Source organism: Hypanus sabinus, chromosome 24, assembly GCF_030144855.1.
Source record: "Hypanus sabinus isolate sHypSab1 chromosome 24, sHypSab1.hap1, whole genome shotgun sequence".
Lineage (NCBI taxonomy): Eukaryota > Metazoa > Chordata > Chondrichthyes > Myliobatiformes > Dasyatidae > Hypanus > Hypanus sabinus.
In genome coordinates, this window is record NC_082729.1 from 20,391,648 (window position 1) to 20,463,736 (window position 72,089).

The window sequence follows — 72,089 nt, forward strand, 5'->3', positions numbered from 1 at the left end:
TCAAATATCTGCACCAATTCCATGGCCCTGGCTTTCCGTGGTGTGACATTTCAAAATGTCAGATAAATACCTCATAAGTGTCAATGGACCTGCCTCCACCAACCGCTCAACCAAACCAAAGCGAAAAAGTTGGGGTGGGGGAGAGACAGGAAATGGAATGATATGGTAATTTCAAAGGGCAGAGCTGCTGCCTCACAACACTAGCAACCTCGGTTCGACTGGCCTCCCCTCGTGTTTGTATGTCTTTGTCTGTGCCTCTCCGCCTAACTGTCTACCTGCCTGTGTGGAGGTTGCATGTTATCCCCGTGACCATGTGGGTTTCCTCCCTCGAGGTGTTCTAGTTTCCACACACATCCCAAGGAATAGCGGGTTAGAGGCTGCTGTAAATTGTCTCTAGTGTGTGGGTAGAAGGTGGAATTGGGATTGAGATGGAGACCATAAAATGGGATTAATTTAGTATTAATGAGCTGAAGGGCCTGTATCCCGTGCTCTGAGACTCTATCGATGCCTAATACCATAAAACCACAAGATATAGGAGCAAAATAGGCCATTCGGATCATCGGTTCTGCTTGGCCATTCCATCATGGCTGATTTATTATCCCCCTCAACATTGTCCTGCCTCCCCAACCCTCCCCCTGCGTAATCTTTGACACCCTAAGTAATCGAGAACCTATCAACCTCAGCTTTAAATATATCCAATGAATTGGCCTCTCCTGCCAGCAGTGGCAATAGATTTGCCATCCTCCAGCTAAAAGAAAGATCCTCCTCATCTCTGCTATAAAGGGGCATCATTGTATTCTGAAGCGTTGTCCTCTGGTCCTCGGCTCCCTCACTACAGGAATCAAACATAAGCTCATTTGACCTTAATTCAGATACATCCTTAGACTCTGCTCTAACCTCTTCTGACCTTCTAAGTGCAGTTTTAATTCGCCTGTTATGGCTTGTATATTGTTTAACTGAAGATGGTGCAGAAGAGATTTAAAGGATTTTGCCTGGACAGGTGAGTTTGAGTTGCAGGGAGGGGTTGATTATACTGGATCTCATTTTCTTTGGAACATAGGAGAATGAGGCTGACCTCTGCAGCTTTTTAAAATCATGAGAATATGATCCAGATATGATATAAGGTGGATGATCATAGTCTGCATATGATGTTGACAAGATGAGGGATGAGATTTCAAATGGACCTCAGAGGTAACTTCCTCACATAAAGCACAGCGATTACCTGGAATTAACTGCCAGAGAAGTGATCAAGATACATACAGTTGCAACATTTAAGAGGTGTTTGTGTAGCCCCATGGAGGGGCAGGGCTTAGAAGGTTATGTGCCAACTGCAGACATCTGGGACGAGCAGGGAAGATACTGAGGTTAGCATGAACTCAAATGGCCCAGGAGTTACTCTATGACTCTATGACATCCCGTGGCTTACAATTCCAAAATCCATATTCATCCCCCTGTTATGTATACTCCTAAACACTCTTCCACCTATTTAATCTACTGCCTACACACCAGGATTCAAGTGACCCAAAAGCGTGGCGTGTGTGACATAGTACTCAAGAGTGCCACAGGGAGAGACCGCAAGCACTCCACCGACAGCGATGGGGTCAGGTGGTGGAGATGTTCCTCAGCGTCTGTACCAATTGCCCTTTGTGGTTGAACTTCTAAGTGAATGGCAGACATTTGCCATCCACAGCTTGACAAACAGAGGAGCTGAACCAGATCAGGACTGGACATTAGGGAATGCACCGAACTGGAAAGAGTATGGAGCAGACATTCAGAGGCTCGTGGGACTGCTATGCCAAATGGTTGAGAAGGTTGGGACTATTCATTGGAGGGTAGGACAATATATAGTGGCACACAGTCTTCCTCGCAGAGTAGGGTGTATGATTTTTTTCTGTTCTGTCTCCTTCTATCATATCTCCCAATTCCAGTAATCCCCTCCCTCATGTACTTCAATCTCCCCGTCATCCTTCAACGCTCTAGCTGTGGGGGAATCGGAACTCAAGGATATAGCACAAACATGAGGAAATCTGCAGATGCTGGAAATTCAAGCAACACACAGAAAATGCTGGTGGAACACAGCAGGCCAGGCAGCGTCTATAGGGAGAAGCATAGAGCCCAGAGCCCGAAATGTCGACTGTACTTCTCCCTATAGATGCCGCCTGGCCTGCTGCGCTCCACCAGCATTTTGTGTCTGTTACTAGAGGATATAGTTTAGGATGAGAGGGAATGCGAGTTAATGGTCGCAGAATTGGTCGGTACCTAGAATAAGCTGCCAGACAAAGTGGCGCAGGCGGGTACATTAACAGCATTGAAAATGAACTTGGACAGGTCTGTGAATGTGAAAGGTTCAGAAAGAAATTAACTAAACTCAGACAAATGAGAATTAGATTACTTGGGTCGGCAGAAATACTTGGGCGGAAGGGACTCTCTGTTCTGTATGACTTTCTAAGACAGGTGAGAAGTCATCGGCTAGTTTTTGTTTTAGGGGTCGTCCCACACTCCCCGTCCTTTCCCCTGCCCCGCCTCCTTCAAGCAGGCAAGATCGCCACCCAAGGTGCAAGGCAAACATTCACCTCAGGCTCCAGACACGGAATCGGAGTAGAATGGGGATGGAAAACAGCAAGTGAAGGTGGAGATAGTGACAGTTCAGCTAGAGGTAAACAGGAATGCAGTTTGAAAATAAACAGAAACGGGGAGAGGGGGAGGTGTCCACAGGTATCAGAGAAAACTGCACAATTCCCCTGGAATTTAGAAGCAGAACATACGATAGATACAAATAGAAGCACTGATACATGTCATCTTGAATACAAAGAATGAAATAGATTTAGCTTAAAACACACAACTGTATCAGTTGAAATACAGAGGCGGCGCAGAGAGATAGTTACAAGCAGAGATACAGAGGCAGATTTACACCCCCTACTGTTACATACAGAAGTTTAGAAATGGATAGATACAAGATAGGAACACAGAAACAGGTACAGAATAGAATATAGCAAAAGCTGCCCTCCTCAGTTGCAACAGGGACTGAGGAGAAGCCAAATAGACATTAAAGAGAGAGAGGGGAAAAAAGCTTTGAATAAGAGGTTCGTGATTATATTTCAGCACAGACATAGACAGAGAAATAGAGAAATTACAAGGAGAAAAATCAATTTAATTGCAGAGTTCCATATAAAAAAATCAAAGCCACAATAGACATAAGTGTGTGCAAATAGTTTGAAGGAATTCAGAAGTTGAGGTAGACAAGAGAAGAGGATAAGAGACGCGATCCAGTGAGGAAGGTTCGAGTTGAAGAAACTGTAAACAATACAGACCACGAGTGAGACATCGCCAGGTTATCTTTGAGTTCTTGGGGGCCGTTAAGACTCATGGAGGTGAAAATTTGACCTTGTATGCAGTGCAGAACTGGCGTTGCCCCGTCGGGAGTTCACCTTACAGCCCGCCCTGCCTTCTGGTCCATGACGCTCATCAGAATTTAACCTGGAGGCTATGGGTGAAAGAGGTCAGTGTTGTCCATTAAAAATTACAACCTTAGTTAAGGTTTTTTTTTACCCCCATTGCGTGAGGTTAGATTCTTCTGCCCATACTTGGTATGTAAAGCTGAGCTAAATGCAGCGGAAAACAGCAGCAGCAGGAGGCCACTCGGCCCTTCAAACCTGCCCCAATCACCTTGACTGATGAAACCCTGAGCTTAACTGCTCAGCAGTGCAAGATCCTCGAGATCTCATTCTTCCCGATCTTCCAAAGGAAAAAAAAAGACCCGTTGGATAGAGAATTGCGGCAATTCTCCGTCCTCCGAGAGAATATCCTGAGCACCTGCATTTTAATGGGCCATTCCCACTGAAAACTATTAGAGAAACTCCTGTTGCTGGAAAAATGTTGATATGTACCCTGTCATTGCACGTCGGGATCTTATATGCTCCGGGGAGATCAGCCCCCATTCTTCCCATCTGATTTACTTAACCGCCCGTGTGGGTCACCACTTTTATCCTAAGGGATCTCTTTCCAACTGACTACAATGCCAATGCATGAATCTTAAACATGGGCATCAGTACAGATTTGTGTGAGTGGCTTCGCCAACGCACAGTAAATTGTGTCTATTTCTAAACTTCAACGACCTTGAAACAACACAACAGGTTATTTAGAGAGACCACGTGGAACAGACGCTTCCAGTCCTTGGAGCCGCGGTGCCCAGCAACCCGGGCCAACGTATGATCGTATATCATATAACCCTCCTTTCCGTTTCTTGCAATATATTTGTGGAAGCACAGTGAATTGTCCCCAAGTATATTGTAACAAATTGCAGAAAGCAAACAGTAAGCAAAGGGTGGGCCGTTCACCGGGGAAGCGAGAATGTCAACGTTAAGGTGACTTTCAGGTCAGCCAGTGACTTACGAAATGGTGGAGCAGGCTTGAGGAGTCGAGTAGCTGCCTCTTGCTCCTTATGTACGTCCAAGCCCAGTTGTCCACCAGGGGAGGGGTATAGTTAGGATAAGCCCCGCCCAATTTGCACAAACCTCCACCCTCACGTGTTTTTTTCTCTCTGTTTCCCTCAGGTAAGTCAGAAGACAAGAGGCTGAAGGTCAGATAAGCATGCGACTAAGGAGGCCGGAGCTGAGGAGGCAGCAGTCGGCCGTGGGAAGTCTTTACATGCAGTGGGAATGCTGTTGCTGGATGGAAACGGCCGGAGAAGTGGGGAGGAAACCACAATAAGGAATGGGTTTAAAAAAAGAGAAGGGGCATTGGGGTCCTCTTTAACCATCCTGGGTCAGATCGAACTATCTGCGCTGCCCCTTTGGTCATATTTGCCCACACAAGTTACATGGGGGAGAGGAGGGAAGTCGAGATGAACTTGTACGATTTTGATACTACCATGCGTTGTTTAAGTTACGCTTCAGTGAGGAGCGAAAGTGAGGTGCAAGTGTTGAAAATATGAAATAGAGCATAAAAAGCAAATTTGTAAATGACAGGGAGCGAGCTGCCAAGAGTGCAGAGATGTGAAAAGTGGGGTGGGGAAGAAACTATTGCCAGAGGAAGTGGAAGAGGCGTGCACAATTGCAATGTTTAAAAGACCCGGGCAGGTTTAAGGATGAGAGGTTGAGGGGGGATGTGAGCCAAACACGGGCAAATATGATAACCTCAAGCAGCCCCGTTACAGATAGGATATGAAAGCTTAAGAAAGGGTGCAGAAGCGGCCCATCACGATGCTGTTTATATTAGAGAGTATCAGCTACAAGATGAGGTTGGAACAATGGGTAGTTTTTCTCTGGAGTGTAGCAGGCTAGGGAGAGGGGTAGGGGTGGAGGCGGATCCTGATGGAATTCAATAACATGATAAGGGGGTGGATAGTCACAGAGTTTTACCCTCGCAGGGATAGAAATATTAATTAATAGATGACATATCCTTCAAGTCCAAGAGGGAACGTTTAAAGGATATGCTCGGGATTGGTGTTTTAGTGGTAGATGCCTACTTACTATGATGGTGGTGCAAGCACACACGATTGTGACGTTTTCAAAGGCATTTAGACAGCACAAGAGCATGCAGGGAATGGGGTGATACAGACCACGCGCAGGCAATAGACTTAGTTTAAATAAGCATTATGGTCAACATGGGTGTCCTGGTCCGATGGCATTTTCGTCTGCTATACTGTTCTATGTTCTCCAAGTAGGACCTTGAGCAAAATGGACGTTGGACCGAATGGCCTCTATTTCCCCATTGTACAACTTTATGAAGAGCATTGGAGATGTAATTATAGGAGGGGGAGGGTTCCAACAAATGCAACTAGCAAGTTAGAAAGAGGAACGGGGGGGGGGGCAAGTGGCAAGGTGGCGCAGTGGCGGAGTCGCTGCCTCAAAGCTTGGCAGCTCGGGTTCGATCCCGACATTGACACGGGTGTGCGTGTGCGCTTTTCGAACTTCTCCCACATCATCCTTCAAACTTGATAAAATTGAATGGAACAGTCATGGATAGAAGATGACATCCATAGAAGAGCTGAAAGCTCGATAGAAGCGCTAAAATTTATTCCAGGACTGTGTGGGCCGTTTTCACTTCATTGCCCCGTTGAAGAGAGCAGCATCACGATTCTTAATTATGCCTGCCTATCAATTCATTTTAGACAACATCTCCTTCCCGCCAACCTATTATCAGAAGCCAATCAACTTCACAGATTTACCGGCTCCCAACCCCGCCCCTATCAGGGCCATTTATATATGGGTAAATTAACCTATGAATTCAGATCATTTCCGGGTTGTGGGATGAAATCGAAAGCTACCGAGGGCGAAGGGTGAGGCTGTGGGGGGGGGGGTGGAAGAAGAGCCCACATGGTTACGCGCAGAGAAGTCGCCGCCTGTCAGGATCGAACCGGAGTCGGTGGGTCTTGGAGGCACTTCGCTGCCAGTTCGGGGAAAGGAAAGATGACCAAGTCTAGGATCATGACATGGGAAAGCAAATATACAGGAAGACTATTTCGAGTATTGAGGAGTGGTGTGGGAACTAGGGTGCCAGTAAGGGTGGTGGGGAAATGTCTAGAGGTTCTGGGAAATCGCACAATGCAGTAAGATGGAGGAAAGCCGTACATACCAAAACCCGAAGGCGCTGTAAACTGTTAATTTGTGAAGATGCACAAGGGGGACATTTTTGGAGAGGGAGGACTGGCGGGTAGAAAGGGGAAGGAGGTAAACATTCCCATGATGCATTTGCAAAGAGGATAGTTACTCAAAAATGCAACTGTACATGCGCAAGAGAGTGCAAACCCACGGCAATTTTATTATCAGACTTTGGTGTCCATGCACATACCACTACAAAAGTAGGAAATCCAGGAAACTAGCGCAGAACAGCAGCGAGGGGAGTAGGAGTCAGACATGGATGCACGGGAGAAAGAGACAGCTGTGGACAGGGTTCCAAATTGCACTGGTGAGAATCCCTCGTCTACAGAAGTGGGAAGAGACGGGGGCTCTGTTTTAAACTGGGGTTGCATTCTTGGCGACCCGTGGTCAAGGTTTCAACAGCAAGCCATCAATGCAGACGCCCTTCTCTGACTACCGTCTCGCGGCACTCACGAGCGTGGCCCTTCGTCCCCCTGAACTCATACCCCCACCTCACCCCCTCTCCCACACACACACTCACACATGCCGGGATTTTGTGGTGGAACCAGGGATCTCGGAGGTGAGGAACAGCAGCTGAACGTCCTGAGAGGAAATATGAGGAACTCTGAGGTTGAGGAAGGAGAAAGGGAATAAGTTCCAAGTGTTCTTGGAATTGATATTTCCAAACTACTTTAGCAATGTTTTTCAAGTGAACAAAATGAATGGCGGCAGGTGATAAATGCTTCACGCTATCCTGACCTTAACGCAGCTGCTGGCCTTACAACATCGGCTATAATGGACTCGGGGAGAGTAGCCAGGGCGGGCAAACGAATATGCTCCATTTTCTCACTGAACATCAACTTTCAAAACAACACACCCAAGATAGGGAAGGATTTGGCATGTCAGGCAGCATGTCTGGGTGGAAGTAAACAGTCACCGAGTTTTCTCAGCTCGAAACATGGACTGCTTATTCCCCTCCAAAGATACTGGCTGACCCGCTGCATTCCTCTAACACTTTGTGTGGGTTGCTCTGGACATTTTGGTCAGCTTTCTACGTCGAGTACGGAGTAATTCTTGCTCCGTGCTGTTCCGTCACAGGGTCAGATACAGAGTGAAGCTACTTCTATGGTGGCATGTCACCCACTCCCGGGGTCGGACACAGAGTGAAGTTTCACACTGTCCCACCACACACTCTTGAGGTCAAACATAGTGAAGTCCTCCCAACACTATTCCATCACGCACTCCCAGTGTGCGAGGTCAGGCACAGAACGAATCTCACTCTGCGCTTTCCTTCCACATACTCCCAGTGCACGGTGTTAGCCGCGGAGTAGAATTCCCTCTCCTGTATCCCATCACGGGGCTCGGTACAGACCGTGTCTGACACCACGTTCTTTCTCCTGGCTCACAGTCCCAAAGTTAGACACAGAGTAAAACTCCCATCACACATTCCAAGGTCACGGAATTGAGAATAGAATCAAACTCCCTCACAGCCCTGGGCATAAACTCCCGGAACAGGAAAAAACTCTCGCTGTGTTGTTAGTTAACCCTGTGGCATGCCGAGGGCAACCAGTGTAAGGAATTGAACTGATTGTACAGACCCTCCCAGGATCCTGAACAGCGAGCTCTGGACTTCCAATGGGACTACGTTTTGGCGTAGGTGCATAATGGAAGGCAATTGCACTGTCATAACCCAATTGACTTTGCAGCAATTCCCTTTTCCGGTGCAGGAAGGCGGGAGAACGGGGTTGAAGGCAAATCTGCAAAAAGTCAATGGCGGAGCAGACTCTATGGCTAATATCTTATGAATACTGTAACTAGTTGTAAACTCGATCTTGTTTGTCTTGAACTAAAGCTAAAACTTCTTCGACGTTTCCGGAAAAGACGTGAGCAACAGGAACATTCAGCATGAGAGCACTGAGTAATGGGAGCACAGGGAATACAGCATTTAGGGTATCGGCCTGCCGCGTCCCTGCCGACCTACCCACACCAACCACACCTCCCCCTCCCACCCCACCCCTTCGCCCACGATGTAGGACACATGATAACCTATCAACACACACGCCTTTGACATGAGGGAAGGAAAGCGGGTCACTGAGGAGGTGGGGTTCTCAAGCAGAAAAATATGTGCGAACTACATAATCGCACACAAACATTTGCACGCATGCGCGACCAGACATCGGGATGCAGCGAGAAAGCAGTGACCCGCTGTGCCACGAAACTCCCAAAGGCAGGCCTAGATGTGCGATGAAGACTCAGGCGAGGAGACGGGAAAGGAGGATCTAATGAATACCTTAAGTAAACCGGACTTCTCCCACTCATTTTGTTAACTTGAAGATCTGGGAGAAGATTTTTTAAAAGCAAAGATATAGACAACAATACGAAAATAAATCCCGAATGCTCCCGGGAAACTCCTAAGTTATATCTCCCTCCTGCTTCAGTCAAAGTAACCTGAGCAAGCTTCAAATGCATTGCTAATCCTCAAACGTTAGCACCTGTGGTAGGATCAGTGCCCGTTCACGGTCCTCAGTTATGCGGCGCATGTAGTGTGAATTCATCTCCCTCAGAGCAAATTCAAAACCAAACATCAACCAGTGAGTCTCCTAAGTTCAACCAAGACACGGTTGGCGCCGCGCAGGAGATCGAAGGCACGCTTCAGCCCCCAGAAGTTAACTTTACGTTATCCGATGAGTGCAGTCAGAGGGAAGCCAAGGCTAGGGACATTTACTCTTCAGTCTGTGTCTCACTTAGTACGGAGTAAATCTGTTGTATCCTCCACGATACAGACCGGCCTGCAATCAGACAATGAAACGCGCAGCTTAGTAATAGTTACCCAGACTTTTATCAAACAGCACAGGACAGGTGCACTATATCTGTACTAACTATGATACCAGATTAAGCTCTGCCTGATCATGATCCATATCCCTCCATTCCCAGTCTCTTCATGTGACTGAATACCTCTTGAATTTTACAATTGTGTCTGCTTCCATCACCTCCCCAGGCACCTACCAAATGTGAAAAAAAATTAAATTTACCCTTCCCTTTCAATTTTCCCCTTCCCACCTCAAAACTCTAACATCTAGTATTTGACACTTCTACCCCGATAAGTAAATACTTTTACCATCTTCCTATTTACACTAACATCTCCTTTAACTTCTCCCCTTAGACCTTTACACTTCACCATTCTGTAGTTGGTATATCTATCCTTGAAGACAACAACTCTTGATTAGTGTTTCTTATGACAAACACGAGAAAATCTGCAGATGCTGGAAATCCAAACAACACACAACAAAATACTGGAGGAACTCAGCAGGCCAGGCAGCATATATGGAAAGAGTACTGTTGATGGTCTGGGCAGAGATCCTTGGGCAGAACTAATGTTCCTTTATCATTTTATGAATCTCTATTAGGTGATCTCTCAGCCTCCAGGGCTCCAGAGAAAAGAGACCGAGCTCATTGAAACCTCATGGTGACTTCATTGAAACTTACTGAATGTTGAAAGGCCTCAACTGAGTGGATGGGGAGAGGATTTTTCCTATGGTGAGGAGTATAAGACCAGGGGACACAGCCTCAGAATAGAGGGTTGTCCTTTTAGAACGGAGATGAGGAGGAACTTCTTTAGCCAGAGAGAGGTAAATCTATAGAATTCCTTGCCGAAGACAGCTGTGGAGGCCAAGTCATTGGCCATATTTAAGGCAGAGGTTTATAGGTGCTTGATTAGTCAGAGCATGAACGGATATGGGGAGAAAGCAGGAGATTATGGCTGAGAGGGAAAATGGATCAGCCATGATGAAATGGTAGAACAGATTCAATGGGCCTAATGTCCTAATTCTGCCTCTGTATCTTATGGTCATTGCCCTCCCTCTCCTGATAGTTAATACACTCTAATCCAGTCAGCATCTTGGTGAACCTCTTCTGCACCTTCTCTAAAGCCTCCAAATCCTTCCTGTTATGAGACAGCCAGAAATGCAGAAGAACCCAAGGTCGAACCTAACCAATATTCTGGTCAGCTGTAACATGGTTCCTTGTCTGTCATATTCAATGAAAACAAGTGTGGGGAAGATATAAGATTCATGACCAAATTGTATTCTACCTTAGGAATGGAACACAGAACTGCACTGGAATGGACTCATCTCTGATTGTGTTTGATATGTTTTTGCACTGTTGTCTTACTTTGCACAGTCTTTTTCTTTATCACTTTATGTGACTTTATGGTGGCCACATCGACATGCTTGTGATGCCACTTCAAGAAGGCATACCTCACCTTAGACCGTAAGACATAGGAGCATATGGGCATATTTCGGCCCATGGACTTTGTTTCACCATTCCATCATGGCTGACTTATCATCTGTCTCAAACCCATTTTTCTGCCTCCTCCTGGTAACCTTTGTCACCATGACCAATCAACAGCCCATCAACCTCCACTTTAAATATACCCAATGTCCTGCCCTCAATAGCCATTTGTGGCAACGAATTCCACAGATTCACTGACCTCTACCTCATGAAATTCATTCTCATCCTTGTTCTAAAGGGTAATCCTATTCTGGGGCTCTGCCCTCTGGTTCTAGACTCCCCTACCATAGGAAACATCCTCTCCACATCCTCTAATTTGTGTTGTGGTAATGAATTCCAGTTGACTAAACAAGTACAAGCCAGACTTCCCATTGTAGGAAAATAAATTGCAAGGCTCAATTGGAAATGTTGACAGAATCCAATGGAACACAAGCCTCATTATTTCAATAAGACACCATGTTATAACTGTACAGAGTCACCAAAAGGTATTGTGTGGCATCGTGACACGACAGCTACTCTGCTCCAATGGCCTGGTATCCACCTTGAGCAGTAACATTTCTGAAGACTCACACAGTACAGAAGCAGCTCATTCTTCTTGCCACATCGACACTGACACCTGTCAGTGTTAATTCCATCATCCAGTGTGTATCCTTCTTTGCCTGCACAATTCAAGTGCTTGACAAGATACTCCTTCAATGTTGCCAGTGTCAGTGTATCTGCCACTTCCCTGAATAGTGCTTAGCCCACTGCTCTATGCTATCTACACCAGTAACTGTGTGGCTTCAGTTAGCTGAAACACCATCTATAAATTTGCCAATGACACAACTGTTGATGCCACAATTTCAGATGGTCACAAGGAGGCATCAGTAGGACCAAGGAATTGATTGTGGACCAGGAAGGGGAAGTTGGGGGAACACACACCAGTCATCATTGAGGGAACAGCAGTAGAAAGGTGAACAGTTTCAATTTCCTGGCTGTCAGCATCTGTGAAGATCTATCCTGGACAATTACAAAGAAAACACAGCAGTGGCTATATTTCATTAGGACTTTGTCACAAAAGATACTTGTACCATGGAGAGCATTCTGGTTGTGTTATCATCTGGAATGGAGGGGCCACTGGGGAGAATCAGAAAAAATGCTGCAGAATGTTGTAAAGTCAGACAGCTCCATCGTAGTCACTAGCCTCCACAGGATCTAGGACACTCATCATTAAGGGCCCCATCACCTAGAACATGGCTTCTTCTTATAGCAACCATCAAGAAAGAGGTACAGAAGCCTGAAGACAATCAACATTTCAGGAACATCTTCTTCCCCTCCACTATCAGATTTCTGAACGGACAATAAATCCATGAACATTACATCACTATCTTTCCTTTTTTTTTGTGCACTACTTATTTAACTTCTTTATTTATGTTGCAATGTATTTTTAATATACTGCTGTTGCAAAAGAAGAACATCCACAACATATGCCAGAAATATTAAACCTGATTCTGTTTCTGATTCCTATGCTAATTCCATGAACTCACTGAATCAAAATTGCTACTCACCCCATCTCTAACACTGCCTTCTCAAAATATCTCACCCTTTTGCCTAAATATTTATCTTTCAGGATGTCTGTCTGAGCTGGTCCCCATTTGCCTGCATTTGGCCTTTACTCACTTAGGCTTTTGCTATCTGTGATATTGACATTGACTTGGCACTTGCCTCTACGATTTGCCCTAGCTGCTCCTCTCAGACACCCACCATTCTCTATGTGGTAAAAGTTACCTCCCAGATTCCTTTTTAAAGCACCCGCTTACTTCCTTAAAACTTTGCCCACTAGTGTAGGAGGTACAGGAAGTACCTAATAAAGTAGCCACTGTGTGTATGTTTGTGGTCGTCTGCTGCTGTGGCCTATCCGCTTCAAGATTTGATTTGCTCTTCTGCACACCACTGTTGTAATGCATGGTTATTTGAGTTACTGTCACCTTACTTGCACATTGGATCACTCTGGCTGATCTTCCTGTGACTTCTCTCATTAACAAGGCACTTTTGTCCACAGAACTGCCACTTGGTGGATTTTTTTGTTTGTTTGATTTTTGCAGCATTCCAGAGTCTGATGTGCATGAAAATTCCAGGTTAGCAGTTTCTGAGATACTCAAACCACCCCATTTGACACCAACAATCTTTCCATGGTCAAAGTCACCTAGATCACATTTCTTCCCCCATTCCCCCATTGGTCTGAACAACAAATGAGTCTCGCGAACACATCTGCATGCTTTCCTGTACTGAGCTGCTGCCATATAATTGGCTGATTAGGCATTTACATTAACAAGCAGGTGTGCGGTGGCCACTGATTGTTGAGTTCCCTAGTTTAATTATCAAGAACGATGATGGTGACAAAATGGAGAATAGAGGGGAAGTAGAGAAGATCGTGGATTGGTTTGAGAATAACAACCTAAGCCTGAACGTGGAGAAGACAAAGGAAATCTTCAGGAAGGTGCAGACAAACCATTCCCCTCTGCAAATACATGGCTCCTCTATAGACAGAGTTAAGTGCACCAAATTCCTTGGAATTCACATCATGAATGACCTCACCTGGTCGCTTAATATCACGTCCCTGAACAAGAAGGCGCAGCTACATCTCCTCTTCTCAAGAAGATTGAGACAAGCAAGGCCCCAATTCCCAGTCTTAACTGCATTTTACAGGAGCACCTCTGAAAGCATCCTAACAAGTTGCATCTCCATTTCATATGGCAGCAGTCGAGCATCAGACCAGAAGTCCCTACAAAGGACTGTGAGAACAGCTGAGAGGATCATAGGGGTCTCCCTACCATCCATCAGGGACATCTATCAGGAGTGTTGCATACATGGGGTCCTTAGTATTATTAAGGATCCCACCCATCCATCCAGCATCCTCTTTGAATTTCTACCATAAGATTATGATGCATAAAAACAAGAATGGTCAGGATGAGAAACAGTTTCTTCCCCCAGGCCATTGGGCTTCTGAACACCCTGCTGTATCGTATTTGAAGAGTCTGTTCCATACCTTACAAGGTTTAATATTAATGCACTCAAGTTTGTTATTTATGTGCAATTCAACTGTAGCTGTTATCCGTACCTTCATAAGTTATTGAGTTATGCATGTTATGTGTACTACTGTGCTTTACAGCCTGGTTTGAAGTAACATTGAATCATTTCTATATACATGTATGTAGTTAACCACTTCACTTGAATTTCAGCCCTTTGTAATTTTATAAACCTGTATAAGGCTAACTTCATGCACACCTGCCTATCCAACCTCTTGTTATAACTATAAGGGATGTTGCAGGTGCTGCAAATCCAGATTAACACATGCAAAATGCTGGATGAACTCAACAAATTAGGGAGCATCTATGGAAAGGAATAAAGAGCCCACATTTATTCCTTTCCATCGATGGTGCCTAAGCTGCTGAGATCCTCCAGTATCTGTGTATATTACTCTTGTTATAACACAAACCCAGTCTCCCCATTAACTCAAAAAGGGGACATTTCTTGAATCCACATCCTCTTAAATCACCAGATTAAACCCTGCAACCTAAATAATTCCATATCTTAATTTGTATAACCCCAATTCCATTCAGGTTTCAGCACTCACCACTGTCCCGACACCATAAGTTGCGGCAGGTCCCAGGGCTTGATGGTAGGGATCAGCTGCGGTGTACACTCTGCCGTACCTGAAATGTTCAAGTGAATTAACTGCAGTCATTTTAATTGCAAACAAATAGGATGATGTGGCAATGTCAGGGCCGCCAACAAACCCTCCAAACCTACCTCTGTCAATGGGGAAATGTGGTGCTGTAGTTAGTTGCAGCATTCTCTAAAGTTGCTCATGCTACTGAGTCCATAAGACCATAAAATAGAGGAACAGAAATGTATCATTTGGCCCAATGAGTCTGCTCCGCCATTCTACAATAGCTGATTTATCATTCCTTCTCAACCCCATTCTCCTTCCTTTACCCCGTAACCTTTGATGCCCTTACTAATCAACTCTGCCTTTAATATACCCTATCACTTTGCCTCCCCACCATCTGTTGCAATGAATTCTACAGATTCATCATCCTCTGGCTAAAGAAATTCCTCCTTGTTTTTGTTCTAAATGAATATTATTTTGAGGCTGTGCCCTCTAGTCCTCGACTCCCCCACTATAGTAAATATCATTGCCACATTCACTCTATTTAGGTCTTTCAATATTCAATAGATTTCAATGAGATCCTCCCTCATTCTTCTAATCTCCAGCAAGTACAGGCCAAGAGCCGTGAAATGCTCCTCATATGTTAAACCTTTCATTTGCAGGCTCATTCTCATGAACTTCTTCTACAAATGTTTGTAGATATTGTTCAATCCCAGTGCATCCTTGTCTTAGATAAGGGGTCCCAAACTGCTTATAATACTCCAAGTGCCTGAAGTTTCACACCATCAGAGTTCAAAATTCAGTGTAAATTTATTATCAAAGTACGTATATGTCACCCTATACTACCTTGAGATTTATTTTCTTGCAGGTGTACCCAGTAGATCGCATTCAAAGAAATACAATTAGTGAAAAACTGTACACAAAGACTGACAAACAGACAATGCACAAGGAGTGGTTGATAAGTTTGTGACCTAAGGTAGAAGAAGTCAATTTTAGAAAACCTAGCACATTTATTTTTCCACACAGTCCCCTCCTACATTTACACACTCAGTGCAGCGGTCGTGGAGCTTATGAATTGCAGACCTCCTGAAAGTGTCCACAGCAGGGGTGATTGATAAGTTTGTGGCCTAAGGTAGAAGGAGATGAGTTATACAGCTCTCTTTACATGCACGCAGTTCAACTCTTTGAGTGATTATGCAGAAAGTTTGAAGTTAATAAGGTAATTATTAGGTGAAGTTAATAACTCATCTTGTTCTACCTTAGGCCATGAACTTATCAATCATCCATGCTGTGGCCACTTTCTGGAGGTCCGAGATCCATATGCTCCACGACCGCTGGACTAAGTGTGTAAATGTAGGAGGGGACTATGATGAAAAGTAAATATGCTAGGTTTTCTAAAATTGACTCCTTCTACCTTAGGCCACAAACTTATCAATCACCCCTCATACAAAAGAAGACAAATTGCAAATACAAAAAATAATAATAATACAACATAGACAAGCTTGAACACTTACTTAAAACACTTAGCCATTCCAAACACAGATAACATACAGAACTGAATAAGTGAAAAACACCAGAAATATGCTGAATTAAAATTGAACATGACTATGGAACATGAACAGTGTATACATTATTCCAATAGCAATATCTACAACTGGTGTCATTACAAAGTCATTACACAGCAGCACTAAACAATTAGAGCTACACAGCAATATCTGTGTAAATCTTCAGAAAGCCACAATACTAAACAGCACCAAAGTTCCTAGTAATTGAGAAATGAGTGTGCTTGGCTATGCCTGTACCTCAGGTTTACCAGCTTGAGCTGAGAAAAAAAGGAATAATAATAAAAATAATAATAATAACAAATAGGTAAACAAATAAATAATTAACACTGACAACATGAGTGTAGAGTCCTTGACAGAGAGCCCGTACATTGTGGAATCAGTACAGTGTTGAGGTGAGTGAAGTTATCCATGCCGGTTCAGGACCCATAGTTTAAGGGCAATAACTGTTTCTGATCCTGCTGGCTTGGGACCTAGGACTCCTGTACCTCCTTCCCGATGGCAGTGTTGAGAAAAGAGCATCGCGAGGATGGTGGGGGTCTTGATGATGGATGCAACAAGTTTGGGGACAGCTACTTCCCTGCAACCATTTGATTCTTGAACCAACCAGCACAACCCTATCATCAACAGCTTGACAACAATATGACTAACTTGCACTACAATGGATTCTTTTCAATCTACCTGTGATAATTCTCATAAAATAGGGTGCATACTCATGTTTAATTTTTCAGTGCTGTGTGGACACATGCCTATTATCAAGCTGCAAAATGGTTTTTCATTGCCACTGTATAAGTCTGTACTTATACAGGGGTGATTGATATGTTCGTGGCCTAAGGTAGAGGGAGTCAATTTTAGAAAACCTAGCACATTTATTTTTCAGCATAGTCCCTTCCTACATTTACACACTTAGTCCAGCGGTTGTGGAGGATACGGATCTTGGAACTCCAGAAAATGTCCACAGGTGGGTGATTGATAAGTTTGTGGCCTAAGGTAGAAGGAGATGAGTTATACAGCTCTCATTACATGCACATGCAGGTCCACTCTTTGAGTGATTATGCAGAAAGTTTGTTCATAACTCATCTCCTACCTTGGGCCACGAACTTATCAATCTCACCTGATGAGTTATTAACTTCAAACTTTCTGCATAATCACTCAGAGTTGAACTGCGTGTGCATGTAAAGGGAGCTGTATAACTCATCTCCTTCTACCTTGGGCCACAAACTTATCAATCACCCCTGCTGTGGACAGTTTCTGGAGGTCCAAGATCCGTATGCTCCACGACCACTGGACTAAGTGTGTAAATGTAGGAGTGTACTAGGTTGACAAATAAATGTGCCAGGTTTTCTAAAATTGACGCCTTCTATCTCAGGCCACGAACTTATCAATCACCCCTCGTACATATAAAGGTATGAACTCAAATTCGACTTTGTGAGAAGCACCTACCCGTCACTGTACGTCGTAGCAGCTGCAGTTGGCTGAGCCACTCGATATGTGGTGTAACCGCCCTGGAACGGAAATAACAAAGTGTTGAGAAGCAAATTAAAATTCGATTCAAAGCAATGGAAAAACAGAAAATGCCAGAAAACATCAGCACAGGAAAGAATAGGTCACAGAGCCGCCCGCCATTAGATCAAGGTATATCTGCCCCTGACTACTTTTCGCAGAATATATGTAGAATATAGAACAATGCAATGAGGAACAGGCCCTTCAGTCAAGGATGCACTACAGAACTAACTGATTGAGTAATTAAATCCCTAATAATCCATTCTGCATATATAAGGTTCATAATTCCTCCAATCACTTGACATTCACATGCATGTCTAACAGCTCAAAGGGATCTACATCCACCGCCATCCCTGACACTGCATTCCAGAAGTCCATAACTCTCTGTGTGTAAAGATGTACCTCGCACATCTCCTCTCTCAACGTATGTGTATGCCCTCAGGTATTAGATATTTTGATCCTGGGGAGAAAGATGCTGGTTGTATACTCTCAGCTGTCTATTCCAAGCCCCTCATAATCTTAGAATCTTCAATCAGGCCTGCACTGCTCCAGAGAAAACAACCCAAGTTTGTCCGATCTCCCCTGGGAGCATATGATTTCCATAAGCTCAGCATCATCCTGGTAGAAATCTTCCGCACCCTCCCCAAAGCTTCCATGTCCTACCTGTAATGGAGCGATCAAAACTGAATGCAAAACTCCAGATGCGGCCTCACCAGGGTTTTATGAATTAACAACATAACCTCCTGACTTTTGAACTCAATTCCTCGAATAATAATGGCAAGCATGTCAACCTGTGCAACCACTTCCAGGGAGTATGGACTTCAAACCCTAAATCTGCACCTCCAACATTTCTCTTCTGTAATCATTCCCGTGGCCCTCAATTCCCCAGGCTCTCAATGGTTTATCTCCCTGTTACTTAAATTCTATAAAGCAGAATAGATTGAGCAGACGAACACACACACACACACACACACACACACACACACACACACACACACACACACACACACACACACACACACACACACACATACACACACACACACACACACACCACGGTAACCTAGTGGGTTAGTGCGATATCATTACAGTTCACAGTTCAGTTCTGATGTTGCCATTAAGAAGTTTGTACATCCTCCCCGTGAAGCGTGTGGGTTTATTCCAGGTGTTCCGGTTTCCTCCCACATTCCAAAGATGTAGCAGTTAGTAGGTTAGTTGGCCATTGTAAATCCTCCTGAGGTTAGGTTAAAGTTAAAGGGTTTAGTCCGCATTGTATCTCCAAATAAAAGTGGAAGTAAATAAGTGGTTTGCTAGAAGATGCAGTTCAGTGGGCCTGAAAGGTCAGCTCCGCATTGTATCTCTAAAACAAAATGCTGGGGGAGCTTAGCAAGACAGGTAGCATCACTGGAGGGAAATAAGAAGTCAACATTTCGGGCAGAGACCCCTCATCAGTAAAATTCATGGTGAAATACCTTAATCCATCCAGCCTCCACACCGATCACCAAACAGACCCAGACACATGCATAACCACAGTGAGAGGAGTCTCCTATGCATCCCCATTTTAAGTGACTGCCCCTTCCACCAATCGTTCGAGACTCTCCCACTGATGCAGTCACCCTGCCAAGACACCTCAGAATCCTTCATGTTACAACAGGATCCCCCATCATCCTAAACATCAGAGATCCCTTCTTCAGCCTCACAAAGTGGTCCAACTCTCCCATTCCTGTAATTAGCCTGCTGAATTCCCAGTCTCTGGTGCTGGCATATCTGCTGTTAAATATGGGGAAAAATGAGTGCTATACTACTGTATAAAAGAGGAATCTAGTTCTAATCTCCAAACTGCTTGCAATGCAGACCGGTATGCTGTTTACCTCCGTAATCAATAGCCTACCAACATTGTTTCTGTGATTAATGACACTTACTTATTTCATTCCGAGATACAGCATGGAACATGCCCTTCTGGCCCTTCGAACTGTGCTGCCCAGCAAGCCGATGATTTAACACACCTGAACCTAGGACAATTTACAATGGCCAATTAACCTGCTAACTGGTATGTATTTGGAACGTGGGAGCAAAGCAGAGCACCTGGAGGAAACCCACGCACATACGGGAAGGAAAGTGCAAACTTGATTACAGAGGGCACTAGAACTGAATTCCAAACTCTGACATTGTAATAGCATTGGTGTAACCACTATGCTACTGTGGGAACACCATTATATCCTCCTGCACCTCACTCATAGAGCACAGTGCAGTACAGCACACCAGCAGACCATACGGTCTGCACCAAACGTGATGCCGAGTCAAACTAAATCTCATCTGCCTGTACATGACCCATATCTTTCTGAACCCTGCATATTCACGGGCCTGTCTGACAGATTCTTAAATGCTACTAAGGTGTCTGCTTCCACCAGTACCTCTGGCGCCCTTTTCCAAGCACCATCCACTCCCTGTGCAAAAATAATTTGCCTCCTTAGAACCTTCCTCCCTCTCTCCTCAAAGGCAGATTATCTGATACATGGAACACTGGACAAGGAACAGTTTAGCACTGGTCCTTTGACACATGCTGAATTGCTGATCTTACTCCAAGATCAATGTAAACCTTCCACCTCATACAGCCCCCACTTTTTTTCTTTCATCCATATGCCTATCTGAGAGTTCCCAACTGCACCAGTCACTATCAGTGTGTCTCATCAGTATGCCCTTACACTGCCCTCGTCAGTGTGTTCCACATCTCTCTGTGTAAAAAAATAATCTACCTCTGGCATCTCCCTGTGATTTCCCCCAGCATGTCCTCCCATGTTAGCCATTGCCACCCTAGAAAATAATCTCTGGCTGTCTATTTTATGGATGCCTCATCATCCTGTACACCTCTATCAAGTTGTGTCTCATCTTACTTCACTCCACAGAGAAAAGCCATAGCTTGCCCAACCTTTCCTCATAAGACATGCCTTCATCGTACTTGACGCTTCTAAACTGGAGATAAAAACTCTATCCTGTCTATCCTGTCTACCATATGCCTCTTAGAAAGTATCACTTTTTCACCCAATTCTCCCTATTTAGAATAACAGACTGTCTTTTCATTCCTCAATGACCTCACGCATTCCCGCTTGAAGTAGCATCAATGAGGAGACAAATGGAAAGTTGCTGGTCTCTGGCCTTTCACCAAAGCAAAGGGTTTTTTCACTAGCCTCTCTCTATTTTTTTTCTCTGGAACAGCTGCACAGACCAACCATTGATAGGAGAAGGCAAGATTTACACAGCCTGAAAACTGCGCCACACCTTAAAATGTTTAAACGTTGAGAATATTCTAACTGTGTGCCAACAAAGGCTATGTGCATGGGAGCATTTCAATTACTGTGCGGCTGCGCACCTGCACAACATTGAGGGAACAGTGCTGCACTGTCAATGTGTCAGTCACCTTCTCTTAGTCCTCACCCCGAACCATTGCCTGGATTAGAGGGCATGTGCTATTGGGAAAAGTTGCACTGGCTTGGGTTGTTTTCTCTGCTAGTGATTAGCGCAACACTATTACAGGTCAGAATGTTTTCCCTACATTGCAAATACTTGTTTCCAGGAGTACTGTAATAAGATAAGCCAGGGGAGAACTACAGATGCTAGCACCAGCAGTGAGACAACGATGGATCTCCAACCTTCAGACAGAGGCAAAGAGTTTGTGTTGGAGATCCTCTGGGCACCTGCTGAAATTGTAGATCTTGACTGGGCTGAGGTTACATGCTTGAACTTGAAGTAAATTGCGCGCAAGGATGTGGACTACGGGACCATGCTGCCTACCTGAGAAAGTGGACTCACACGCGGACAGATTGTGAAGATGGCTTTTAGCGCACTGGCCAGAATCAGGCAGGGTATTAAGTGTAGAAGTGGGGAGGACTTGGTAGGATTGTACAAGACACCAGTGAGGCCCTGCGGGGGTTATTGTCTTCAACTTTTCTCACATTGCTATAGGAAGTACGCTTAACATCGTAAACAAAAAGTGCAGAAAGGTTTAGAATGTAGAGCACTACAGCACAAGGAACAAAGTTGTTGCTGGGACTTGAGGGTCTGGTATAAAGGGAGAGGTTGGGTAAGCTGGGACTTTACACCGTAAGGCGTATGAGATTGAGAGGTGATCTTACAGAGGTGTATGAAATCATGAGGGATAAAGATAGTATAAATGTATTTGGTCTTTTCCCCCAAGGATGTGGAATGAAGAAACAGAGGGCATGGGTTTAGGATGATAGGATAAAGACTGAATGAGTACTGGGACAGCTTTTATTTTTACACAACGGGTGGTATGGCTGTGGAATGAGCTGCCAGAGAAGGTGGTTGGGGTTTTTACAAGAACAATTTTTGAAAGTCAGTTTCATATGTAACTGGATAAGAAAGATGTAGAAGGCGATGCACCAATGTTGACTAGCATGAATTGGGGCAACTTGGCTGGCATGGACCAGATGGGCTGAAGGGACTGGTTCTGTGCTGTATGATTCCATAAAAGAAGTAGCTTTTCTAGCCCACTCCTAACCCCAAGGACAGGGCCGATGTAATCATGGCCTCTATACACACACCTATTTACTCCTGGGTTAGCTATCACACCCCCACTATCCCCCTCTGCCTCAAATGTATTCACATACCCTGCATCTAGTGTCCTCCTCAGAACAGAGTTCCAGAAAATTGCCGAAGACAAAGAGGTAGCATGGAGATAAAAGAGACTGTGAGACAGCGATTGTAGGCGAGCTGCTGGGGGCAGGGGTTGCGGCGTGCAGCGGACTGCGCAGCAGGTGAGGGTTTCCAAATGATCCGGTCTGCTCGAAGCGTGAAGCAGCAGAGGTGGAGAGATTAGAAGGCAGGGAGAAGAAGATCTCAGAGATCAGAGAAGTGAGGATATGAAGTGAATGCTGAAGGAAATGGGATAAAAGAGGGAGAGAGAGAGAGAGGCTAGAGAGTGAGAGCAAGAAAGCGTAAGACAGACAGTGAGGAGAAGAGAGAACGCAAAAGTAAGCGGGGGTGCAAGAGAGGGAGGGGAGAGGGTGTGAGAAGGAGAGAGGGAGAAAGGGAAAGTGTGAGAGACGGTGAGGGAGAGAGGAGGAGAGAAGAGGAGTAGAGAGAGAGAGTGTGTTATTATTAGCTGTCATAGTTCACTCTTGCACACAAAATAAATACCTACATACACATCTGCCCCGTATAAAGCATCTTGATAGACAACTCTGAAAGTCAAACATAAGAAAAGAAATCAGTGTTACTACCGAGTGTTTTGTAAAGCATAAACGGTCTGGGTGATTCGAAAGGAATTGGGAAATTTGCGCATGTGCTTTATAACTAATGACAGAGCAATTTAAAAGGGCATTTCAAACTCAGTTTCTTATGAAGGCTCAAAAGAAAGGATTTTTTAATTATGTTGTATCAAAGTTCAGCTGAAATATGAAGACCAGCTTGGGCAGAGTACATTAGAAAAGACATCGAGATGTAGGGTAATACAGAAGTGAAACAGGCCCTTCAGCCCAACTTATCCATGCTCACCAGGTTGCCTTCCTGACTCAGTCCTTTTGTTTGTGTTTGGTCTCTATTGGAATTACCTCTTATTATCCATGTATATGTGTAAAATGTCTTTTAAGCACCCTGATTGTACCTGTCTTTGTCACTTCCCCAGCAGCTTGTTCCATGTACCCACCGTTCTCTGTGTGGAAAAGTTACCCTTCGAGACCCCTTAAAATTATTCCCCTCTCATATCTTCTTTTAGAATCCCCGATCCAATCGAAAAGTCATTAGCCACCCATTTTATCTACACTCCTTGTGATGTTATAAATCTCTGGAAGGGGATCCTGCAACCTCCTTCACTCCAGGGAAAAGATCCTGTCTATCCTATCTTTCTTCAGCACCTTCAGTCCCACATGCAGCCTGGTGAATCATTTCTGCACCCCCTCCAGCTTGATGGAATCCCGCCTATAACTGGATGGCCAGAACAATGAGGGTACTCTGTCCTGTTGAAGGATTTTGGCCCAAAACATCCACAGATGCAGCCTAACCTGCTGAATTCCTCCAGCATTTTGTGTGTGTGTGTGTCTGCCTGTGTATGTGTTACTCGGGGTTTCCAGCATCTGCAGGTTGTCCCATGTTTAGAAATATTCTATGTGTTGTACAGTTGATCTCCAGGCTCCTGCACTTTTTTCTGAGGAAGCCCAGTGTGCCAAGCATCTTCTTTGCCAACCTCTCTGCTTAGGATGAGGGTTTACAAAGGAATGTCCCTCATCATTTCATAAACCTTGGTATCACCCCTTAGCATTCTCCATATCAGAAATCAAGGCTCCCAGCCTACTCAGCCTCTCCCTGTACCTCAAATCCTCCAGACCTTGTGAGTCTCTTCTACACCCTTTCTAGCTTGACCAAATGCTTGCTATCACAAGTTGGCTACATAGTTGTATGCAGGATTTTAAGTGTTGTTGGTGAGAAGATGCTTTTGGACTCATGAATGGGGCTTGGTGGATGCCTTCAGAGATTCTGATTCTGATACAGATCCTCCATGTGCTTCCTGTAACGGGATGAGCAACCCTAACACACGGTACTCCAGATGTGGCCTCATCACATCTTCAATAAACAAAGCCTCAGAAAGGCTTTCATCCATCATTGCAGACCCCATCACTCAGGACAAGCTCTCTTCTCATGCTACCATCCAGGAGGAGGTACAGTAGCCTGAAGATACACACTCAATGCTTTAAGAATAGTTTCTACCCCTCTGCCATCAGATTCCCGGCTGGTTCACATTTTCACACTAGTTCACATTTTTTGCTCTCTTGTTGCACTATTTATTTAATTTGATTTTTGAAGATATTTCTTATTGTAATTATTTTTTAACTATAATTATGTACTGCTGCTGCAAAAGAACAAATTTCACAACATATGGCAGTGATGTTAAACCTGATTCTGACCAAACTTCTGTCATAATTTCCCAACTTTACACTCAACACCCCAACCTATGAAGGAAGAAAATTCATTCGCCTTTAACCACCCGATCAACACCCCAGGATCCCGCTGCACCTGATCAAAATTAAAACAGTGGTCATCTCTTTCCCCACGAGACCCCAGCAGTCTTGCGCTGAATTTAGTAAAGGGGCCGTGCTTACCCTCCATAGGTCGGGAGAGGCGAAGGTGCCGTTGCAGTCCGGATGGTGTTGTAAACAGCCCTGCCCCGGCCTCGGAGGTGGGTCCCTCTGTAGGCAATGGCCGGAGCTGCAGCAGCCACCGGATATGGGAAACCAGCCACTGTGCGGGGACCGAGAATGAGGCGTTAAACAAGAACAGAAAGCAATCAAGAAGTAATGCGCTGCCACCTCCATTGTACGTAGCGACCAGCAAGTATGAAGTGAGGATACAAGATGTGGCAGATGCTGGAGTCTTGAACAATAAACAATTTGCCAGAGCACCTCAGCAGGTCCGGCAGTGTCCCAGGGAGGAAAGGAACTTCCCACATTTTCAGTACAGAACTCTGCAGCAGAACTAGGAATGGATTGGAGGGATTGCTACTTCCCTTCTCCTTATACCAGACCTCTCTACTCTCATTCTTGAACCAGAGACAGTGTCTCCCCCACCCCAACAGATGTTACTCCAACCATTGAGATCTTCCAGTAGGGGAATTCCAACTATATGCAAAAGTGACAATTTCTGTTTCACTCTAACCATAACTGGACATTTTTGAGAAAGTACCATTATATGAGTATCAGTACAAGAGACTGCCTCGTCAGTTTCTGAACCAAATCTCGTAAACAGCTTCCTGCTGTGGAACAGCAGCCCGTGATACCCACCCTTGGCAAACTGGCCCAGTTATCTTTTTATCCATTTTGTGAATATTAATTTATTTCATAAAAGAGACCTGTTTCTTTTATTCCATCTCTCAAATTTATGGTAGTGATCTTGGAAATACTGTAAGGGCAAATTTTGGGTAGCCAAACTGCTGTAACATGGGACGCTGTGGATACCATGAAGCAGTGAGCAGCAGCATTAAAACTGGAATTGTTTCATGCTTACCTGTGAATATTTCTGGGGCGTAGACAGCTCCGACCATTGGATTAATCTTCCATCCTGTAAAGAAAATGGACGATGAGGTAAAAACAGAGGAAGACAATACACAGTCTGAGACCTTTCATCCCATCTCATCAATACTCGCCCAGTTTGATACAATGAAGCCATTCCATTTCCCAGCTCTCATGAGGATGAAGTAAAGTGCAGAGATTTATAAGAACGTGGCCAGGATTTGAAGGCTTAAAATACAGAGAGAGATTTGGCAGGTTAGGACTTTATTTCTTGGAGTATAGTGGAATGAGGGCTGATGTTATAGAAGTTTTAAAAATTATAGGGGTGGGGACATAGACAGGACGGATGCACTCATTCTTAATCACAGGGGAGCAGAACTAACAACTAGAGGGCAGAGATTTAAGGTCATATGTAAAAGATTTAAAGGGGACATGAAGAGTAATTTGTTCATGCAGAGGGTGGCGTATCTATTGAACGAGCTGCCAGAGGAAGTGATAGAAAACACAGAATGGTACAGTGCAACAACAGGCCCTTTGTCCCACAATAGTCTACCATGTGAATTGACTGAATGCTTCTGTCATATCTGCATCCACAATTCCACGGAAGCATTCCAGACCTCCTCTCTTAAAGGGGCTTGCCCAGCACAGCTTCTTACAATGTTTCTCTCCCTCACTTTAAGTGAATTCGCTCTAATTCAGACACTTCAGCCCTAGGGCAGGGATGCTACCCATGCTTCTCATAAACTTCAGTCAGGTCTCCCCCTCAGACTCTACCACCCCAGAAAAAACAGCCCAAATGTTTCCATTATCCCCATGGAGAAGCCCTCTGATCCGGCAGCATCCTTGTAAGCCTTTTCTGAACCCTCCCCAAACACCCCACAGTCATCCTACAGTAGGATGCCCAACATTGAATACAACACTCCCAAAATTCCCTAACTACAACATAACCTCCTGACTCTTGTTTGATGCCTCAACTAATTAAGGCAAGCATGCAGTTACAAGAACAAGATTTAACAGATGTTTGGGGAGATACATAGATGGGAAAGGTTTGGAAGGACAAACACAGACAAATGGGACTGTCTTAGATGGGCATATTCTTAGACATAGACGAGTTTGGCCTAGAAGCCTGTTTCTGTGCTCTCAGTATGGAAGTCGAGTCACCGTCAATGAAGTTGCTATCAGCATACAGGGTCAGCCACCATTAGGCATCCACGTTATGTAGATTCTTGGGACTGCAAATGCTGGAATCTGAACCAACACACGAAGTGCTTGACAAACTCACTGGGTCAGGGATCATCTATAGATGTGGGGTGGAACGGATTGCCAATGTTTCAAGTTGAGATCCTTCATCTAGAGGAGAGGCTCACAACCCTTTTTATGCCATGGACCAATACCATTAAGCAAGAGGTTTGTGGACCCCAGGTTGGGAACTCCATGTCCACAGACTGAAAGGGGTGGAGTAAGAGATGGCCTGGATAGATGTGGGAGGGCAGAAAGTGGGAATCATGTAATAAGCTAGAAGGCAAGAGGTGGAAATAACAAAGGGCTGCAGATAGCCAAATCTGATAGGAAAGGAAGGCAGAGCGTGGAATTAAGGGAGGAACATTGGGAGGGGAATCAGTGGGTGAAGAGAGTGAGGAGAGGGAAGAGATACGGCAATGGAGCACAGGTGGATCAGGGAAAAGAGAAAGGAGCAAATAAAAAAGTGAAAGGGGGAGCAGTAATCAGGAGTTTGGGAATTTAACGTTCCTATCAACAGGATGGGCACAGCCCAGGAGGAACAGATCATAAGATAGAGGAACTTAACTCAGCCAATCGGCATTGAGTCTGCTCCATCATTCCATCATGAATGATTTATTATGCTTCTCAACTCCATTGTCCTGCCTTCTCCCACTTGGCGCCCTTAAACATCAAGAAGCTATAAACCTCAGCTTTAAATATACCCTATGTCTGCATTCCACAGATTAACCGCTCAAGGAATAGGAAGTATTGCTATTCTAAACTTCATTTAGCTTCAACCTGGCAGTGGATGAAGTCAAAAACAGACATGTGGGTGAGAGAATGGGGAATGCAATGATAATGGCTGTCCACTGGGACGCAAGGCAGAACAAAGGTGTTCGACGAACCCCTCTTTAGGAAGTCTTTTCACCCAAGTCCCAAATACAATAGCCCATGCCCTCAGGGATTCCTGATTATCTAACACCCAACTAATCCCTCAGGCCACATCCTATCCTGTACCAGCCACTTCAGCCCCTAGCTGAACTCCACACGTTTCAATGTGGTGATTTTAGATCATGCACTGTCTCCACTCACCATTGATATAAGGAACCGGGGATTTCTTGGGGTTCACCACCCTCGCTGTCGCATTGTTGACCTGGAATGTAAAACCAAGGATCTGGGTGTAATCAAAGTACAAAAAAAAACAAGAAAATAATGGCAACAATAAGCTGTTTGGCTAAGTACAGCCCCATTGATGTGTGCCAGTTCGCTGATGACACCGTTGTCATTGGGCAGTGCATTGGGAGATGGGACCACCTGGTTGACCAGCACCTCAGTAACAACACCAAGAAGCCAAAAGTTTTTTTAAAAAGAGACAGGTAACCTCAGGAAGGGGGAGGAGGATGAACATGTGCCACTGTTCTTTACTGAAGATTGTCAACAGTTTCAAGTTCCTGAGTGTAAACTTATCAGATACTGTACACAATTGATGAAACTGAAAAGAAGGCGTGCCAGCTCTTTTCATAGATGTTGAAGGAGGTTCACTCTGACAGATCTCTGGAGATGTGCTGTTGGAAGCATCATGATCTAGTATGGTTGTTCAAATTTGCCTGAATCTAGAAGGCTGCAGAGACTAGTGGGCTCAGCCCAATACATCACGGGTGCATCCCTGCTCACCGTTGATAGTATCTATGATAGGCACTGCCTCAAGAAGGTAACATTTATCATCAATGATCCCCCAAAATCAGAACTATGCCATTTTTTCACAGCTCCCATCAAGCTGGAGGTATGCACCAACTGGGTCAGAGAACAGCTACTTCTTAACCCACACAATAGTTCTGTTGGGAGATGGCTTGTGTAAGGAAAGCAAAGTACCCAGAAGAAACCCACACAGTCCCAGGCAAACGTGCAAGTTCTACAAAGACAGAGGGACAGACTGACAGGCAGATGAACAAAGAGACACAGAGAAAAAGAGAGAGACAGAGACAAAGGCCGAGACATAGAGGCAGAGAGATGGGGAGATGAAGGGATGAGAAGGGGAGATAGAGGGAGGTTGATGGAGACAGAGGCAGAGTAGGAGACAGAGAGAGGAAGAGAGAGAGAGAGAGAGAACGAGAGAGAGGGAGAGGGAGAACCCATCTGAACAAATGCATACACAGCGCTGAGAATTGGAATCCAACATTGCCAAAGCAAGACGACAATAGGGCTAACTTTTTTATATTATTATTTATTGAGATTCAATACAAAGGGCGGATGGGTGATTCCAGTGGGCAATTCCTCCAACCACCCTCAAGCACAAGTTTAAACCCCAGCTTTGTGCAGTTGTTTCACAGTTTACCATCTGTCAGAAAGTTGAGTTGTTACCCCTCTATACTCAATGCCTGCACTCCCTACTTAATTTACAGAGTCATTGCAAAACCCACCTCAATCTTACGGCCCTCCACAATAGTACCGTTAAGCTTCTCACGGGCCCGGTCTGCGTCAACGCTGCTCTCGAATGTGACAAATCCAAAGCCCTGTGGATAACAGGATAGAAGCTCATGTTAATGCAATGTGTCTGAATGTGCCTGTACAACACTGGGGTACAAAAATATTAGGACTGGTCTATAACTGTATAAATCCAGGATAGTACCAACTGCAACGGATCTATCAACGTATAGTACTTGGTTACATCATCTGTGGGGATGGGTCTATTGCTGTATAACATTGGGGTACAGTACTGATAAAGACGGGTCTGTCACTGTATAACACCAGCGTACAGTACTGTTTGGAGCTGGGTCTTTTCCTGTATAACACTGGGGTACAGTACTGCTAGGGGTGTGAATGAGGGCATGGAATGAGACCAGATGTGGAGGGACTGATGGGCAGATGGAATTAGGTGGGGAAGGAGGTGGAATGGTGGCTGATAAGTGGAACTGATGGAGATAGGGTGAGATGGGCAGGTGGAAACAGTAGGTATGGTGATGCACCATCAATAACTCTCGGAGACGTGAGGCGAGATATAGACTTTTATTGGCTGGAAGAAAGAACAAGCAACAAATGACCACCGCACTACATCCTGGAGACTGAGCCGGGGCTGTGTCTCCAATCGCCTTTATACCGGGGTCCGTGGGAGGAACCACAGGAGCAGTTAGCAGGGGGGTATGTCCAGACAGGTATATGCAATTCACCACAGATGGTGCAGAGGGCTAGAAGTGATTGGTGGAACCAAATGGGACAGGACTGATGGGCAGATATGAAACCAGGAAGGGGTGAAACAGAGATGGTAAATAAGCATGAATGTTGACTGGTTGGGCACAGGTCAACGGGTCTAAGAGTGTGTTTTGGTGTTGTATTGTACTCTGTGCACATTGCTCTAGAATACAAACCTTCGATCCCCGTTCATTGAAGATAATTTCAACATCTAGAATTTTGCCGAATTGCTGGAAGAGAGTAGAAGAGATCGGTGGCGATTAGAGAGCATGACCAGAGCAGAATCCTAGATCCCAATGGGACATGCAGTCCACAGAGTGACCACCAGAACCAAAGGATACAAATTAGGACAAGTTTCACACTGAACTAACAGACGATAATGAGTCTCCTCTCTCATCTTTTATAGAGATGGAACTACACTGATCCGCTCAATTTGAGTTTAGCCAGAATGGTAATCTTATCACTTTGCAGAATAATGGTTACTGACTTCTGGTGACCCCACCCTGAACCTTCATTGGTCACTTGTGACCTTACCCTGAATCGTCGTAGGTCACTGGTGACCTTACCCTGGACGGTCATTGGTCACAGTGACCTTATTCGGGACTGTCATTGGTCCATGGTGACCATATCCTGGACTATCTGTTGTTTATTGATTTCTGGTAAAATCATCTGCCTGTGTATTGGTGGTAACACTAGCTAGTGACCACTGCTGACCTCATCCCAAACTGTCTTTTGGTTACTGACCGCGGTTGACCTCATCCCAGATTGTCAATTGATCAGCGATCACTGGTGACCATATCCTGGACTGTGTCACTGAACTCTGGTGAACTTACTGCTGACAGACTATTGGTTACTGACCTCTCTTGCCCTTACCCCAGACCATCCACCAGTCTCTTTGCTCTGAACTATATCCTGTCTACTGGCCATGCTGTAAAGTCCTCTGGACTTTCTACTTACCGATAAAGCCACCTTCCTCCTGAACCCCGGCGAATACTGACCTGCCCTGCCCAACAAACCAGCTCCATTGGCTGGAAAGTTCAAGGAAAAAGCTAATGCAAAGGCAACACACCGACTGTACAAGGTGATCTATAGCCTCCATTAGAACTGCCGGGCTGCTTTACGAAGCCTTGGGTTATCCTGATTCTGCAGTTGGCTCCACCCAAGAATGCAGCCTCCTTCTTTGGGCGCAACCCTGCCCAAGGCCTTCGGAAGAAAACACACACACACACACACACACACACACACACACACACACACACACACAATTGCAATTGCACACATGTGCGCCACAAGATACTCACCCCAAACATCTGCCGCAGGTCAGGATCTCTGAATCGGAATGGGATGTTGGAGACATGGAGACGTTTGGCTTGCCCCTTGTTGTCCTCTGACTCTTGTGGCAGCTGGGTGGTGTCTTGCTGACTCAAATCTTCCTGTTGATAACAGTGACAGAAATGGGGGAAAATGTGACAATTCTTTCAAAAGAAGCTTTGCAAAGCTTTGTTGAATTTTTGGCTTCGGAGGGCTTAATGGCTCGTCTTCCGGGATGTTCTCATTGGATGAAACATCTCTCCCTGATGAAAAGTGAATGCCTTGCACAATATGTTCAAATCTGGACAACACAGTGGTGTGGCATGTAGAGATGGTCCTTCAGAGCGCTGGGGACCAGAGATGTGTGTGTGTGTGTGTGTGTGTGTGTGTGTGTGTGTGTGTGTGTGTGTGTGTGTGTGTGTGTGTGTGTGTGTGTGTGTGTGTGTGTGTGTGTGTGTGTGTGAGTGTGAGTGAGTGTGTGTGTGTGTGAGTGTGAGTGAGTGTGTGTGTGTGTGAATGTGAGTAAGTGTGTGTGTGTGTGTGTGTGTGTGTGTGTGTGTGTGTGAGAGAGTGAGAGAGGGAGAGAGACTGTGTGTTCTCTTTGTAATCATGTGGGTTCTTCTCTAGGTGTTCCACATCACATTAACTGCCATAATTCTAGTTTTTGGGTGAGTAAGTGATCAGAAATGGGGATCCATTACATTATATTGCACCCACTCACCAGAGCAGGGTGGGGGATGTTATATCAGACGCAGGAAACAGTGACAGGATCTACAATGTTATATTATACACTCTGAACAGTGATGGGGCTATATAATATCATATCATAAATTGTGACCACAGTTATGGGAATCTACAGTATTACATTATATCACACACAGTGACTACTGAGGGGTATCACCCAGCAACCAGTAAAAGGGCTACCTATAAAATTATATCATGCATACAGTGACCAGTCTGTGGATCCATGATATTCTACCACACAGTGGGTAGTGACAGCAAGATGTATATTACGTATATGGCACACTGTGTACAGTAAGAGATATTTGTAATATACAGTGACCAGAGATAGGAATCAACAATATTATAAAACACACAATGTAACCAGTGATAATATCATACACAGTATACACTGATGGTGTCTATATTAACATTTTGCATGCAGTGACAATTGAGGACTTATATTGCATCACACATGTGGACTAGTGATAGGATATATAATGATACATGAGGGAATCCATAAAAACACATCACACATGGTGACCAGTAAAGGGGGGGGTGGAGTGTCCATAACATGATATCACAGTTTGACTCCATCGACAGTGATCTATAGTATTACAACACACACTTGCTGGTAACATAAATCTATCATATTATATCGCAACCAGTGACCACCTCAACACTATTATATTGCACACAGTGACCATTGTAGTTCAAACTAACTGTAGTTCATATTGACCTCTTTCAATTCTGTCTTTTTTTGTTGCTGATTGGCGAGCTGGGAGGTTGGGGTTTGATGTTATTGCTGCTGTTTCGCTGTGTGGGTGACCGGTTAGTTTTTTGTGTATGAGAGAGGTCTTTGGGGGCTTGATGTTGTTTTCACTGCTTTTTTTCCTTGCGGATGATAGGTTAGTTTTTTTGCAAAAGAAGGGAGTCTGGGTTTGCAGTTTTATTCTTTTACTTTTTGTGCGGGGGAGTTGATGTCTTTTCTTTCAATTACTTCTATGCCTTATCTGTATTTCATGGCTATCTGGAGAAGACAAATCTCAGAGTTGCATTTTGCATACATACTTTGATAATAAAATGAGCCTTTGAGACTTCTGAACGTTTTATTGAGGGTATCGATATTTTATGACACACACCACTATGATAGGCCACTCATTGATCCACAACAGTACAAAATCCACAGGAGCCAATGACAGGGATCTATACTGTTATATTCAACAGAGTGAGAGAAATCTGAAATAATTTATCATTCAGTGGCCAGCGAGGGTGATCTACAATACTGTATTAAAAAGAGTGACACTCAGTGAAGGAAACCTCTACTAGTTTTTCACACATGGGAACAAATAACAGGAATCTATCAGTGACCCTATAATGATATAAAACTACAATACTGTATCATACATGGTGCCCAGTCAGGTTTATGTGTAACTCTATATCATGAATACCTGTCCTGGGGTTTCAAAATATCAAAGAAAAACAATTATCAGTGACTGGGATCTATGAAATTAAATCATACACCATGGCCATTGAGGAGAATCTAAAATATTATGTCACACACTGCTGATGTGGATATATTTTTCACTGTGACCAATGACAGAGATCCATAATATTATATCACGTAGTGTGATCAGAGAAGAATTTATAATACACATTGTGGTCAATGATGAGTGTCGATAGTATTATATCACACACTGTTATGAATGATGAGAATCTTTACTGGTCGAACAGAGTGACGGTGAGTTGGATAGGATATTACATAACACCCAGCAACTTCTGACTGGTATCTCCAATGTTAATCAGAATCAGGTTTAGTATCACGATACATCATGATATTTGTTCTTTTGTGGCAGCACTACAACGCGATGAAGTATAATAAAAATATATAAATTACAAAGAGAAATATAATTAAAAGTCAATTAAGTGCTAAATGAGAGCAAGAAAGAAGAAAAATATTGAGTAATGTAGATTGTGGATGGCGGGGTGGATTTGCGACTCTGCCAAAGGAGGCATAAGGAACTCCTTCCTTCCACTTGCCTGCAGGTCACCCTTGGGCAAGGGGTAGCAACTGCGTAGCACCCCCTCCCCACTGATCAGGGTCACATGAAGTCATGGGAACAGGTGGTGGAATGTCATATGAGCAGCTGGTGCATGTCACAAATCCTGGTTATGCGACCACTGACGCCAGGCAGACAATCTCAGAAGAGTATTGATCATGGCTGAGGCCACGTATCTTGTAAAGACACTGCCTGGAAGAAGGCAAGGGCAAATCACTTCTGCGGAAATATTTGTAACTAACTATCACCCAGATCATACGACATGGCACGTTATGATGATGAGTGTATAATGAGGTGGGTTTGATGTCCATTCAGAAATCTTATGGCCAAGGGGAAGAAGCTGATCCTAAAGCATTGAGTGTGGATCTTTCATCTCCTTTATCTCCTTATTGATGGTAGCAATGAGAATAAGGCATGTCCTCGATGATGAGGGTCCTTAATAATAGATGTCGCCTCTTTGAGGCACTTCTTTTTGAAGATGTTCTTGATGCTGGGGAGGCTGTTGCCCATGGTAGAGCTGGCTATATTCCCAACTTTCTCTACTGTCAAAATGAATCCAAACTCAGGTTGGAGGAACAAAACCTTATTTACCGGCTGGGTAACCTCCAACCTGATGGCATGAACATTGACTTCTCTGACTTCCATTGATGCCCCTCCTCCCCTTCTTACCCCATCCCTGACATATTTAGTTGTTTGCCTGTTCTCCATCTCCCTCTGGTGTTCCCACCCCCTTTCTTTCTCCTGAGGCCTCCCATCCCATGATCCTTTCCCTTCTCCAGCTCTGTATCACTTTCGCCAATCACCTTTCCAGCTCTTAGCTTCATCCCACGCCCTCCGGTCTTCTCCTATCATTTTGCATTTCCCCCTCCCTCCCTCCACTACTTTCAAATCTCTTACTATCTTTCCTTTTTGTTAGTCCTGATGAAGGGTCTCGGCCCGAAACATCGACAGCCCTTCTCCCTATAGATGCTGCTTGGCCTGCTGTGTTCCACCAGCATTTTGTGTGTGTTGTTCCCAACTTTCTGCTATTTTTTCCCACCCTGTGCAGAGGCCCCTCTATACCACATATTTATAGTTATTAACTGGTATGCAATCGCAGAGACCAATGGTCTGAACACACATTGCAGGGAGAATTAGTCTAGGCAATGGGATTGCCTCAGTGTGGCAGGCTGATCTATACTAACATTGCCATTGATCTGACTGTACTCTCAACGTGATTGACCATACCATACTGTCACTGTATGGTATTTTATTCTCAACCTGATTGGCCGCACTGTGATGGGTCAGATGTACACTCACTTTAATTGATCAAACTGTACTCTGCAGCTAGATTCTTGACTTCCTGATGAACAAACACAATCTGCTAGGATATTCAGCAACACCTCCAATGCAATTGTTCGGAACACTGGTGCTCCACAAGACTACATTCTCAGACCCCTCTTCTATTGCAGTGCAGTCATGATTGTAGACCAAAGTCAGCATGGTTTCCTTAAGGGGAAATCTAGCCTGTCAAAACTGGTGGAATTCTATAAGGAAATGAGAGGCAGGATAGATGAAGGAGAGTTAGTGAATGCTGTTTACTTGGATTTTCAGAAGGTCTTTGACAAAGTGCCGCACATGCATCTGCTTAATAAGATAGGGGTTCATGGTATTACAGGAAAGACACTAGCATGGATAGAAGATTGGTTGATAGGCAGGAGGGGAAGTGTCAGAATAAAGGGGGCCTATTCAGGATGGCTACCAGAGACAAATGGTGTTCTGCGGCGCTTGGTATTGGGACTACTTCTTTCTACGATTTACGTCAATGATTTGGATTACAGAATTCATGGCTTTGTGGCCAGGTTTGCCGAAGATACAAAGGTAGGTAGAGGGACAGGTAGTGTTCAGGAAGCAGTGAGACTTGGAAAGATTGGAAGAATGAGCAAAGAAGTGGCCGATGGAATAGTGTAAGGAAGTGTATGGTCATCCACTTTGGTAGAAGAAATAAATTTGTTATTGAGATACAGCATGGAGTAGGCCTTTTGCCTTCCAAGCCATGCCATCGAGCAATGTCCCATTTAATCCTAACCTAATTTCAGGACCAATTAACCTACCAACTAATATGTCTTTGAACTGTGGGAGGAAACCAAAGCACCCAGAGGAATCCCACACAGTCACAGGGAGAACGTATAAACTCCTTACAGGCAGTGGCAGGAATTGAACCCAGGTTGCTGGTACTATAAAGTGTTCTGCTAACCCCTAAGCTACCGTGCTGACTCAAACACATAGACTATTTTCTAAATGGGGAGAGAATTCAAAAATCATAGGTGCAAAGGGACTTGGGAGTCCTTGTACAGGATTCTCTAAACTTGGTGGTAAGGAAACCAAATGCAATATCTACATTCATTTTGAGAGGGCTAGAATATAAGAGCTGAGGCTTTTTAAGGCATTAGTCAGACCACACTAGGAGCACTTGAGCAGTTTTGGGCCCCTTATCTAAGGAAAGATGTTCTAGCATTGGAGAGGGTCCAGAGGAGGTTCATGAGAATGATTCCAGGAATGAAAGGGTTAACATATGAGGAGTGTGTGATGGCTCTGCTCCTGTACTCACTGGAGCTTAGAAGAATGAGGTGAGATCTCATTGACTCCTATTGAATATTGAAGGGACCTAGACAGAGTGGATGTGGAGAGGATGCTTCCTATCATGGATGAGTCCAGGACCAGAGGGCACAGCCTCAGAAAAGAGGAACATTTATTTAGACCAGAGATGACAGGAAATTTCTTTAGCCAGAGGGTGGTGAATCTATGAAATTCATTGCCACAGACAGCTGTGGAGACCAAGTTATTCAAAGCAGAAGTTGATAAGTTCTTGGTTAGCCAAGGCATCAAAGGTTACAAGGCGAAGGCAAGAGAATGGGATTGAGAGGGATAATAGACCAGCCATCATAGAACAGCAGAGCAGACTCGATGGACTATTTCTGCTCCTATGCCATCTATTCTTATGGATTGCAGATTTTGAGGTCTTGAGGTTCTGCTCAGACGCCATCTACATTTGCAGATGATACCCCCACAGAAGTCCAGACCTCAAATAATGATGAGTTGGAGTGCAGCAATGAGAAAGAGATACTGTAATGGCAACACTGTGCTCAATGTCAACAAAAGAGTTAGCCATTGAGTTCAAAAAGGGGTGCGATGAACATGCTCCTGTCCACATTAACCATGTTGAGGCTGAGAGGGTTGACAGCATCAAGTTCTTAGTAGTACGTATCGCCAACAGACTGATCTGGTCAAACCAGGTAGGAGTCACAACCAAGAAAATTGCAGATGGCTCGACAAAGCCTTTACTTCTTCAGGAGACTGAAGAAATTTTGCATGCCCTCCCTCATTGACCCTTAACAATGTTTGTTGATGCACCATAAAAAGCATCTTATCTGGATGCATCACAGCTTGGTATGGCAACTGCTTTGCTCATGACCACAAGAAACCACCAGGATTTGTGGACACAGCTCAGTGCATCATGGAATCCGACCTCCTTTCTATGGACTTTCTACTCTTCTCACTGCTTCAGTAAAATAGCCAGTATAATCAAAGACTCCACCCACCCCAGACATTCCTTCTTCTCCCCTTTTCCGTTGACAGAAGATACAAAAGCCAAAAACAAGTACACCCAGGCTCTAGTATAACGTCAACCCCACTAACTACTTAGTGGTTTCCCAGAATGATAGGGTGGAGTCTCGGCCACATAACCTACCTCATTATGACCTTGTCCCATATTTTCTATCTACACTGCACTTTCTCTTAGCTGTTATACTTCATTTGGTATTCTGATATTGGTTTTCCTTTCACTACCCACGTTCATTCATTAGGTGCCATGACATCTTTCCGTGACCATGATTGTTCTTGACAAGTTTTTCGCAAAAGTGGTTTGTCATTGTGTTCTTCTAGGCAGTATCTTTACAAGACAGGCAACACCAGCTATTATTATTTTTTTCTTTCTCAGGCTGGTAAAACCTGAGGTACAGGCATAGCCAAGCATGCCATTTTTCAATTGCCAGGAACTTTTTGACTATTCTAGTAGTGTTTGAATATTGACATAGATATTACTGTTATAGATGTAACTGTTCCTGAAATATGTCTCTGTATCCTGTCATGTGAGACTCAAGTTCCGGTACTTGGTAGTAGACACATAATATAAATGTGTTTACTTCCAATGACCATTTCATGTGTGTCTTTCTTCTCTTAACTGCTTGAGTGGTCTCTGTGGTAAGACAGCTCCTCTGAAAAACACTTGCAGCAGTCGCAACCTGTGGTGTTAATAGGCTACTCTGAATCTTGGCAGTATCTTTTTCTGGTTTCCCAGTGCCTACCCGCCTATTCAACAGTGCACCACTAATGGTTTGTAGCTCCAGGTATGCCCTGGCAATCCACATGCTGTGGTCATATCTCTCTAAAGGGAAAGGGTATTGTTTTTTGTACTTACAGGCCAGGTTTTAGTTTCCCCCGCCCCTAACACAGAGAACAGATGCTGACCAGAGCACCGACCAATCTGGGTACCAATGTGTCTGGATTATTATTGTTATTATTGAGACATACAATCCAACAAGCCTGTGCCACCCAATTACACCCATGTGAACAATTAACCTGCTCCTCTGGAATGTGAGAGGAAACCGGAGCACCCGGAGGAAACCCATGTGGCAAGAGAAGAACTGTACTACCCGAGCTTGCACATCTAGACAGCTAGAGTGCAACATCCATGGCCAACCCTGACCAATGGAGGACTCATCAAGGGGAGAATGCAAAGTCCTTAGAGACAGCGGCGGCAATTCAACCTGGGTCACTGGCTCTGTAATAGCATTACGCTACCATCCCGCCCTCCTGTTCCATCCGTAGCTCTCCCCTCATCCCAAACTTCAGTTCTCCAACAGAAAATGAACATTATAGTTAGATGATTCCTGGGGGGGGGGGGGGAACGTATGCACAAATATAGCCAGACCAAACAACAAATGAAGGCACAACTCTCCAACACATTATCAATGATCTTCAGAGACTGCTTGCCTGGCGACAGTGGTCACATAACCAGAACTCCTGATTCCCACCAGCTGTTCATACGGCCACCCGCCACCTGCTCCCATGACTTCACTTGATGGGGGTGGGTAAGCAGGTGCTACACCTGGCCCAAGGGTGACCTGCAGGCTAGCAGAGGGAAGGGGCGCGTTAAACTTCCTTTGGTAGAGACAAACCTCTACCCCGCCACCTGAATGGACTCTCATAATGAATTGATCGGTATGAGCAGCATATGCAAGACAAACTTTTCACTGTATATCAGTACATGTGACAGTAATAAAAGCATTTAAATTGCAGTAATCTCTTTATGATCTGCCCGGCCGGCAGTCCGGAGTCATTCGCCACTTACCGCAGGGGGAGGGGGGATTCCGGTTATCTGTCCTTCCACCGCCGTCGTCGTCTCAATCAGAGCCTGGGGTTGGGGGTAGAGTCGAAGGCCAGCCTCCGTAACCGATTGCCCCGCGTACTCCTGGCTGGGGTGAGGGAGCGGAGCGGGGTATTCGGCCGGCAGACGGGTCTGAGGAGGCGGAGGAGGGTACTGGGCCGGGAACCCCTGCGGCAGCGCCTCGCCGGAGCCGGGTGCATCCTGCGTCCCCTGAGGACCGAGAACAGGGTCCGGAATTAGAGGGCTAGGGGAGAACCAAATATAACCTTTTCCTTTCCGGGTTCTGAGCCGGGCTTCCACAAGACCCTCTTCCACTCTCTACGGACGCTGCCGACTTCCTGAGAGTTTACCCACCCTCTCCCGCAGCTCACACAGGGTGGAGGTAAGGCCGAGCCTATGTAAGGGAAGGGGTGTCGGGTCTGTGGGTGCGTACAGGAGGAGTACAGTGTAGGAGGGGATCTTGATGTGAAGCTGGAGGGGTGGCTGATTGAGTGATGGTGGGCAGCAGTTCTGTGGCGTGTTGGGAGTGGGACGGAGAGACATGATTATACGACGGCACGTAACCTGGAAGGAGTGTGAGATGATGAGAGAGCGGTAGGTGCGAAGGGAACTGAATGTGGCAGTAGCTCTCCCCGAATGACTGCAAAAACCAACGGACAATAAAACTCCCACCCTCCCACCACACACACTATTCCCCACACCAACAGCACCCCCACGTAAGAACAAATACACACACACAGTTCCACGCATAGACACCCATTACACTCACCAAACACACATACACCTACTTCCACACAAACAGACTACCACAGTCGCACAGACACCTATCATTCCCATATATATATATATATATACACACACACACAAGGGCCATTGTACAGATCCGCCCCCCCCCCCCACACACACACACATAGCCCACCACGTGCATATAGAAAGTTTCCGCAAACATACCTCCGCACGCGCACACACACACACAAATCACGATACACAGAATTCCACACACAAAGCATCCCAACAAACCGCCTCCCCACACACACGATTCCCGTAACCACTTGCGTCACCCGACTCCTTGCATCCCACTCACGCTGATCACTCCACACAGGATTTTGGTGGTCCCGAATGCCCCCACTCCCCAGCGGGGCAGCCCTCGCCCCTCCAGGAACATCCGATCCTCCGCTCTCCCTCAGCCCTCATCCGTCCCTCCTGCATCGAGCCTCCGTCCCCTACGCATGCTGCTTCGATCTCTGCAGCCCCCGGCACCCTTCTCTCCTCCTCCACCACCTCTCCCTACCCACCCCTCCCCACGCCCTCCGTCCCAACCCCTGCCCCTCTCGGCCAATGATGAGCCGGCCGCAGTATCTGGCAGCACCGAATCCCCAGCACTCAAATCCGGCCCAATCCCCTGGCGTCCAACTCTTTTCCTTTTAAGTGCATGTTTACCCCCTCTCCACCTGCTCGCTCTCAACAGCAGCTGCCCAAGATATTTTTACATCTGTCACCCGGCGAAAATAGCTCGCAGGGGTCCCAGGACACTTGTCTCAGGAATTTCTTCTCCCTGTTCTGCGTTCCTGTCCCTGCTGTAGTCACCTCCCCACCACCAACAACTACATCCGCCCCCCCCCCCACACACACACACACACACACGGCTTCAGACACTCAGCCCGGAATCTGCTCACTAGTTAGGGGAGTCTGGTGTGCCTGGGAGACCTGTCAGTGCCGGGCTCCATCCGAACTCAAGTGTGTGTGTGTGTGTGTGTGTGTGTGTGTGTGTGTGTGTGTGTGTGTGTGTGTGTGTGTGTGTGTGTGTGTGTGTGTGTGAGAGAGAGAGAGGGAGAGAGAGTGGGGGGTGCTGACTGTATGTAGGCAAACACGAGGAAATCTGCATATGCTGAAAATTCAAGCAACACACTCAAAATGCTGGCGGAACGCAGCAGGCCAGGCAGCATCTATAGGAAGAAGTCCTGTCGACGTTTCGGGTCAAGACCCTTCGTCAGGACTCATTCTGACGAAGGGTCTCGGCCCGAAACGTCGACAGTACTTCTCACTATAGATGCTGCCTGACCTGCTGCGTTCCACCAGCATTTTGTGCCTGACTCTGTGTGAGACTGTTCCTGTGTGTGTATGTCAGACCGTGTGACTATGTCCATTCGAGTGTGATTGTGCATGTTTATGAGTACGACTGTGTATGCGTGTACCTGTGTGAGAGACAATGTCTGTGTGATTGCTCCCCCGCAGGGGAGTCTGAAACTCGGGGGCTAAGGTTTAAGGTGGGAGCAAAAAGATTTAAATGGGACGCATATATGGTGACATAAAATCATAGGGCCATTTGGCACATCGAGTCGTTCCGCCATTTCATCATGGCTGATCCATTTTCCTTCTCAGCTGCTATCTCCATTCTCCCAATATCCCTTCCGAATCAAGAATCTATCAACCTCTGCCTTAAACATATCCAATGACTTGGCCTCCAATGCCATCTGTGGCAACGAATTCCACAGATTCACAGCACTCTGGCCAAAGAAGTTCCTTCACATCTCTGTTCTAAATGGATGCCCCTCGATTCTGCGACTGTGCCCTCCCGTCTTCGACTTCCCCACCATATCCTCACCACATCCACTGAATTGAGACACATGTGTACTTTGATAATAAATTTACTTTGAGGTTGAGGGACAACTTTCCCATATGGAGGGCAGTAGAGGTGTGGAAGAAACTGCCCCAGGAAGTAATAAAGGCGGGCAGAGTTACGTTAAAAAAAACATCTGGACATGTAGATGTATTGGAAAAGTTTGGAGGGAAAATGGCCTGATGTGGGCAAATGGGACTAGCGTTGATATATGCGTTCGGTCAGAATGGAACAGCTGGGCCGTAAGGCTTGTTATGTGATGTATGCCCCCGCACAAACCCCACCCCAACTTCATTCTATCATCTCCCACAAGGGGAAGCATCCTCTTGACATCCACGGCGCAGACTGGGGGTGTTACAAGGACTGGAGCAGTTAGAATCAAGCAGCACGGAATGGCCTAATTTTGCTCCTTTGTCTTATGGTCTCTTGAAGACAACAAATTTCAGAACAATATGTCAGTGACGGTAAACCTGACTCTGATTCTGAGAATCCTCTCCAGTAACTTAACGATCACAGACGTCAGACTTACTGGACTACAATTCCCAGGCTCGTCTTTGCCCCGTTTCTCACCACCCTCCACTCCACAAATCATCCATGACTAACGACGCTGCGAATATCTCCCGCCCCCCCCCCCCCCACACACACAGTTTCTTTTCTGGCTTTCTACGGTGTCCTTAGACCATTAGATCCTAAAACATGGGAGTAGAATTTGGCCATGGGGCACATTGATTCTGCTCTGCCATTCTATTTGTTATCGATCTCAATCCTATTTTCCTGCCTTCTCCCCATGATCGTTGACGCCCTTACTAATCAAGAACCTATTAACCTCACCTTTCAATATACCCAAATGACTTGGCCTCTGCAGCTGTCTGTGACAATGAATTTCACCGATTTACCACGCTCTTGCTAAAGAAATTCTTCCTCCTCTTTGTTCTAAAGGAACATATTAATATTATCAGGCTGCGCCCTTTTGTCCAAGACTCCACCACTAGGAATCATCCTCTCCACATCCACTGTCTCTCTAGAGTTTTTAATATTCGATAGGTTTCAATGAGATCCTCCCCCCCCCGCCCCATTCTTCTAACCTCCAGCGTGTACACCCCCAGCAACCCACACGTTAAACCCTGTATTTTCCCGATCGTTCCCGTGACTCACTCTCTTTCTCTCCCCCCCCCTCTCTGTCTCTCTCTCTCTCTCTCTCTCTCTCTCTCTCTCTCTCTCTCTCTCTCTCTCTCTCTCCTCTCTTCCCCCCCCCCCCTCTCTCTGTCTCTGTCTCTCTCTGTGCCGTCTGGTGCTCATCTCTCAGGTATATCGGTGAAGATTTGCTAGAGACTTTCATAACACACCCAGTCCCTCAAACTCCTGGAAAAATATACTGTTCCTGAGTGCTTCCACCGTTATGGATCCCCCTTACTGTACGCTTAAAAGCAACCCATTTCCCACTCCGTTCCCTGACGCACCCTCTAAATTTCTGAGAGTTAACCATTTTCAATGCAACACACGCAAAATGCAGGAGGAACTCCGCAGCATCTATGAAGATGAATAAACAGTCGACGTTTCAGACAGATGCCCTTCTTCAGGAGTGCAAAGGAAGGGGAAGGACGCCAAAATAAAAAAAAAGTGGGGAGCGGAATGAGGAGAGCTCGAAGATGATAGGTGAAGCCAGGATGGAGAGGGAAAAAATCTGATAGGAGAGGAGGGTGGGCCATATGAGAAAGGAAATGAGGGTGGAACTAAGGGTTGGGGGTGAACGGCAGGTGAGGAGATGTTAGAGACCAGAATGGGGAACAGAAGAACGGAGGAGGGGTAGGGATTTTTTTTTACCGGAAGGAGATATTCATGGCTCCAGGTTGGAGGCTGCCCACACTGAATACAAGACGTTGCTACTCCACCCTGATGGCGGTCTCATCGTGGTATAAGACGAGACCATGGACCGACATGTTGGAATGTGAACTGGAATTAAAATATTTGGGCACCGGAAAATTCCGCTTTTAGCAGATGGAGCGGAGGCGCACATTTTCGATGGGCAGATGGAAAATGGGGTCACGGTGGGGTTAAAGGGAGCAGAAAACCAAGCCCCAGCAGGAAACGGGGTCCCGGTAGGTTTAAAGGGAATGGGAGACGTGGTCCCAGTATGTTTAAATGCATCGGAAAACGGGGTCCCGGCAGGTTTAAATGTAGCGGGGAACAGAGTTTTAATAAGTCTTCAAAAGGCGATGCTTCAAAAAAGGCGGCATCCGCCATTAAAACCCCCATCATGCAGGACTCGCCCTCCTCTCATTGCTACCATCAAGAGCCTGAAGAACCACACATTCAATATTTTAGGAAAAGCTTCTTCAGCATCGCCATCAGATTTCTGAATGGGCAATGAACCCATGAATACTACCTCGATATGTTTTTTCTCCTATTTTTGCTCCCTTTTTGCACTACTAATTTAACTTGTTTTTAATATATTTCTTATTGTAATGTATAGTTTTTATTATGTATTGTTATGTATTTCTGCCGCAAAACAACACATTTCACGGTAAATGCCTGTGATATTAAAACTGATTCTGGTTTTAAAGGGAGCGGGACACGAGATATAGGTGGGTACAAAGGGAGAGGAAAATGGGATCGGGAAGTAGGGTCCTGGCGGTGAAGCACGGGGAAGATCACCATCCCGAGACGTCAAACCACGGGCATTTCCAAAGAATGAAGCAGTAGGTAACCCGATCTTTGCCAAGTTTCCCTGCTCCCCTCCCCCACCCACTCTGCCTCCCTTGCCTTGGGTTCGAACTGTTTCACACCCGAGGCGGCAGCTGAACCGGTATAAATAAACGCCTTCCTAAAAAGGCAAAGCGGCTTCTTTCCGTCGCATTCCGCAGCCGCGACCGGAGGTGACAAAGAATGAGTTTGACGACGCTGTTATCAGTGTCCTCAGTTGGCAAGGACAGCGGGACTCAGACTGGTGACACCCGCGATAAGATAGTGACCAGTGACTTGATACAGCCCAGAGAGAGAGAAGGGGTGGGGGAAAGGGGAGGGATGATAGGAAACCAGGAGAGGGGAGGGTGATGTGATGCACTTTAGTCGGAAGGATAAAGTTGTGGAATACTTTCTTAAATTGAGAGAAAACTTCGAAATCGGAGTTGCAAGGGGAATTGGGAGTCCTAGTTAGATCACAATAGACAATAGACAGTAGGTGCAGGAGTAGGCCATTCGGCCCTTCTAGCCAGCACCGCCATTCACTGTGATCATATCTGGTCATACACAATCAGTACCCCGTTTCTGCCTTCTCCTCATATCACTTGACCCCGCTATCTATAAGAGCTCTATCTAACTCTCTCTTGAATGCATCCAGAGAACTGGCCTCCACTGCCTTCTGGGGCAGAGCATTCCACATATCCACCACTCTCTGAGTGAAAAAGTTTTTCCGCATCTCTGTTCTAACTGGCCTACCCCTTATTCTTAAACTGTGGCCTCTAGTTCTGGACTCAGCCATCAGCGGGAACATGCTTCCTGCCTCCAGTGTGTCCAATCCCTTAATAATCTTATATGTTTCAATCAGATCCCCTCTCATCCTTCTAAATTCCAGTGAATACAAGCCCAGTCGCTCCAATCTTTCAACATATGACAGTTCCGCCATTCCGGGAATCAACCTTGTGAACCTATGCTGCATTCCCTCAATAGTAAGAATGTCCTTCCTCAAATTTGGAGACCAAAACTGCACACAATACTCCAGGTGGGGATTCACCAGGGCCCTGTACAGCTGCAGAAGGACCTCTTTACTCCTATACTCAATTCCCCTTGTTATAAAAGCCAGCATGCTATTAGCTTCCTTCACTGCCTGCTGTACCTGCATGCTTGCTTTCATTGACTGATATACAAGAACACCTAGATCTCGTTGTACTTCCCCTTTTCCTAACCACTCCATTTAGATAGTAATCTGCCTTCCTGTTCTTGCCACCAAAGTGGATAACCTCACATTTATCCACATTAAACTGCATCTGCCATACATTTGCCCACTCACCCAACCTGTCCAAGTCACCCTGCATTCTCATAATATCCTACTGACATTTCACACTGCCACCCATCTTTGTGTCATCGGCAAATTTGCTAATGTTACTTTTAATCCCTTCATCTAAATCATTAATGTATATTGTAAACAGCTGCGGTCCCAGCACCGAACCTTGCGGTACCCCACTGGTCACAGCCTGCCATTCCGAAAGGGACCCGTTAATCGCTACTCTTTGTTTCTTGTCAGCCAGCCAATTTTCAATCCATGTCAGTACTCTGCCCCCAATACCATGTGCCCTAATTTTGCCCACTAATCTCCTATGTGGGACTTTATCAAAAGCTTTCTGGAAGTCCAGGTACACTACATCCACTGGCTCTCCCTTGTCCATTTTCATAGTTACATCCTCAAAAAACTCCAGAAGATTAGTCAAGCATGATTTTCCCTTCATAAATCCATGCTGACTCGGACAGATACTTCTACTGCTAGCCAAATGTGTTGTGATTTCCTCTTTTATAATTGACTCCAGCATCTTTCCCACCACTGACATCTAGCTAACCGGTCTATAATTCCCTGTTTTCTCTCTCCCTCCTTTCTTGAAAAGTGGGACAACATTAGCCACCCTCCAATCAGCAGGAACTGTTCCTGAATCTATAGAACATTGGAAAATGATTACCAATGCATCCACGATTTCTAGCGCCACCTCTTTAAGTACCCTGGGATGCAGACCATCAGTTCCGGGGACTTATCAGACTTCAGACTCAACAGTCTATCCATTACCGTTTCTTGCCTAATATAAATTTCCTTCAGTTCATCCTTTACCCTAGTTCCTTTGGCCACTATTACTTCTGGCAGATTGTTTGTGTCTTCCCTAGTGAAGACAGATCCAGTACCTGTTCAACTCATCTGCCATTTCCTTGTTCCCCATAATAAATTCACCCATTTCTGTCTTCAATGGCCCAGTTTTGGTCTTAACTATTTTTTTGCTATTCACATACGTAAAGAAGCTTTTACTATCCTCCTTTATATTCTTGGCTAGTTTATCTTTGTACCTCATTTTTTCTTGGCATACTGTGTCTTTTTTGTTATCTTCTGTTGCTCTTTAAAAGCTTTCCAGTCCTCCGGTTTCCTGCTCATCTTTGCTATGTTAGACTTCACTTTTATTTTTATACTGCCCTTTACTTCCTTCGTCAGCCACGGCCACCACTTACTCCCCTTAGGATCTTTCTTCCTCCTTGGAATGAACCGATCCTGCATCTTCTGCATTATTCCCAGAAACACCTGCCATTGTTGTTCCACTGTCTTCCCTGCTAGGGTATTGTTCCATTGAACTTTGGTCAGCTCCTCCCTCATAGCTCCATAGTTCCCTTTGTTCAACTGTAATACTGACACATGTAATCACAAGTAATTCAGCCTGTAGTGTTGGGCTGCACAAAGTAATAAACGAACCCCTTCTGCCAACACAATGTCCATATCGTTCGATTCCCTATGCATAAATGTGTCTTTCCAAGAGGACCTTAAACATCTCCATGATGTCCGCTTCTACCACCACTTGTGGGAGCACAGGAGAGTGCATTCCAGGCACTCGCCACTCTCTCCTTTGAACTTGCCCCCTTCTCGCCTTAAATGCAAATGCTCGAAATATCAGACATTTCGATCATGGGGAAAAGAAAGGTACCATCGGTCTACTCTATCCATGTCTTTCACAATCTTATAAATGTCTATCGAGCCTCCTCTGATCTCCACCGGAGAAAATAACTAAAGTTTGTCCAGCATTTCAGAATCAGAATCAGTTCTAATATCACTGACATAAATCGTGAAATGTGTTGTCTTGTGGCATCAGCATGCTCTCCAGTCCTGGTAAATCTCTTCTGAGCTCTCTCCAAATCCACCACATCCTTCCTGTAAGGGGCAACCAGGAATGAATGCAATATTCCAGATTCCACCTAACCAGAATTTTATAAAGTTGCAACATAACTTTCTGACTCTTGAATTCAGTGCGTTGACTCATAAAGCACCTTTACACCTCATCAACCTGTACAAAAACTTTCAGGGAGATTTAGACTTGGACCCCAAACCCTCTGAACTTAAACACCATTGAGGATTTTGCCTCTAATGCTGTATTGTCCCTTTACATTTGATCTCCCAAAGTGAAAAATTTCAAAATTGGTCAAGTTAAGCTCCATCTGCTTTTCTCCGCCCATATCTGCAGCGGATCTTTGCCTGCATTGCCTGTAAACGTAATAACCCACCCATCTACATTCTCATCCAAAGTCCCAGCACAGATCCCCAAATCAACCTGCGAAGGTTAACTTGCAGTTTGGGTCAGTCGTAAGGAAGTCAGATGCAATTTTAGCATGCATTTCGAGATTAGGCTGCATTTAGCACATTGTAAGCAAATTTGGGCCTCATATTTAAGTAAAGGTGTGCTTGCATTGAAGAGGATTCAGAGGAAATTCAGGAGGAAGAAAGCGTCCGAATCAGTCAGGCGTGTCAGGACCGTGTGAGGGAAAGAAGACGCTGAGACACAAATAGAACTCCGCTGCTACATGCGTCACATTCCCAACATGTGTTTTTGCCCCTGTCTCTAACTCTCTCTCTCTCTCTCCCGTCCCCTCTCGCTGTCTCTTCCCTTCACTCTCCTCTCTCTCTCTCTCTCTCACACACACACACACACACACACACACACACACGTTTCTCCCTCTCCCGTTCTCTCTCTTTCCCTTTCTTTTCTCGGTTCCATTCCTCAATCTCTCTCCACACGTCTCTCTATCTCTGTCTCTGTTTTTCTTTCTCTCTCACACTCTGTCTCTGACTATCTTTTCCCTCCCCTCTCCCTTCTGTTTCTTTCCCTTCCTTTTTTCACTCTCTCCCTCTCTCACCAACCCCACCCCCACCCATAAATCAGGCTCCCACTCTCAGCCCTTCAGTCGAGTGTCAGAGTTGCTGAGCAATATTGGCGACGCAGCCGAGAACGTTGGATCTCCTGCCGGGGTCGGGGTCGGTGGTGTTGGCGAGCGCGGTGTGAAGGGTTGACGGCGGGCAGCCGTTACCTGAAGGAGTCCGGCAAAGCACGGTGCAGTCTGCGGGAAGACGGGCGCACTGCACCTGTGCAGGACCATGGGCGCCGAGGGCAGCATGGCATCTCGTCAGCGGCTGACTGCTGACGGGAGAGACGCAGGCGGGTCGGGAGGTGGGAGGTGGGGGTGGGTGTAGGGGAGGGTGAGAAAAGGGGAGGGAGAAACTGAAATGTGTGTGTGTGAAAGAGAGAGAGAGAGTGGGGGAGAGAGAAGAGAGGAGAGGCGTGGTGGGAAGGAGGAGAAATGAGAAAAGGGGTGAGAGGGAGAAGGGAAAGAGAGAACGGAGAAAGGCGAGGGAAAGAGGGGAGGGGGAGAAAAAGTAGGGGGCAGGAAGGGAAGGGCGAAATTGGAGGGAGAAAGAGGAGGGAGAGAGGGGAGGGAGGAGGGAGAGGGGGAGAAACAGGGGATGTGGAGGGGGAGGGAGAGAAGGCAAGAGGATGCAGTGCCAAAGGGGAGATGAAGATAGTGACTGAGGGTAGACGGAGGGACAGAAAGGGAGAGATGACGAAAAAGTAGGAAAGGGATATTAGTACAGGACGAAAGAGGACAGGGAGAGGAAGGACAGAAGAGAAGAGAGCAGGGAGAAGAGGGGACAGGGATCAGAGAGGAATTGAGAGGAAAGGAGAGCGAGGAAGGAGAGAAAAAGAAGAAGGCAGAAAAAGTGGAGAGAAATAGTGGAGGGAATTGGAACAGTGAGGGAGACAAAAGAGGCAGGTAGTGGAGGGAGGGGCAGAGGGTAGCAGAGGAAGGTGAGAGAGAGGGGATCAGAGTAAGGATAGAGATAAAAGTAACAGGAAAGGGGGTAGGGAGGCAGCAAGAAAGGAAGAGTCAACAAAAATGGAGGGCGGTTGGATGAGGACAGAGAATGTAGGGGAAGAGGGGGTTGGGGAAGGCTAACAACCAGAGGGAGGGGAAATGAGAAGGACAGAGTGAGGCATGAAAGGCCTTGATAGAGTGGATGTGGGTAGGATGTTTCCTATGGTGGGGTTGTCTAAGACCAGAGGACACGGCCTCAGAATAGAGGGACGTCCATTTAGACCGGAGATGAGAAGGAATTTCTTCAGCCAGGGAGTGGTGAATCTGTGGAATTCATTGCCACAGGTAGCAGCAGAAGCCAAGTAATTGGGTATATTTAAGATAGAAGCTGACAGATTCTTCCTTAGTCAGCGTATGAGGGGGTACAGGTAGAAGGAAGGAGATTGGGGCTGAGAGGGAATGAATCAGCCATGATGAAATGGAGCAGACTCGATGCCCAATACTGCTGCTATATCTTATGGAAAGAGGGGAACGGATGAGAAAGGACAGGAATAACACAGAGAAGGGGAATGTGAGAGAATGTAAAAGAGCAGAGAAGGAGGAGAATGAGAAAGAGAGAGGGGGGAATATCAGAGAAAGTTTTATACAGTATATATATATATATATATATATGTATGTGTGTGTATATATATATATGTATGTATGTGTCTGTGTGTGTGTGTGCATTTGTGTTTGTGCGTGTATTCAGCAGAGTCTGATCCTGCAGCCGCGTATGGTCAGGAGCGCAAACCATCACGGGAGTTTGGGAAGAGGGTGGAGGAGGGTGAGCAATTGTGAGCAAGACTAAAGTGTGCAAGAGAAAGGCTGCCGGACACCTGTCCCCATCCATCAGCTCACCATGGGAGGTGTCAGGCATCTGTGACAGTGAGGTGGGGCAGGGAGTGGGTCTGAAGGACGAAAGGGAGGGAGAGAAGGAGAGATGGGGAGGGGGAGAAGAGAGAAGAGGTAGGAGAGAGGAAGACAGCAAGAGGAGAGAGAGGGAAAGTGTCAGGTGGGCCTGGGGAGGGGGGATAATGGGGAGGTAGAAAGGGGGAAGGGAGAGAGGAAGAGAGGGGGAAGGAGACAAGAGGGAAAGAGAGGGTAAAAAGATGAGGGTAGAGGATTAAACAATACGGAGATTGAAAGGAATACAGGAGATGAAAGGGAGAGAGCAGGTGTGGAGAGAGAGGAGAGGGGGAGAGAGAGGCACAGAAGAGGGATGTGAGAGAGGATGAAGAAGGTAAAGAAGAGAGAAAGAACAAGGAACAGGAAGGAGGTTAAAGGGAGAGAGGAAACATGAAAAAAGAAAGATGTAGAGAGAAGGGTAGAGAAAACAGTGAGATAAGAAGTGTGAAAGAATGGTGCTGATAAAGGGTCTCAACCTGAAATGTCGACTGTCTATTCATTTCCATAGATGTTGCCTGGCTCCGGGGGGGGGGGGGGGGGGGGGGGGGGGTGTGTGTGTGTGTGTTAGTTATGTTAAGTTATTCTGGATCTTCAGCATCTGCAGAATATCATTTTTTTCAGAGAGAGAGAGGAAAGAGAGAACACGGGTGGGGGACAGATAGAGGTAGGGAGAAAGTAGGGGGAGAAAAGGGTCTCCTTCCCTCCCTCTCTCCAGCCTAGCTACATGAGTTCCTCCAGCATTTTGTGTGTATTACTCTAGATTTTTAGCATCTGCAGAATTTCTGGTCTTCAGGAAAGACACACAGAGAAGGAGAGAGCACAAGAGAGAGGAGGGAGAGAGATGGAGTGAACAGGGAAGAGAGGGTGAAGAAATGGGAGGGAGAGAAATGGAGGACCAGTAAGGGAGGGGATAAGGAAAGGAGAGGAGAAAGAGAGTGAGGGAGAGGGAGAGGGGGGAAGAGAGAGGAGAAAGTGGGGAAGAGTGAGGAGAGACGGGGTGGGAGGAAGGAGGAGGAGTGAGAGAAACAGAAAAAAAAGACTTGAAAATTGGTGACGTTTGGGATGGCCAGCAAGGATTTAACCTTTTTCTTTTTACTTTGTTAGTTTTTTTTGGCACTTTTTCCTTCATATAACAGGGTTGCAAAAGCCAAACCGAATATGCCAGCTGCAGCCTGTCCAACAGAAGACAGTAACAACTTGAGCCATTATCATGGTATATCCTCCTAACTTCTACATTCAGTACCATGACTAATGAAGACCAGCATGCCAAAAGGCTTTTGCACTGCCCAGTTTATCTGTAGCTCCACTGTAAGGGAATTACACACCGATACTCCTAGGCCCCTTTGCCTACAATAGGACCCAAGGCCCTTCTATTCCAAGTAAATATCCTGCCATGATTTGCCATTCCAAACTGTATCATTTTGCACTTACCTGGATTAAATTGATTCTACTATGGTTATTATTCTATGTTTTAGTATACCCACAAGAAAATGAATCTCAGGGTTGCATATGGTGATTATGTATGTACTTTGATAATAAATTTACTTTGAACTCTGTACTTTAAATTACACTTGCCACTTCTCAGCCCATTGATCCAAGCGATCAATATCACTCGACAGCAAATTTTTTCAAAAGTGCTGCTTGCTCAGAAATTCTTTTTGTTTATGATAGATCACTTGATGCTGAACACAAGTATAATTGCAGACGACTTGAATCCCATAGGAATTTTGAGAAACAAAAAATTAAATTTTATTGAATCTAATCCATTTAATTGCATAATGGTGCTGATGCTTTGCAATAGTTCAACTAAGCTAAAAATGTTTTGTGATGATTTTCATTTGTACTCAGTGCCTGAAGCTTTTTGCTTAAGTGTCCAACAATAATCCGCAGCATTGATTGTCCTGATACCATTTCTCCATGACTGCAATGTCCTGGTGAAACCTTTCACCATGCTCTTCACTGTCAGTGCCAAGGTTTGCAGGAAAGAAGTCAAAATGTAATGTAGAAAATGAATCTTTAGTGATATGTTGTACTTCATGGTTTCAGCTTACTTTATGTGAAGCATTTTAATTGACTTATGGATTGAAATAACAAATATAGGTGATTTCAAAGAAGTGGTGTGTGTGAGGAAAATTTCATGATTAGCAGCCCTAAATCCATAAGATACACTCAAAAGTATTCAGGAAACAAAATCTTTTACATACAAAAAAGCTGGATGAACTCAGCAGGTCGGGCAGCATCTGTTGAAAGAAGCAGTCAACATTTCGGGTCGAGTCCTGACAAAGGGTTTCGACCTGAAACGTTGACTGCTTCTTTCAATGGATGCTGCCCAACCTGCTGAGTTCATCCAGCTTTTTTGTACGTCTTGATTTGACCACAGCATCTGCAGTGTACTTTGTGTTAACAAAATCTTTGTTGTCCAGTATGTTCCAGTGCTATTCTTTATTTTCTCCTTCACTGTCTATGATAGTTTCATCTTTATATGTATTTATTTATTGAGAAACAACACGGAATAGGTCCTATCACCCTTTGAGCTGTGCCAACCAGCAATCCCAACTTAAACTTAGCCTAATTATGGGTCCAACTAACCTACCAAATGGTAGGTCTTTGAACTGTGTGAGGAAACTGGAGCACCCAGATGAAATCCACGCATTCCACGGGGAGAATATACAAACTCCTTAGAGGCAGCAGTGGGAATTGAACCCTGGTTGCTGGTTCTGTAAAGCATTGTGCTAACTACTTCGCTACCGTGCTGCCCAAGTAAGTCTGCAAACTTACCAACTCTTCCTTACCTGCTAATGCTTGTGTATTCTCATCTACGTCATGTTGCAGCTGTACAAAACTTTGTTTAGGACACAATGCAAAAAGTAGCGTAAATGCCCCAGTCTGTCATGAGTGAAGCCCTCTTCACCATTGAGCATGAATCACTGTCCATCATCAAGGACCCCCACCTCCTAGGACATGTCAAATATATAACTCACTCACTCCTGGGATTTGTTATTGTATATACAAATACTGAAATCCCTAGATTTGACTCCAGCTTGTAACCCAGTTCCAGGGATCTGTTATTCCCTCAAGTACTTGGACTAGATCCCAATCTGTATACAATTCATATGTTTAATGTAATAGGTGAAAAGAAGTAGCAGGGATTCTGAGGTGAAACTTCTTAATCCAGAGGGTAGGTAGAATCTGGAATGCACTTGTATACCTGGCTGCATTACAGCCTGGTATGGAAACACCAATGCCTTTGAACTAAAAATACTACAAAAAGAAGTGGATATGGCCCAGTCCATAATAGGTAAAGCCCTCCTCACCATTGAGCACATCTATACAAAGCATTGTCATAGGAAAGTAGCATCCATCATCAAAGACCCCCACCACCCAGGACATATTCTCTTTTCACTGCTGTCATCAGGAAGGATGACACAGGAGCCTCAAGACTCACACCATTGAATTGAATTGACTTTATTTCTTACATCCTTCACATACATAAGGAGTAAAAATCTTTATATTATGTCTCCATCTAAATGTGCAGTCATAGTAATTTATAATAAATACAACAGTCAATGTAACATAGACACACACTCAAATCAGCGTGAGTTAATCAGTCTGATGGCCTGGTGGAAGAAGCTGCCCTGGAGCCTGTTGGTCCTGGCTTTTATGCTGCAGTACCATTTTCCAGATGGTAGCAGCTGGAATAGATTGTGGTTGGGGTGACTCAGGTCCCCAATGATCCTATAGGCCCTTCTTTCACACCTGTAAATGTCCTGAATCATGTTCACAACTACAGGTGTGCTGGGCTGTTCACGCCACTCTCTGCAGCATACTGCGATTAAAGGAGGTACAGTTTCCATTCCAGGCAATGATGCAGCCAATCAGGAAGCTTACAGTTGTGCCCCTGTCGAAAGTTCTTAGGATTTGGGTTCCATACCAAACTTTCTCAACCGTCTTGAGGTGAAAGAGGCGCTGTTGTGCCTTTTTCACCATATAGCTGGTGTGTACAGACCATGTTATATTCTCGGTGATGTAGGGGCTGAGGAACTTAAGGCTGTTTAGCCTCTCAACCCCAGAACCACAAGGTTCAGGAACAATTATTACTCCTCAACCATCAGGCTCATCAACCAAAGGAGATAACTTCACTCAACTTCACTTGCCACATCATTGAAATGTTCCTACAACCAATGGACTCACTTTTAAGGACTCTTCATGATCTCAATATTTATTGATTTATTATTTCCTCTTTTTGTATTTGCACAGTTTGCTGTCTTTTGCATTCTGTTTGAATGCCCTAGTTGAGCAGTCTTTCATTAATTCTGTTATGGTTCTATTCTATTGATTTAGTGAGTATGCCCACAAGAAAATTGTCAGGGTTGTATACGGTGACATATATATACTTTGATAGTAAATTTACTTTTAACTTGGAGTATCTTGTGTTGTGGGTGGCACAGTAGCATAATGACTAGTGTAACACATTATGGCACCAGCACTTGGGGTTCCATTCCCACCGCCTTGATCATGTGGGTTTCCTCCCTCATTCCAAAGACATACAGGTTAGGTTTAGTAAGTTGTGGGTATGCAATATTGGCACTGGAAGCATAACAACACTTGGGGGTTGACCCCCAGACATCCTTAGACTGTGTTGGCCATTGACATAAATGGCACATTTCACTGTGTACATTTTGATGTTTTGATGCACATTGTTCCTTAAGGTTACTATAGCTGAGGGAGGTAGTGGGAACAAGCTCCCATTACTTATTAAATGCTTCCACTGTCCCATGTCACAAATAGCCTCCTGGCCATCACGTGACTTAATAACTAACCCCAGCAGAACTGTTTCTACTGACAGAAGAAGGAGCAAAGGCAAGTGACTGGGGGCTAAAAACCAGTTGCTTTTCATGGATAAGACTTGTCACCAGTGGTCGCCAGCTCATCTAAGAGAAGGAAAACTCGCTGTCTTGTGGCTATACCCATCCATGGCAAAGGCTTTGGGAGTAAACCCCAAGAAAAAACCAGACCAGGAGTCTCTAAGTTAGTCCTACGTTGAGTTCTACGCTACCATTCCTTTGGATTCATCAGAGGTGTGGAGAGGGACAGCCTGCTACATAGGCAACAGCTTGCACTCCACATCGTATAGCTCTGACTTGTGTAGTACAAACAGAGCTGAGATGCAACATCCTGATCAGCAGTGGGCCTCTGGGGTTTGATGTACTGGTGACAAATTCAGCTATTCCCTAAAGATCTTTATATTCCTGGTCACCCCATAGCAACCCAATGAAATGTATTGTTTCTTTTTACAATCGCAAGATCCTGCTGTATATTAAGAAGTTAAAGTACTGCAGGTCTACCAAGTTACTCATTGGCAGAGAAACTGAAGGAGCTGGACTTGGTGCAGATAATGCTGCTGCTCCATGCATCAGAGAGAAATCGGAGGAGTTGGTGCGTGAAGAAGGTGTGCAGTCCAACAGTCACTTTTCTTCTGATCAGAAGAATCTGTTGTACATTGTTAATGTGAAATGCTACAAGTCTGATTCACTGATTTATTGGTGGATGGCAGGGGAGCTGCATGGCCTCAGTCAAAACAAGTACCAGGCCTCAAGCCATGGTGTCAGTTATTTACAGCTGCCTAGGAAGAGGTGTTGCAGTTGGTGCACTCTACTGGAGGAGGTATGGTGTGGCATCCAAGCTGCAATTGGTGCTGCCCCCAAGTGTTCACTCTGCAGAAGACAAGCTGTATTGTGTTCAACTGCAGACTGCTACAACTTTCATGGACTTAAGTGTCCTGGACCTTTTTTTTTAGTGTGACTGTATTTCTGTGCCTTCTGCTGTGTGTGTTGCACCTTGGCCACAGAACAATTCTGTTTTGTTTAGATGTACTTAGAAACACAATAACCTACAGCACAATATAGGCACACACAGCACAATATAGGCACTTCAGCCCATAGTGCTATGCCAAACATGTACTTACTTAGAAATTACCTGAGCTTACCCATAGCCCTCTATTTTTCTAAACTCCATGTACCTATCCAGGAGTCTCTTAAAAGACCCTATTGTATCTGCCTCCACCACCATCGCCGGTAGCCCAGTTCACCACTCCCTGCATAAAAAACTTACCCGACATTTCCTCTGCATCTACTTCCAAGCACCTTAAAACTGTGGCCTCTCATGTTAGCTATTTTAGCCCTGGGAAAACACCTCTGACTATCCACATGTTCAATGCCTCTCATCATCTTATACATCCCTATCAGGTCACCTCTCATCCTCCGCTGCTCCAAGGAGAAAAGGCTGTTTACTCAAACTATTCTCATAAGACATGCTACCCAATCCAGGAAACATCCTTGTAAATCTCCTATGCATCCTTTCTATAGTTTCAACATCCATACTGTAGTAGGTGACCAGAACTGAGCACAGTAATCCAAGTTGGGCCTGACCAGGGTCCTATATAGCTGCAACATTACTTCTCAGCTCTTAAACTCAATCACACAGTCGATGAAGGCCAATGCATCGTATGCCTCCTTAACCAGAGTCAACCTGCACAGCAGCACTGAGTGTCCTATGGACTCAGAACCCAAGATTCCTCTGTCCCTCCACACTGCCAAGAAACTTACCATTAATACTATATTCTGCCATCATATTTGACCGACCAAAATGAATCACCTTACATTTAGCTGGGTTGAACTCCATCTGCCACTTCTCAGCCTAGTTCTCAGTATAAGTGTGAGGTGCTTTATAGGTATGAGGTGCTACATTTTGGTAGGACTAATCAAAATAGGACATATATGGTCAATGGTAGGGCATTGAGGAATGCAGTAGAACAGTGATCTAGGAATAATGGTGCATTGTTTCCTGAAGGTGGAATAGGGTGGTGAAGAAAGCTTTTGGCCTGCTGGCCTTCATAAATCAGAGCATTGAGTATAGGAGTTGGGATGTAATGTTAAAATTGTACAAGGCATTGGTAAGGCCAAATTTGGAGTATTGTGTACAGTTCTGGTCACCAAATTATAGGAAAGATGTCAACAAAATAGAGAGAATACAGAGGAGATTTACTGGAATGCTACCTGGATTTCAGCACCTAAGTTACAGAGAAAGGTTGAACAAGTTAGGTCTTTATTCTTTGGAGCATAGGAGGTTGAGAGTGAACTTGGTAGAGGTACTTAAAATTATGAGGGCGATAGATAAAGTTGACGTGGTAGGCTTTTTCCATTGAGAGTAGGGGAGATTCAAACAAAAGGACATGAGAGTTAAGGGGCAAATGTTTAGGGGTAACACGAGGGGGAACTTCTTTACTCAGAGAGTGGTAGCTGTGTGGAACGAGCTTCCAGTAGAAGTGGTAGAGGCAGTTTTAATATTGTCATTTAAAAGAAAATTGGATAGGTATATATACAAGAAAGGAATGGAGGGTTATGGGCTGAGTGCAGGTCGGTAGGACTAGGTGAGAGTAAGCTTTTGGAACGGACTAGAAGGGCCGAGATGGCCTGTTTCCATGCTGTAATTCTTATATGGTTGTAGTTTTGCATCCTATCAATGTCCAGCTGTAACCTCTGACAGCCCTCCACACTATCCACAACACACCCAAACTTTGTGTCATCAGCAAATTTACTAACCCATCCCTCCACTTCCTCATCGAGCTTATTTATAAAAATCAAGAGGAGAATGGGTCCCGGAACAGATCCCTGAGGCACACCACTGGTCACTGACCTCCATGCAGAATATGACCATCTACAACCACTCTTTGCCTTCTGTGAGCAAGCCAATTCTGGATCCACAAAGCAAGGTCCCCTTGGATCTCATGCCTCTTAACTTTCTCAATATGCTGAAAACCATACAGACTGCATCTACTGCTTTACCTTCATTGATGTGTTTAGTCACATCCTCAAAAAATTCATTCAGGTTCGTAAGGCACGACCTGCTTTTGACAAGCTATGCTGACTATTCCTAGTCATATTATACCTCTCCAAATGTTCATAAATCCTGCCTCTCTGGAACTTTTCCATCAACTTACCAACCACTGAAGCAAGATTTACTGGTCTATGATGTCCTGGGCTATCTCTACACCCTTTCTTGAATAATGGAACAACATCTGCAACCCTCCAATCCTCCAGAACCTCTCCTGTCCCCATAGATGATGCAAAGATCAATGCCAGAGGCTCAGTAATCTCCTCCCTCACCTCCCACAGTAGCCTGGGGTACAGGTTATCCAGTCCCGGAGACGTATCCAACTTGATGCTTTCCAAAAGCTCCAGCACATCCTCTTTCTTAATGTCTATATGCTTAAGCTTTTCAAGCTGCTGTAAGTCATCCCTACAATCGCCAAGATCCTTTCCGGTAGTGAAAGCTGAAGCAAACTATTGATTAAGTATCTCTGTTATCTCCTCCAGTTCCATACACACTTTTCCACTGTCACACTTGATTAGTCCTATTCTCTCATGTCTTATCCTCTTGCTCTTCAGATACTTGTAGAATACCTTGGGGTTTTCCTTAATCCTGCTTGCCAAAGCTTTCTCACGGATCCATCTGGCTCTCCTAATTTCACTGTTAAGGTCCTTCCTACTGGCTTTATAATCTTCTAGATTTCTATCATTTTTTGAACCTTTTCTAAGCTTTTATTTTCTTCTTGACTAGACTTTCAACAGCCTTTGCACACCATGGTTCCTGTATCTTACCATTCTTTCCCTCTCATTGGAACGTATCTCTACAGAACACCACACAAATATCCCCTGAATATTTGCCACATTTCTGCCATACCTGAGAACATCTGTTCCCAATTTATGCTTCCAAGTTCCTGCCTGATAGCTTCATATTTCCTCTTACTCCAATTAAATGCTTTCCTAACTTGTCTGTTCCTATCGGTCTCCAATGCTATGGTAAAGGAGGTAGAATTGTGATCACTATCTCCAAAATGCTCTCCCACTGAGAGACCTGACACTTGACCAGGTTCATTTCGCAATGCCAGATCAAGTACAGCCTCTCCTCATGTAGGCTTATCCATATATTGTGTCAGGAAACCTTCCTGAACACACCTAACAAACTCCACCCCATTGGGAAATTAAAATCTCCCACAACAGCAACCCTATTATTACACCTTTCCGGAATCTGTCTCCCTATCTGCTCCTCTATGTCTCTGTTACAATTGGGTGGTCTATAAAAAAATACCCAGTAGAGCTATTGACTCCTTCCTGTTTCTAACTTCCACCCACAGTGACTCCATAACTTCCTCCTTTTCTGCAGCTGTGATCAACAGTGTCACGCCCCCACCTCTTTTGCCACTCACCCTGTCCTTTAGAACATAGAATAGTACAGCACATTACAGGCCCTTTGGCCCACAATGTTATGCTGACCCTCAAACCCTAGCTCCCATATAACACCCCCACCTTAAATTCCTCCATATACCTGTCTAGTAGTCTCTGAAACTTCACTAGTGTATCTGCCTCCACCACTGACTCAGGCAGTGCATTCCACGCACCAACCACTCTCTGAGTACAAAACCCTCCTCTAATATCCCCCTTGAACTTCTTTCCCCTTACCTTAAAGCCATGTCCTCTTGTAGTGAGCAGTGGTGCCCTGGGGAAGAGGCGCTGGCTGTCCACTCTGTCTATTCCTCTTCATATCTTGTACACCTCTATCATGTCTCCTCTCATCCTCCTTCTCTCCAAAGAGTAAAGCCCTAGCTCCCTTAATCTCTGATCATAATCCATACTCTCTAAATCATCCTGGTAAATCTCCTCTGTACCCTTTCCAATGCTTCCACATCCTTCCTATAGTGAGGCGACCAGAACTGGACACAGTACTCCAAGTGTGGCCTAACTAGAGTTTTAACCAGCTGCATCATTACATCGCGACTCTTAAACTCTATCCCTCGACTTATGAAAGCTAACACCCCATAAGCTTTCTTAACTATCCTATCTACCTGTGAAGCAACTTTCAGGTACCTGTGGACATGTACCCCAGATCCCTCTGCTCCTCCACACTACCAAGTATCCTGCCATTTACTTTGTACTCTGCCTTGGATTTTGTCCTTCCAAAGTGTACCACCTCACACTTCTCCAGGTTGAACTCCATCTGCCACTTCTCAGCCCACTTCTGCATCCTATCAATGTCTCTCTGCAATCTTCAACAATCCTCTACGCTATCTACAACACCACCAACCTTTGTGTTGTCTGCAAACTTGACAACCCACCCTTCTACACCCACATCCAGGTCGTTAATAAAAATCACAAAATGTAGAAGTGTCAGAACAGATCCTTGTGGGACACCACTAGTCACAACCCTCCAATCTGAATGTACTCCCTCCACCACGACCCTCTGCCTTCTGCAGGCATGCCAATTCTGAATCCACCTGGCCAAACTTCCCTGGATTTCATGCCTTCTGACTTTCTGGATAAACCTACCATGTGGAACCTTGTCAAATGCCTTACTAAAATCCATGTAGATCTCATCCACTGCACTACCCTCATCTATATGCCTGGTCACCTCCTCAAAGAACTCTATCAGGCTTGTTAGGCACGATTTGCCCTTCACAAAGCCATGCTGACTGACCCTGATCAGATCATGATTCTCTAAATACCCATAGATCACATCTCTAAGAATCTTTTCCAACAGCTTTCCCACCACAGACGTAAGGCTCACTGGTCTATAATTACCTGGACTATCCCTAGTACCTTTTTTGAACAAGGGGACAAATTCACCTCCCTCCAATCTTCCGGTACCATTCCTGTGGACAAGGACATAAAGATCCTAGCCAGAGGCTCAGCAATCTCTTCCCTTGCCTCATGGAGTAGCCTGGGGAATATTCCGTCAGGCCCCAGGGACTTATCTGTCCTAATGTATTTTAACAACTCCAACACCTCCTCTCCCTTAAAATTAACATGCTCCAGAACATCAACCTCACTCATATTGTTCTCACCATCATCAAGTTCCCTCTCAGTGGTGAATACCGAAGAGAAGTATTCATTGAGGACCTCACTCACTTCCACAGCCTCCAGGCACGCACATCTTCCCACTTTTATCTCTAATCGGTCCTACCTTCAATCCTGTCATACTTTTGTTCTTCACATAATTGAAGAATGCCTTGGTGTTTTCCTTTACCCTACTCGCCAAGGCCTTCTCATGACCCCTTCTTGCTCTTCTCAGTCCCTTCTTAAGCTCCTTTCTTGCTACCCTATATTCCTCAATAGACCCATCTGATCCTTGCTTTCTAAACCTCGTGTATGCTGCCTTCTTCCACCTGACTAGATTTTCCACTTCACTTATCACCCATGGTTCCCTCACCCTACCATTCTTTATCTTCCTCACCGGGACAAATTTATCCCTAACATCCTGCAAGATATCCCTAAACATCAACCACATGTCCATAGTACATTTCCCTGTAAACCATCATCCCAATTCACACCCGCAAGTTCTAGCCTTATAGCCTCATAATTTGCCCTTCCCCAATTAAAAATTTTCCTGTCCTCTCTGACTCTATCCTTTTCCATGATAATGCTAAAGGTCAGGGAGCAGTGGTCACTGTCCCTCAGATGCTCACCCACTGAGAGATCTGTGACCTGACCCGGTTCGTTACCTAATACTAAATCTAGTATGGCATTCCCTCTAGTCGACCTGTCAACATACTGTGACAGGAATCCATCCTGGACACACTTAACAAACTCTGCCCCATCTAAACCCCTAGAACTAATCAAGTGCCAATCAATATTAGGGAAGTTAAAGTCACCCATGATAACAACCCTGTAAATTTTGCACCTTTCCAAAATCTGCCTCCCAATCTGCTCCTCGGTATCTCTGTTGCTACCAGGGGGCCTATAGAATACTCTCAGTAGAGTAACTGCTCCCTTCCTGTTCCTGACTTCCACCCATACCGACTCAAAAGAGGATCCTGCTACATTACCCACCCTTTCTGCAGCTGTAATAGTATCCCTGACCAGTAATGCCACCCCTCCTCCCCTTTTCCCCCCTCTGTATCCCTTTCTGAAACCATTCCTGCTCTGAACCATCCAAGTCTCTGTAATGGCCACAACATCATAGCTCCAAGTACAGACCCACACTCTAAGCTCATCCGCTTTGTTCATGATGCTTCTTGCATTAAAATCGACACATCTCGAACCATTGGTCTGAGTGCATCTCTTCTCTATCACCTGCCTATCCTCCCTCTCGCATTGTCTCCAAGCTTTCTCTATTTGTGAGCCAACAGCCCCTGCCTCCATCTCTTCAGTGCAGTTCCCAGCACCCAGCAATTCTAGTTTAAACCCTCCTGAAGAGCCTTAGGAAACCTCCCTGCTAGGATATTAGTTCCCCTCGGATTCAAGGACAACACTTTCTTTTTTGTACAGGTCACGCCTACCCCAAAGGAGGTCCCAATGATCTTGCCATCTTCTCCAAACCCTCAGCTACACATATATCCTTCAGCTCACTCGATACCTATACTCAATGTCGCGTGGCACAGGCAATAATCCCGAGATTACTACCTCTGAGGTCCTGCTTCTCAACTTCCTTCCTAACTCCCTGTAGTCTGTTTTCAGGACCTTCTCTCTTTCCCTGCATATTTCATTGATACCAAAATGTACCAGGACCTCTGGCTGTTCACCTGCCCACTTCAGGATATCATGGATGCGATCAGAAACATCCCAGACCCTGGCAACTGGGATGCAAACTACCATCTGTGTTTCTTTACTGTGTCCACAGAATCTCCTGTCTGACTCCTAATTATAGAGTCCCCTATGACTGCTGCCTTCTTCTTTTCCCTAACCTTCTGAGTCACAGGGCCAAACTCTGTGGCAGAGGCCTGGCCACTGTTGCTTACCCCAGAAAGGCCATTCCCTCCCACCCCAGCAGTACTCAAACAGAGTACTTATTATTAAGGGGGACAGCCATGGGGTACTCTCTAGTATCTGCTTCTTGTCCTTCTCTCTCCTGTTACCCACTTATCTGTCTCCCAGGCCCCAGTGTGACTACTTACCAATAGCTCCTCTCTATCTCCGCCTCACTTTCCCTGACCAGACAAAGGTCATTGAGGTGCAGCTCCAGTTCCCTAACCAGTCCCTAAGGAGCTGCAACTCAATGCACCTGGCCCAGATGTGGCCTTCCGGGAGGCTGGGCATCTCCCGGACTTCCCACTTCTGACACCCAGTTCAGAACACTGGCCTCACAGACATAATTTCCGATTCTATTCTCCACAGATAACATACCCAGCTTCGACCAGTTATCACCAAAGCCCTGCTATTTTGTCTGTCAGCAGCTCTGCAAAGCTGCCTCCTTTTAAACTTCGCACCGGTCTAACTCGCTGACATCCACGCACTTGCACAGTCATCCCTCAATCAAACTTTTGGGTATTTATGCATGGTTGAATAGCAATGAAAGTTGGACACAGGTAAGCAAGATGCATCATGAAAGAACAACCACTATCTGGGCTGTGCCATCTTCTCACAGCTCCTATCGGGCAGGAGGTACAGAAACCTGAAGGTTCACACCAACAGATTCAGGAACAGTCTCTTCCCTTTAACCATTCAGTTCTTGAATCAATCAGCACAACACTAATCACGACCTCAGAAGCAACACTAAGACCACTTTTCCATTACTTTGGACTGGGTTTTTTTACTGCCTGTTAGCCACTGACGTTTAGGGCAGCAATGAAGGTCTTTCATCTCTGTCTGTCCATGCAGTCACACATAGAAGGATTCTTCATTGCTGTTTCCATAACTTTTTTTTATCAGTCAGAGACATTAACCCTGAGCTGGAGCCCCAAACTTGGAGGACCGGTGGACCACTCTTAATCTGGCATCTACCCTTCAACCTGTTTGGCATGGGTGACCCTATCAAGAGTCAAAGCACAAGGCTCTGACTCCAGTCAACATAGTTTTCTGGGTCACTGAGGCACACAACCCTCCAAACCCTATCAGGGTTATGGTCCTCTTGGAGATTGACTTTTACAACATAGGTATATTTTATCGTTTTGAACCTAACTTAGGAATACAAACTCCAATAATTCCCACTGGACTCGCACACAAGAAAGCTTTTTATTTCAAATCAGATAGAAGACAGGAAAATCTGCATTTTCAAAAAAATACAAGCAGGCAGAAACTGCATATTTGGAACATTAATCTCACAACCACGACACTTTAGCGTGGAGAAATATGTACAAGTTCTATGCACAGCCCCTGAGAATTTGCATATTCAAAGTATATACAGTTGTAGTATGGCCTGGTGCTTAAGAAAGTCAGTTTATCGGCCACCAGATTACAGCAGATACAAAATTTAATTTAAAGAATTAGCCAGATTTATTCAGTGCTGCAATGAGGATGGACAAGGGAGCGGGTGGCTGGGGTGGGAGATTGCATACTCATATTCAGTGAGCAAACGAGTGCCTCCTTGTGTGCATTTATGTATACAAAAGGGAGAGACAGAGATTGTGTGTGTGTGAAAGTTTGTGTCAGAGAGCAAAACATGTGTGTGTGTGCGCACGTGTGAGTCAGTGAGTGACAGGGGGGAGGGGGAGGGGAGAGAGGGGGGGGAGGGTGAGGGGAGGGGAGAGAGAGATAATATATATATATATATATATATATATATATATATATATATACATATATATTGAATGTGTGTGTATGCATGTGTAAAGCAATCAACATATTCCAAGTAAATCGAATGATGGAGTTGCATATTTACATTCCATGCAAGTTCAGAGTGACATTCTCCCCCCCCCCCCCCCCCGCACCATCTTATTATCACCAGTACTGCAAGGAGGTGCGGGGGTGGGGGGAGAGGATCCCACACTCTTCTTGTTCTGAGGGGGCTGGACGAAGGAGGGAGGGAGGAATTGGTTTCCTTCAGCACCCCCTAATTTAGCAGGGTTCATGCCGACAGCCAGGATCTTGCAGATGCTGGCTTACACTGTGAACTACCCAGCAGATCTGGTAAGGCACATGCTTTCCTACAACTGAGAGGAAGGTTAAAGTGCAGACTGAACAAAGGATGGTCTCTTCCCACCTCCTCCTTTTCCCTCTCCATCTCCCTCTCTCTTCACACACAACACTCCCACCATCTCTCCCATACTTCTCTCAAATCTTTTCCCTATGCCACCCCTCCTGTTCGCTTTCCCTTCCCAAATGTTTTCTCTTTCCATCCTCTTCTCTATCCTTCCCTCCTCTTGCCACCCTTCTCCTCCGCTCTCTCCATCTGGTGTCTTAACTTTTTGATAGTCAGAGATGTGAGATAAAGTTTCTGTCGACACATTCAGCTACATCTCTCTTCCCCTCACTTCCAACCTCTCTCTCTCTCTCTACTTCCCCTCCCTTTTCCCCCTTCTCTCTGTATCTGATGTCCAAACTGCCATGTTGAGTTGGGCAAGCAAACTTCTATCTACACCCACTCAGCCCCTGCCTGTCTCCCCCTATCCATCCCTCACACCCTCTCCCCACCCCGCCCCATTCCTTCTTTCTCTCTCCCTTTCTCTCTTTCACTCTCTCTCCTCCTCCTCCTCTCTCCCCCTCACCCCTCCTACTCTCCGCTCCCCGGCTCCTCTCTCCATCCAATGCCCTATCTGGCCTTCCAGGTCTTCAGACAGGGGAAAGCCAGCTGCCGTCTTCCTCCACTGCCCTCTCCACCACCAGCAGTACCTCACAGGAGTCCTGGGCAAGCTGATCTGTCAGGAACTTCCTGTCAGCACAAAACAGCCAAAAGCCAGTGTCAGTTCTCAAGACGGTAGCTTCACACTGTAGAAATGCACAGAAACCTCAGGCTAAACCACACAAAGAGCACGTAACCACAAGCAAAGGGGTAGTGGTGGGTAGGGGAAGGGAGAGGGTCAGGGAAGGTTCTGAACAGGAACAATGGGAATATAGGGGTTACAGAGTCAGGGAGAAGGGCAAGAGAGGGGTTTGAACAGGAGGATAGGAAGTGTAGGGGCTACAGAGATAGGGAGAAGGCTAAGGAGGGGTTTGAACAGGAGGATGGGAAGTGTAGGGGTTACAGAGATAGGGAGGAGACGAGGGAGGGGTTTGAACAGGAGGATGGGGAGTGTAGGCGTTAACAGGTAAGGAGGGGATGAGGGAGGGGTTTGAACAGGAGGATAGGGAGTGTAAAGGTTACAGAGATAGGGAGGGCTAGGGAACGGTTGAACAGGAGAATGGAGAGTGTAGAGATTGCAGAGATAAATGGAAGGGCTAGGGAGAGCTTTGAACAGGACGATGGGGAGTGTAGGGATTACACAGATAGGGAGGGACGAGGGAAGGATTTGACAGAAGGCATAAGAATGTGGCGGTTACAGACATAGGAAACAGATGAGGGAGGGATTTAAATAGCAGGACAGAGAGTAGGGGTTACAAAAATAGATGAGAGGTTTGAACAGGAGTTTGGGGAATGTAGAGTTTACACAGATAGGAAAGGGGCGAGACAAGGGTTTGAACAGGAGGATGGGGCAAAGGAGGGTTTTGAACTGGGAGACTGGGAATGGAAGGGGGTGAGGGAGGGATTTCAGCAAGAGAATGGGGAGTGTAGGGGCTACGGAGATAGACAGAAGGTGAAGGAGGGGTTTGAACAGAAGGATGGGAATTGTAGGGGTTACAGAGATAGGCAGGAGCTTGAACAGGAGGTTAGGGAGTGTAGGGGTTAACAGATATAGGGAGTGGATGAGGGAGGAGTTTGAACAGGAGGATAGGGAGTGTAAAAGTTACAACGATAGGGAGGGCTAGGGAAGGGTTGAACAGGAGAATGGAGAGTGTAGGGATTGCAGAGATAAATGGGAGGCTACAGAGAGTTTTGAACAGGACAATGGGGAGAGTAGAGTTTACAGACCTAGGGAAGGGGCGAGAGAAGGATTTGAATAGGAAGATGGCGTTACAGGGATAGGGAGGGAGCGAAGGAGGGTTTTGAACTGGGAGACTGGGAATGTAAGGGGTTACAGAGAGGAAGGGGGCGAGGGAGGGATTTCAGCAAGAGGGTGGGGACTCTAGGGGTTACAGAAGGAAGGGGGTTTGAACAGAAGGGACAGAGAATGCAGGGATTACAGAGCTAGGGAAGGGATAAGTGAGGGATTTGAATAGCAGGAAGAGGAGTTATGGAGATAGGGAGGGCACGAGGGAGGCATTTAAACAAAAGGGGCTGGGGGTGGGCTACACAGGCCACCACCTCCATACGCACCCTCATCTACCCTCTCTCCCCCAACTTTCCCATCCCAAACCCCACTGCCCCACTCACCTGAGCTCAGCCTCAGAGCCGATGGCAGCGGGGGCTTTGAGCTTGGAGTCGAGGTTGTAGTAGGAGCCGTGGATGGGCCGAACAGCCACCCAATGCTGTCGGCGGATGGGCAGAGTCACTGGGCCCAGGGACACGTTGGACGGGATGTTGAGGATGAAGCCCAAGACCCGGCTGAGATCCAGACTGCCCAGGGACCTGGGGTGGGGGGGGAAGGAGAAAGGAAGGAGGGATAGAAGCAGGGAGAGAGAGGGGACACAAAGAAAGAGGAGAGGGGAAATAGGGTGGTGGAGGAAAGTTATGAGAGCAGGAAGAAAGAGGGAAGATCGAGAATAGATGGGAGGGGAGGGGGAGACAGGAGTGGAGGGGTGAAGAAGGGGGAGAAGAGGTGGAGAGGAGGAGAAGAGGGGGTGAAGAGAGGGGGAGAGAGTAGAGAGAGTAGGGGGAAGAGAGTAGTGGGGAGAGTGGGGGGAGTGATGGGGGAGTGGTGGGGTAAGGAGAGGGGTGGGGAGGAAGGAGAGGGGGAGGGGTGGTGTACAGTGGGTGGGAGGGAAGGTGGTGGGTGGGAGAGAGGTGGTTGAGAGGTGTTTGGGAGAGGGGGGTTTTTGGTCAAGAGGGGTGAGAGGGTTAGGATGGAGAGATGGGGTGATAAGGGGAGAGATGGGGAAGGGGAGGGAGCAGAGCGGGGAGGGGGAAAGGAGAGAGAGGATTAGTACAGGGGAGCAGGAAATGCAGAGAAGGGCACATGATGGCTAACAGGAGCTGTTGGCAGGTCACATTGTAGGACAGCACAGAACAAGGTCCTTTTGCCCATCATATCGAGACAGAGTCACTCAGAACAAAAACTGGCCCTTCAACCAAATTAATTCCTTAGAATATGTCCTTCTAAGTTTGTCTCCTTTGCCCCATATTCTTCTGTCTCTTTCCTACACTTGTTTTTGTCCAAGTTTCTCTTAAATGCCATTACCATACCAGCCTCAATTACTTCCTCTGACAGCTTGTCTAAAATAGACACCACCCTTTATGTAAAAAAGCAAGTTCTCTCTCAGTTCTTAAATTAAATCTGTCCCCTCTCATGCCAAGCCTGTGTCCTCTAGTTCTTGATTCCCCAACCCTGGAAAACAGACTGTTCAATCTATGCTACTCCTAATTATGTATACACCCGACCACTCACGAGGTCAAATTTATCTAATCCCTTAGCCTTCTTCCAATCCCTGTACAATCACATGCTTATCTAAGACCCTGTTGCATGCTGCTTTTGTAGCTGCCTCTACCATCAATACAGGGCCTTTCAGGTACTTCCCACCCTCTGTGTAAAAAAAACTTGGCCTCTAGTATTCAACATTTTGACCCTGGAGAAAAAGATACTGGTTATCTACTCTGTCAATGCCTCTCATAATTTTATGAACCTCTATCAGATCTCCCCTTAGCCTCTGCTGTTCCAGAGGAAACAACCTGTGTGTCTGACCTCTCCTTATGGAGAAGAAAGAAGTGGAAAGCAGGTGGTACATGCTCTCTAATCCAGACAGCATCCTGACGAACCCTTGCCGTACCCTCACCAAAGTCTCCACCTCCTCCCTGTGATGGAGGTGACCAGAACTGAATGCAGTAATCCAGATGCGGCCTAACCAGCATCTTGAAAAACTGTAGGGACCACATTAGGCATATTGTGTACAGTTCTGCAGGAAATATGAGATTAAGCTGGAAAGGGTGCAAAAGAGATTTTACAGTCATAGAAAAGTACAGCACAGAAACAGGCCCTTTGGCCCATCTAATCAGTGCTGAACCATTTAAACTACCTACTCCCATACACCTGCACTGGGACCACAGCCTTCCACACCTCTACATCCATATACCTATCCAAACTTCTCTTAACCAGTGCAATCAAGCACCTCCTGGGATGGCAGCTCTTTCTGACCTTCAGATTCATGAGGATGTTCCCGAGACTGAGATCCAGTACTCTCTGTGCTGCCTTCTCTACATCGGTGAGACCTGACATACCGTAGATTGGGGACCGCTCTGTCAAGTACCTTCACTCCATCCTCAACATGCAGGATTTCCTAGTGGCTAACTGTCTTAATTCCAATCCCCATTCCAATTTTGACATGTCGGTCCATAGCTTCCTCTGTTACCATGATGAGGCCATCTCAGGTTGGAGAAGAAACACCTCATACTCCATCTAGGTAGCCTTCAACATCAATTTCTTTAATTTCTAGTAATTCCTCCCACTTCCTGCTTCTCTTTTCTTCCATTCCCAATCTGGCTCCCTTCTTGCCTTTTCTCCTCTTCTCACTTGCCTATCACCTTCCCCTGGTGCCCCTCCTGATCCTTTTCTTCCACGGGCCACACTCCTCTCCTATGAGATTCCTTCTTCTTCAGCCCTTTATCTTTTCCATCTATCACCTCTCAGCTTCTCACTTCATCCACTCACCTGCTCTTACCTATCACCTGCCAACTTGTGTTTCTTCCCATCCCACCTTCTTAGTCTGGACTCTTAACCCTTCAATTTCAGAGTCTCACTAGAAAAATCAACTGTTTGTTCTTTTCCAAAGCTGCTACCTGACCTGCTGAGTTCCTCTCGTTCCTGTATGTGTTTCTCTGGAGGGCTTGATTTACAAGAAGAGAGTGGATAGGCTGGGACTATTCAGGAGAGAATGGATATGTTGGGACCATTGTCTACAATATCTACACCTCTCATAATCTTATTAAAACTCTTGTCAGGTCTCCCCTTAGTTTCCTCTGCTCCAAAGAAAACAACACAAATTTGTTTAACCTCTCCTTATAAGGAAAGATTGGATCGGTTAGGACTTTATTCCTTAAAACACAGAAGACTGAAGGGAGATTTGATACAGGTGTATAAAATTATGAGGGGCATAGATAGGGGAAATTTAAGCAGGCTTTTACCACTGAGGTTGGGTGTGATGACAACAAGAGGTTATGGACTAAGGGTGAAAGGTAAAAAGTTTAAGGAGAACCTGAGGGGAAACTTATTCACTCAGAGGGTCGTCAGAGTGTGGAATGAGCTGCCAGCAAAGGCGGTGCATGCAAGCTCAATTTCAACATTTAAGAGAAGTTTGGATAGGTACATAGCTGGTAAGGATATGGAGGGCTGTGGTCCCGGTGCAGATCGATGGGAGTAGGCAGTTTAAATGGTTTGGCATGGACTAGATATGCTAAAGGACCTGTTTCTGAGCTGCACTTTTTTAAGACTATGACTAATGCCCTCTAGTCTAGGCAGAATCCTGGTGGACCTCCTGCTATGGACAGGGAGGCAAAGTGGGGGGGGGGGGGGGAAGGTTGGTGGTGTGGGAAGGGGGCAAGTGTGCCTATGTTCTGGTAGGGTAGTACAGCGGTGTGTGCCAGGACCACTTCAGCTGTGATTTATCAGGACCAACACATCACTGAGATGTGGGAAGAGTCATCACGGTAGGAAGGGCGGGGGGGGGGGGGGGGGGGGGTAAAGAATGGACAGGGAGACTTGCCCGTCTCGCAAAAAGAAGGGTCAAGTGTCCCACAGGGTTGGAAGAGGATCTGCGGCCGTTTCCTGCACCCTGTCCCATGGGCATGGGGTTTGCCGAAGAATGACTGTTCAGGCGTCTGTAAGTTTGGATAGAGTCACTCCCCTGGGAGGAAAAGTTGGTGGGGGGAAATAGGATTAGTGTGTCCTGGGGATGGTTGCAAAGACGGTCCCTGGGTCCCTTAACTTTCTACAGGGAACTTCACAGGGGAAACAGGTTCCAATGGTTCCATAGGGTTGGACAGGAAAGCTTGGCTGTTGCTTTGTGGGGGGGGGGTGGGGCTGGGAACAGGGTCCATGTGTCTTGTAAGGTTAAAAGGGAACCCTGTCGGTTTTAGGTGAGCAAGGTCTGTATGTCCCATAGGGCTGGGCAGGAAACCTTGCCCGTTTCGGGGGAACAGAGAATATCGGTTGGAGAAGGACTCATGCCAAAGCAAATGAAGCACCTTCGGTCCTTGGAA

The 72,089-nt window shown here is 45.7% G+C and overlaps 2 protein-coding genes across 2 annotated transcripts in view; both read right to left on the reverse strand.

The window, feature by feature from the left end:
• Positions 1-8,987: 8,987 nt before the first annotated feature.
• On the reverse strand, positions 8,988-49,274 carry LOC132380690 (RNA binding protein fox-1 homolog 3-like). The gene is made up of 11 exons (XM_059949675.1): positions 49,206-49,274; positions 39,503-39,856; positions 31,321-31,452; positions 30,196-30,249; positions 29,251-29,343; positions 27,923-27,983; positions 25,605-25,658; positions 24,704-24,842; positions 17,529-17,590; positions 14,488-14,566; positions 8,988-9,370 (listed from the first exon to the last, which is right to left on the reverse strand). The coding sequence occupies exons 1-11, from the start codon at positions 49,272-49,274 to the stop codon at positions 9,322-9,324; spliced, it is 1,146 nt and encodes a 381-aa protein (XP_059805658.1). The 3' UTR covers positions 8,988-9,321.
• Positions 49,275-65,491: 16,217 nt separating this feature from the next.
• Positions 65,492-72,089, reverse strand: part of josd2 (Josephin domain containing 2) — a 13,565-nt gene continuing 6,967 nt past the window's right edge. Inside the window, exons 3-4 of the mRNA XM_059949448.1 lie at positions 68,115-68,309; positions 65,492-66,575 (exon numbers count right to left, since the gene is read on the reverse strand). Of these exons, the coding sequence (XP_059805431.1) occupies positions 66,476-66,575; positions 68,115-68,309 (295 nt within the window). The 3' untranslated portion in view covers positions 65,492-66,475. The remainder of the gene's footprint in view (positions 66,576-68,114; positions 68,310-72,089) is intronic.

Coding starts and splice junctions, on each gene's coding strand:
- LOC132380690 (XM_059949675.1), bottom strand. CDS start 49,274: ATGGTCCTGCACAGGTGCAGTGCGCCCGTCTTCCCGCAGACTGCACCG. Junction 29,344..30,195: donor TCAATGAACGGGGATCGAAG/GTTTGTATTCTA, acceptor TGTTATCCACAG/GGCTTTGGATTTGTCACATT. Junction 27,984..29,250: donor TGGAGGGCCGTAAGATTGAG/GTGGGTTTTGCA, acceptor TTTACATTCCAG/GTCAACAATGCGACAGCGAG.